We start from the raw sequence: 72,089 nt of genomic DNA, 5'->3' as shown, positions 1-72,089 counted from the left end.
GATCTAAAGACCACCCACGGACCCCTCAGGGAGGACCCAGGGACCACCCAGTGGGGACCCAGGGACCCCAGGACTGACCCAGGGACTACCCAAGGACCCAGGGACCACCCAAGCTGACAGATCTGGAATTACCTGGGAGCTGGGCCTTTGGGGAATCATCTTGATTTCTTTAATTGAGGTGGGAGGAGCTGCCCACTCTGGGTGGCAACATTCCCTACTTTAGATCCTGCACTGTGCACATGGAGAAGAGCTGAGCAGCAGCAAGCTTGTGTTGCTGATGCTTCTTGACTGTGGATGTGATGAGCAGCTGCCTCCATTTCTGCTGCCCTTGCTTTTCCCCTGCTGTCAGGGACGGTACCTGGGCTCTGTGAGCCCACATAGACCTTTCTCCGGTCTGGGGACATTCTCCTGAAACAGGAAGGCCTGAGCTGTGGGAGCTGGGAGCGACGACAGCGACGTGGGAATGACTGGTGTGAGGTGACATGAAAAGGCCAGCGGGAGCAGTCCCTTGTGCTGGTTACCTTTCCGGTCATCGCAGTCACGTCCCTGAAAGCCGCCACTTAAGAGAGGAACTATAGCGGTTCATGGGAAGAGTAGTGAGAGCCTGGCAGCAAGATGGGAACCTGCTTGCTCACACCCAGCGGACCAGAAAGGGTGGGGGAAGTGGAGCAGTGCTGTCAATTTCAGCACCCATCCCCAGTGACCTACTTCCCTGAGGAGGCCTCACCTCCTAAAGTTTTCACCCCTTTCCAAACAATCCCACTGCTGGCACCAAGTCTTCAACACACAAGTCCGTAGGAGACATCTTACATCCAAATCCTAAAAGGCCTTGTAGGATCTGGTGTGGATTTTAACAGATTAGAACCTTCAGCCTGGACCCAGACCTATACTGTGATGTGAAGGGAAGGCCCAGGCTCTGTTATTAACGTACTTTGCCAACCACAGGGACTGTTCTAGACTGTGCCCAGGGAGATTGGAGAAGGCTGACATACTGTCAGTGGAGAGCAGAGAGAAGGGTCAGATGGCTAGGAGAAAGAGGTGCCTAGGACAAGATCTGTTCATGGTATTTGTGCTTGTAACAAGAGATAGGAGTCTGATTTAACCTATCAGAGAAAAAAATAGTTGAAACATTTGAAATATATGAGTCAGCTACTTCTGTGTAACAAAGTGCCCCAAAACTAGTAGGGTAAAATGATGTTAAATACTTATAATCTCATATATTTGGGGAGGTCAGGAATCCAGAAGTTCTTGGCTGGGAGATTCTGTCATATCTTACAAGGTCTTTGTCAAGATGTCAGCAGAGCTTACTGTCATCTGAAGGCCTGACTAGACTAGACGGCCATGACTCCCACGTGATCTGTGTGTTGAGGATTACTGTGGTGGGGGTCTCCTGTCGTCTCTGGAGTCTTTCTAGGCTTCCATAGGTCCCCATAATAGGGTAGTTGGCTTCCTCAGAGTAGGCAACCAATGATGGAAGAAGATACAGTGCCTTCGTGCCTGAGCTCAGAAGTCACATTTGGGCACTACCGTGGCTTCCATTGGTCACATAGGCTTGCATGTAAAAGCTACTCAGTGTGTTATCACCAAGAGTGGAGGATCTGTGGGGATGGTCTGGGACACTGCCTTCCACAGGGAGTGAGAATGGATTGATGGGAAAGAGCACCCGCATTCAAGTCCCCAGCACCTAGTGCTGTGTGTGCTTACTTGCCATCATTGAGTGACAGAAACAGGCAGATCCAAAGAATGCGTTGTCCCACCAGCCTAGCCAAAACGGTGACTTCCTGGTACATTGAGACACCTTGTGTCAAGGCAATATGGCCGAGGGTCATAGAGGAAGACACCCAGAGTCCTGCTCTGACCTCTGTATACACACACACACACACACACACACACACACACACACACACAAATGAATCTTATTTTCGTATCTCCTTTTAGTCTCCCACCTGCATAGCAATCCATTACCAGTGTTTCTTGCAAACAAGGTGGAGGCTCTAGGAGCTTCTGGTTGTTGCTTGGGTGGCAGAGTGCTCGCCTAGTGTATGCAAAGCTCTGGGTTTGGTCCTCAGCACCACGTAAACCAGCGATGGTGGCACGTGCCCATGGTCCCAGCACTCAGAAGGTGAACGCAGTCCCAGGTCATTAGGCTCCATGAGACCAAAAGTAGGGAGATCAATTCATAAGCTGTAAAACAGCACAATTCTCTTTTCCTGGTGCTGTACACGACACACGTCTGTGCTCTATGCACCATCGTAGAGTTCACAAGCAAGAGGCTGGAGATTGAAGTGCACAGACACACACAGACAGACAGACAGACAGACAGACAGACAGACAGACAAAGACACAGGTCATCCTTGAAGCCAGAATGCCCCAAGAATGCCCTCTTTATGTGTCCAGGGGCAGCTTATATAGAGATAGCCATGCCCCAGCCAAATGCACCAGAAACCACTCTCCTGCCTTCAGAAACTCCTGAGGGTCTCATGCTCAGAGCAGCTGTAGGCACTCAGATGAGGGGAAAACAAGTTGTTTCAGGATCTGGGGTTCACAGCTCCCAACATCCTGGGGAAAAAGAAAAATCCTGGGCCCCAAGGTGGGAGATAGGTTGGGGAGAGGGGAAAGGGCAAATAAAATAAGCTCCCCAGGATTCTAGCCCTGTGAATCCTTGGGCAAACTACTGCACCTTTTTGCGCTTCAACTTACCTACCTGTAACACAAGACCAGTACTGGTACCTACCAGGCAGTCTTCTTAAGGATGAAACGGACTGATTGTCACAAAATTGTAGAATGATGGTTGACCCATCCGTTTGGCCTATGTGTACTACGTCAGTGTTTCCTAAGTAAAGCGGTGGCTTGGCCAGCGGTCGATAAAGTCAGCAGAATAAACAGCTCACCCCGTTTCCACACCCTCTGAGGAATCTTGATCTGAATTTGTTTTGAAACTGTCTTTGTTCACAGCAATTTTTACCTGGAAGTTAAGAGAACGAGGTTGTCTAGATGGCTCCCTGGGGACAGGGAGCAAATGTTGCAGCTCGCAGTTCAGGGTTTCGGGTGGTTTTCCAGCAGCCACTGTGAGCCTGCAGAGACTCTCTTTTCTTTTCCAGATCGTGTTTGCCTCGTGTAGCATCCAGCCCTTGAGGAAATGAAAGGCACACCCATGTGGTATTAATGCTGCTATTTTGGGTGATGATATAATGGCTTCCAGAATCACCAAGAAGACTTTTGGCACCTCTCCGGGGTGCAGGCGGGGCTGCTCCACATGTCTGAGTGGGCCTTTCTCTCACTACAGGATCCTCCTACCAAGAAGATGCTATTTTGACCTTGGGCGGGTAGATCCTCCATATTTCCTAAGGATGATTGAGAACATATTGGCTTGAGGGGGGTTGGGCCCTATGAGAAAAGACCCTCTTCAGGCTCCGACCTTCCCTGAAACCCAGCCTGCTTCCAGTCTGGGGCGAAGCTTTCTTTCTGAAAAATAAGGAAATGGAAAGGAAAGGAAAAGGGAGGAAAAGGCGGAAGCAAAGGGATTGAAGCTCGGAAAGGCATAAAAATATGGAGAGCCACCGGGACTGCTGGTCCGTAGATCTGCTGATTCGCACATTGACTTACTCATAGATGCACCCATGGGTCATGGATTAGGTTCCACTGCTATTCTGAAACTTTTGGAAATATTAATACATTTCAACCTTCTAGCAACTTCACTAAATAGATGGAGGAGGAAGGGAGGGAGGGGTTTGAGGAAAGCACCAGCTCAACGGAAAAACACATGATTTTCTACCCCAGAAAGCCTGCCGAGCGGCCAAGAGCCTTGAAACCGTGCAACATAACAAAAGCAGAAGAGACTTGAGTTCTCCGCAGTAAAACTGTGATTTCACTTAGTATTATCGAAAACAAAATGCCATTTGTGCAAAATGAAAGGATGGCTCTGTGAGACTTAAATAGTTTAACTGGTTTGTCTGCTTCTTAATTCACTAATAAAACAGGTTATAAGAGCATGGCGTGTTAGATCATCTGTCCTTTTCTCAAAGCAAAACTGAATGTCTTTCGTAATGAAATTGAGAGTGTACACTGATGACTTTATCCCTCTTAGCCCACAAAATCTATTTTTATGAAATGACCTTGATCTGCCTCCTTTTGTAAATGGGCTCCAGCGACTTCCAGAGCACGTCTAACAGGCCTGAGCCGGTACAGGCGTCTCGGCAGGAGAGTCCTGGCGACCCTGGTAACCGCAGAGCCTCGCCTGGAAATCTGCCAGTTCTCAACTCCAACCCCACCTGGAGCCTGAAATGGGCAGAGGCCCTCTGGGTACTACGCCAAGTCTTTCCCTGACATCTAGTGTCAGCTCCTGAAATGACAGGCTGGGAACAGGCAGGAGAGAAGTTAGCCTGGCTTGTCACCAGGGTTGAAGAGCAGTGTTCCTAAAGATTGCCTTTCATCTCGTGGCCTTGCGCCCTCCCTCCCCCTACCTGCAGTAAGCAGGTGCTTCACAGTTTGTCCGGGGCAGAAGCTGAACAGGCGAACTTGGAAGATGGCGGGCGAGACATCGTTTTTCTTATTGCACAACACATGTTACTCACCAAACCCTGACGAGCATCCTTCACGCTTACTTACCTCTGGTTGAAAAAAAAATCAGAAAGGAAAAAGAAAAATGGGAAGAGCTTGGAGCCGTGACTTCTCGGTATTACTCTGTCCAGGGCATGATGATGGCTCTGTGGTACCTCAGATCCCTCTCACTCTTTAACCGTTTGGCCACCTCAGTAGATGATGCTTTAAACACATAAGCTGTGAAAAAAAAAAAAAGTCTCTTGCCAATCCCATGCTTTCAGCAATGCCAGGACTGCCCTGCGGGGGCCAGAAGAAACTCTGACCACCCAGAAAAATAGAGGCGCTAGTCAGAGTGGCAGCAGCGGAAGTGGAAGGCTCTGTCCTCATCGGGAAAGATAGGAGCCTTCAGCAGCCAGTCAGTGCTGTGTCCTGGCAGCCCACCGAAATCATTCCAAAGTTGTCGACAGTTCAGTTCCAATCATGAGACTCCTTGGAACTTCGTCAATAAGCCGGAACAAGCCCTTAATGTAGCAAAGGCATCCCTGCCAAGAACTGCCCTACAGGTTTTCTAGACTCCTGATAACTCAGTGTCAGCCAATTTCTCCTTCGTCTGAAACCGATTCTTTTATCATTTCATTTCTTCAATTAATGCTGACTCAGTGCGTAGGATAGACCGTGGAATAAGGTGGGATGCTGCAAAAACCAAGAGAGAAAACAGCATAGACCCAAACCCTGAGCGCTTGCGGTTAAAAGAGGCAGACTCACTGCTTGCTGTTGATTAAATCTTATCTCAAGTACCTCACGCATGCTACACAACAACTCTCCTGGGACTGTAACTCCAGCCCTAGAAGGATCATTTTATCTGACTTACATCATAGCCCCCCTTCCCTAGTAAATCATTTCTTTACCTTAAAACCATTACGTCTGGAAGACTACATTGGTTGCCCCCCACTCCATTATATCATTACACCTAATTGATCGGAATGTCCTCTTTTGAGTTCCCTTCGTAGGTTGGACAATTGAACCTTCAGTCAAAGGGCAGTGGAACAGGAGACCAGAGAGGCACATTCCTCCTTCGGTAGCGTTAATGCCCTAAAAGACGAAGAGCTAGGACAGGTGCATTGTTTCCACACTCATGGCTATGGAAGTTTGTTCTAGAAGGTTCCATCCAGCTAGTTCACATACGTGTCATATGCATGGATATGTCCCAGCAGCATCTTTCAGGAAACAACTGTGTTCTTTTAAGAGAGGGATGGAGAATCAATAAGGAAAATGAGCTAGCACCAAAGGCCAGGAGCTACTATAAGAACAGCCACAGCATTTATGGTTTGCACAGGAAATATCCCCCAAATGACTTGTGTTGAAAGCTGGCTTTTCTAAGCAGGAGGTGCTCTTGATTGACATCTGGATCATGAGTGCATTTACTGATGAGTTCATAGCTGTGACTCATTTAGTGAGTGACCGGGAGCTGGGCCTAGTTGGAGGAAGCAGCTCACTGAGGGGAATTTCTTGTACCCAGGCCTGTGGTGTTTATAGGTAGCCACAAGGTGAGCAACCTCCCTGTAACCTGCTTCCCCTACCACGATGTTCTGCCCCACGTCATGCCAATGAAGCCAGCCGAACACGGATTGACAACTCTGAGGCTCTGACCCATACTAAACCTCTGTACTTTTAAAGCTGTCTCTCCCAGGTCTCCTTTGGCACAATGATGAAACACAGCATCATGTTTGAAGGTCTTTTTAGAATTATTATTTTCCAGGTATGAACCTTTAAGATATAAAACAAACCGCCTGACGAGAGATGTAGAATAGATGCTTCCTATGGATTGAGACGGGAGGGGGGAAGGGTCACATGACTCAGGAGGCTCACAGCTTAAAAGACACACATGGGCCCTTGCACAACAGTATGTAGAGGCAGCTCTTCAGAAGAACCGCCTACAAACTGTGCAGGGATCTCCAGGGATGTGTCTGGCATGAGTCATCACATGCTGGGGTGGACCTGGAGGTACAGCCGCCTCGTGCTCCTGTAAGTGACCCCGGTAAACTCGGGTTCAGCAAGTTAGACAGGGATGGAATAGTTTCTTTGCGGTATCATTGGTCCTGAGTCTGGTATGTTTGTTCACCCACCCTAGGAAAAGTCCTATCATAGGAAGACACGGTGAATTTGTTACCAGAATGGTGGCCATGCTTGCTTAACCTCACTAGTGAAAAAAAAATGGTTTTCAACTTTTATTTTAGTTTTATCTTACTTTTTATTTTGGTTTTCAAATTTGATGAATCTGAAGGGTACGCTTGTGAGCTAAACAGCAATGACAAAGTCTGCCCTTGAAACATAGCTGGTTGTTAAGGTCTGGGTGGGTGAGAGGTGTTTCTAAAACAGCTACTCTGTATCATTTACATCTCTCTAATGGCTCAGATTCTGCCCTTCATCACAACTAGTTGTATTTGGGATCATCAGAAAATTTATATCAACCAAATGGCAGAAAAGAAACATGCAGCTAGCAGCAGGCAAAATGAAGACCAGCTTTGTCATTGGTTACATATGTGTCCCCACGTGTATGGATAAAGAAGATGACACCCTAGACCCCTGGGAGAAAGGGGATTCAGAGACAGTAAATGTCTCTCTCATGGAAGGTTTGTCATAATTCATCTCAAAGTATCAGCTAGTATTTATTTCTGCCCTTCAGCTTCCAGAGTGGCCATATTTCATTGTTTACCTCCCAGAAGCCCAGTGCCAGAAAACCACTGCTCATCCGGGTTTCTCAAACCAACTAAGAGCAAGACGCAAAGCAGCCGATTAGTTTTCAGGATCCATCTAGAGCCCAGTTTTCCTGTCTGGGGTCAACGGTGAATTCACAAGTGTTCTGCAAGTTCTCCTCTGCTTTCCTTTTCCTCCCCTCGCTTCCAGTTTGGTTTGTTAGGTCAGCTCAGCATCGTGGAACTTTCTAACTAAACTTTATATGTGAAGATAGCAACCCAGTCTCCAATTCCTTCACTCAGTGCATGCCAAAGATGCCCTGCTTTGCTCCAGGGGTCGTTATCATCTATAACAAAATCTGCTTCTCTGGACGACTGTTAAGTGACTACTTAACCCAGGGACTTAGCAGAACCACAGTGCCCAAAGGAGCTTTGAGAGGTCACCTGCTACAACATGCATCTGTGAGTGAAAAGTCTAAAGCCAGAAATGAAAATGTGTTTCTTCCTCAGTACAAAGTTCACCATGTTGATAGAGATTTGCAGAGTTCCTTACAGAAGGCGGGAGGGAGGAGTGGCCCAAACTCTACAGGAGAAATTGCTATGGTCAACTCATGACGGCTATCAGAGCAGCAGGAAGGTTGGCTCCAACCTAAACCATGCTGAAGAGAGCTCTGTCTCTTGAACTCATCCTACGGCCTTCCTCCATCCTAGGCTGCCATCTTCTGTCGTCGTAGTAACTATTCCCTCAGCAAACCCCGCCAGAGTCACGTTCTGCCTTACTCCCCACTCCTGGAGACAGCCACAGCCCCTTTTATCTTTTATCCTGGGACCAATGTTTCCAGCCCTTTAATCATCCCTGCTTCTTGTTTCTCCAGTGACTCCAGTTTCTTCATCTCCCTTTGAACCGCGGTGACCAGCACTGAAGAGAGTCTCCTCCTTCAGACTATAATGAGACTGATTCAGAAGATAAAGGGGAGATGGCCTCTCGGCTTTGTGTTTCTTCATACCCACCGGGGTCATGTGAGCTTTCTCTCCGCAGCTTTTGAGTAATCTCTGTGTCCGATGCGTAGACTTCATCCTACGCCTCTCGCTGGAGAGGGCTGCTCGGAGAGGCTCGGTGTCAAAGTAAATCGCCCCAAGGAAGTCTCCACTAGGGTTGGGAAGAGTAAGCAATTGGACAAAAGCAAAGGATGTTTTTCAACTATTTTTAAAATAAAACCAGATGTTAAAACTGTCGAAAAGGAAAATGCAGTCAAGGGCGATGTTTCTTAGGAGCAAATTGAAGCAGATTAGATATTTTAAACAAGCTTCATGGGATGCAAAATTAAAAGTCCAAGTGTGTCCCAGATCCATGTCCTGTCCTCCTGTCACCCCAGCATGCCCCTGAGTGTAGAATCTGAGTGGCAAGTAAATAAACAGAAGATGTGACACTGATTTGAGGACGTTACAGTTGGCGACAGGACAGCTGAATTTCAACCGAGACCAGGAAAACGGCTCTCAAGAAGGGTGACCTGGGATGGGAGTGGGCTCCACACAAATATGAGGACCTGAGTTCGAATCCCCAAGGCCCAGACAGAGCCAGACAAATGAGCATGCATTCGTTATCCCAGTGCTCCTGTGGAGAGATGGGAGGTAGAGACAAGAGTGTCCCTGGAGGCTGGAAGGCCAGCTCACCCGGAGTTTGCCACCATCAGAAACTGTCTCAAACAAGGACCAACATCAGAGGTGCCCTCTCTAGGTAGCATGTATGTCCCCTGCTGTATACACATATCCTCACATACACAATCACACACACACTTACACACATGACAGAAGAAGAAAGGGTAGCCCCAAGATGACATATGGGTCCTGAAAAACCTTGCCTAGCTTGAGGTAAATACGGTGACTCAGCCTCCTGGAGCCGGACACCTTCAGTCACCTCCAGGACCACTTTGGAAAGGAATCGGTTAGTCACCTCAGAACGTTTTCAGACCGGATCCCAGTGCTGCTAGCATTTCTCACCATGGCAACCACCTTCAAAATGCTGTTTTGGAGGAGAAATGTATTGTTTGGACTCACTGCTTCAAAACAATAGTCCAGAATGAGTTGTTGGTGTGAGGCAGGCCTGACAGCCACGGGAATAGCACTCGGAAGAGTAAAGAAGTTCACCTCACAACAGACAGGAACCATGGAGGTGTGAACAGGGCCGGGACAGGTTACACATGGGACAGAAATCATAGAGGTGTGAGCAGGGCGAGGACAGGTTACACACGGGACAGGAACCACAGAGGTGTGAGCAGGGCCAGGACAGGTTACACATGGGACAGGAATCATAGAGGTATGAACAGGGCCAGGACAGGTTACACATGGGACAGGAACCACAGAGGTGTGAGCAGGGCCAGGACAGGTTACACACGGGACAGGGATCATAGAGGTGTGAGCAGGGCCAGGACAGGTTACACTCAGGACAGGAACCACAGAGGTGTGAGCAGGGCCAGGACAGGTTACACACGGGACAGGAACCACAGAGGTGTGAGCAGGGCCAGGACAGGTTACACACGGGACAGGAACCACAGAGGTGTGAGCAGGGCCAGGACAGGTTACACACGGGACAGGAATCATAGAGGTGTGAGCAGGGCCAGGACAGGTTACATACGGGACAGGAACCACAGAGGTGTGAGCAGGGCCAGGACAGGTTACACACAGGACAGGAATCATAGAGGTGTGAGCAGGGCCAGGACAGGTTACACACGGGACAGGAATTATAGAGGTGTGAGCAGGGCCAGGACAGGTTACACACGGGACAGGAATTATAGAGGTGTGAGCAGGGCCAGGACAGGTTACACACGGGACAGGAATTATAGAGGTGTGAGCAGGGCCAGGACAGGTTACACTCAGGACAGGAATCATAGAGGTGTGAACAGGGCCAAGACAGTTTATACATAGGACAGGAATCATAAAGGTGTGAACAGGGCCAGGACAGGTTACATGCAGAGCATACCCCCACGGATGCATCCTCAACTGGGTCTGACCTCTTGCACATCATCCTTTTCCAATAGTTCCATCCTACTGTAAATCTATCAAGGGCTGAATAAAATTGATAGGGCAGAGTCCTTAGGATCCAGTTACTACCCAATGCCCATCAGCTAGTAGCCAAGACCCCAGCTGCATGACCATGATGCTGTGGGGGACATTTATTTGTAAAACATGGTCATTCCTAAATGTCCAGCAGGTGTTCTGTGGTCAACATGCCCACATCTGAGCTGTCTTTTTGCTCTCGGGTTAATTTGTTCTCCTGCTTTCTCAATGATTCACCAATGGCTAGTTTTCTACCACCACAGACTTATTTATTTTTATCTTAAGTGTTTGGGTGTTTTCTCTGCATTTGTGACTGTGTACTGCATAGGTTCAGGGCCCATAGAGGCCTGAATAAGAAGTCAGATCCCCTGAAACTGTAGTTACAGAGGGTTGAGAGCCTCCATGTGGCTGCTGGGAACTGAACTAGACCCTCTGGAAGAGCAGCTGGTGCCCTCAACCACTGAGCATCTCTCCAGCCCTATTGTCCCTGAAACCTTGCTGAATCACGACAGGGTTTCAATCATACCTTTGGTGTTAACCCCTTGCGTCCCTGTCCCCCTGCTTTATCCAGTTGCTCCCTTTTTCTTAGCTCTCCCCTCCACTCTTGCAGCAGAGTCCCTGATGCCTCCAGTTTCTTCTCTTCCAAGGGAGTCCATTCTGTCCTTGGCCAAATTCATTCTCCTGGAATACATCAACTCTATGACTCTTTTTAGTTTAGACAGAGTCTCCTGTAGTCCAAGCCAGGTTCAGATTCAGTAGGTAGCTAGTGGTGACCTTGAATTTGTCATCTTCCTGCCTCCACATGCTGAGATTATAGGCAGGCATCCTTGTGCCACGTCATGTATAGTGCTGGAGAGCAAGCCTTGGCCCTCATTTTAAATGCATGCTCCCAAGGACGTAGCTCGAGGAAAGCCAGAGGAAACTGTTCTAAAACAGGGGCAGTATCTGCTGACTTCCACTGGGTAGACAGCCGCAGATGGGTCTAGTAGGATCTGTGAATGTCCTAAATTGTGGTGTGTGTGTGCGTGCGAGTGTGTGTGTCTGTGTGTGAGTGTGTGTATCTGTATATGTGTGCCTGTGTGTGTATGTGTGGTGTGTGTATGTGTATCTATGTGTCTATGTGTAAGTGTATGTGTAAGTATGTGTGTCGGTGTGAGTGTCTTGTGTATCTATGTGTGTCTATGTGAGTGTGTGTATGGTGTGTGTGAGTGTGTGTGTATCTGTGTGTGTCTGTGTGAGTGTATGTATCTGTGAGTATGTATTTATCTGTGTTTGTGTGTATCTGTGTGTGTCTATATGAGTATGTGTGTGTGTATAGTATGTGTATCTATGTGTGTCTGTGTGCATCTGTGTGAGCGTGTGTGTGTGTGTGAGAGTACATATTTATCTGTATGTGTTTGTATGTGTGTATCTGTGTCTATGTGAGTATATGTATGTGTGTAGTGTGTGTGAGTGTGTGTGTATGTGTGGGTGTGCTGACGTGCTGTGGCATGGCATACTTGTGAAAATCTGAGGACAACTTTTAGGGGTTGGTTCTTCCCTTCTCCGCAAGTTCTGAGGATTGAACTCAGTCCTTTGGCTTATACAGCGAGTGCCTTTCCTTGGGCCCAAATGGGCATGCTGCCAGCCCAAATGTCCTAAACTTCATCAAAGACAAAACAAAGCAAAATAAAAATGTACATATTTTCATAAAGAAACTCTTTAGTTGAATTTTTATGATCCCAATGGTATTTTTAAAACGCCAAGGCAGAGACATTTTCTCCCCTTCACTCTACATCAATCTCACTTCACTTCACTGGGAAATTTCGTCTCTTCCCCACACAGACAGCAAATGCTGTACAGGACAGGTGTGGACAGCCACCACAACACCCCGTTACATCATGCTGTACAGGACAGGTGTGGACAGCCGCCACAACACCCCGTTACATCATGCTGTACAGGACAGGTGTGGACAGCCGCCACAACACCCCGTTACATCATGCTGTACAGGACAGGTGTGGACAGCCGCCACAACACCCCGTTACATCATGCTGTACAGGACAGGTGTGGACAGCCGCCACAACACCCCGTTACATCATGCTGTACAGGACAGGTGTGGACAGCCGCCACAACACCCCGTTACATCATGCTGTACAGGACAGGTGTGGACAGCCGCCACAACACCCCGTTACATCATTCCCAGCACTTCACCAAGAACCTCTCCCACGATTGTCCTGAACACGGTTGTCAGGCCTTGCGCTGCCCTGGTGGAGTTCACAGTCTAGCTAGGAGGTGCTGTGGTCAAACCACAGCTCAAACATTCTGTGAAAGAGGCCTAAGGGGATGTAAATGTGGTGTTATGTAAATGTCCAGGCCCCAACACAGCCTGCAGTCAAACCACCCTGTCAGCCATAATGAATGTGTAGAGGCTAGAAGAACTGGAGGCAGATGTCAGATCGCAGAGGACCTTCAGGGGGAAAAGGAACTACCCATGAGGATGCACCACCACATAAAACATGGGTGTTTTACCTCAAGATCTGTGCCAGATAGGTTTTCTATGAACTTGATATAAGCTAAGGTCACCTGAGAAGAGGGGACCTCAGCTGAGAAATGCCCCCATGGCATTGGCCTGCAGGCGAGTTTGTAGGGCATTTTCTTGATTAATGAGTTGATGTGTAGAAGCCTAGACCACTGTGGGCAGTGCTGCCTCTGGGCAGATAGACCAGATAGTGAGAAAAAAAGTAAGCTGAGCAAGCAATGAGGAACAAGCTTGAAGCAGCAGCCCTCCAAGGTCTCTGCTTCAGATCCCATCTCCAGGTTCCTTGGTCCCTTACCTGACACCCCTCAGTGCTGGCCCTGAGATGTGTAAGTCAAACAGAGCCTTCTCTCCCCCTAGGTGCTATGATCATTGCCACAGTCGTAGAAAGAACACGGAGACTCATAGGTACAGTGGGCACGGGGGCAGATGGCACTGTAGATGTTTATCCTGAATAATATGAAGGGAACTATGAAGCATTAAAATCAGGTGACTGGCCCAGCCATATTTTCATGTTAAGGGATGTTTTGCAGACTAGTGGGAAACAACTTACGGCAGTGGGTTCAGAGATGTTCGGCCACTTTAAACAACTGTTGTTTTAAACCTGAGCCATTGTCATAATAGCAAAGAGAATGGAAAGAAGGGGATGCATATAAAAATTCTTGGAACTAGAATCAATGGCAACCAATTGTTAATCAGATGGGAAGAATGAGGGGACAAGGAGGAGTCCTGTGGGACACTTGGCTCTCTGGCTTGTCAGTCCGTTCCTGAGACAGAAGAAGGGAAAGAAGAATCTAATTGGTCCAGCTGAATTGGTGGTTCACAAAGGCCTGGATGCAGACAGTTGACCTGAATATGCAGCCGGTGGATCCATTACAAGATAAATAATGATTAGCTATATAAACTTTAAGCAATCCCTGTGCAGAACACAGAGATAAACTGGGTAGAAGACTTAGAAGGGGGCCAAAGCTAAAGCCTGGGAATATTCACTGAATGTGAAAGAAAGCTACTGTTGGTCAACTCTTAAGAGGCCAATCGAATCGTGCTAGGTAAGGTGATGTGTGCCCTTAATCTCAGCACTTAGGAAGCAGGTGGCTGTCAGTGAGTTCAAGACCAGCCTTTGGTCAACAGAGAAAATTCAACCAGGGCTACAAAGTGAGACCCTGTCTCAGAAAGGGAGAGAGAAATAAACATATATATTTATTTATGAGAGAGAGATCATTTATTTGCTGGGGCAGAAGCACACGGAAGATAGATACTGAAACCCAGGAGTCCAGCAGGCAATGAGTTCATAGAATGAACTTCCTGGACTCTTCCCAACCCTCTAGCCACAACCTCCCAAGAACAAGAAGTCCCAGGAGTCAAGTCAAAGGCCCGTGTGTATCTTCTACCTGCCGCCTCCTTCCTATGTTCTGAGTATCTAAGATCCCAAGCTCCCTGCCCAGTCACCACTCACCACACTCACTGCTAGGCCCTTTCCTTGATCTAGGAAGCAGCAGATATACCAAGGACACAGTGAGCACACTTCCAGCTAGAAGACAACCAACCGTGGAACAGTCCTTGGAGAGGAGGAGGGTGAAGACGGGACTAAAAGCATGCGCTCACAGGCTCCCAAAGTCCCCAAAGCTCAACAACGGAGCAGGGATATGAACAATGAAGATGAACTTGGAGCCAGAGACCCACAGCTGTGCTCTCGCTGGGGAACCCTTTCTTTCTTAAAGTCCAAGGACCCCGAGCACTGTTAATCGGATTCTGGTCTTAATATACTTAAACATATGAGATGTAGGCCTCCATCTGTGCCCCCACCCTGCTCCACCACACACAGGACAGGGCCCAGTGGAAGCAGCAGAGCTGACAAGAAGTCGAGCCTTAAGGTAGAAGGATGCAAGTTTTTCTCTCGTTTCTTTTTTTGCTTAAGACATGAAGAGCATCAGCATATTTGGTCCTCAGGAGAACACATCTGGGGGGAGAAAGGTTGGAGAGGTGGAAGAAAGGGGCCTGTCTAGGGAGGATCCCTGAGAGCTAAGAGACCACGGAATGGTAGTGGAGCTGGCTGCACCGAGCAGCCTCCTGAGTCAGGACAAGCAGGGCTGGGGAAGGAGAGGCTCAGGCCAAGGTCAGGGAACAGGTGGCTGGAACGAGCTTACACCAAACAATTAATAATTGTCTGCATGCAGCTTTTCTCTCCCTCTCCAGAGGCTCTGACAAGTCTTAAACACAATGAGATGGGCAGAATCTAAATTACCCCAGGGAAAGATATTAGTAGTCATTTCTGGTATGCTCTGCTGATATGCATTCTGGAGTGCGGATCATGCGAAGAAATCTGCCCAAATGGTTTGAGTGTTTTTTAAGACAGGATGACTAAATGTCAGATTTATTAATGTCATCCAGTTTACTCAACAAAGCAAGCCCTGTAACTCTCCAACTTAGTGTTGCCGTAACTAGTTATCTCAAAACGTATTGCAAAATATTCAAAACAGGTACAATTTTTGACTCACCTTAAAAATTGGAAATACAAGAGCTAAAAGTGGTTGACTCTAGACAGCAATCCCAGTACTCAGGCGGTAGAGGCAGGAGGACCAGTAGTCTATCCTTAGCTATGTAGTGAACTGGAAGCCATCCTAGGCTACATGAGACACTGTCTCAGGAAAAAACATAAATATATATGTGCTAAATGTCAGCATTTCGGAAGAGAAAAAAAAAGTAGTGAAGTTGAATTAAAAATAGCAAGATTTCATAATGTCCCAAAGCCTATAAATACTGAGGATTTGATGCAGTTCAAACAAGTCTAAAAAATACAAATATAAGCGATCCTTGTGCAAATACAAGGGAGGCAGCTAGGAAGTCGCAGTCTCAGAACATCCAAATTACAGCACCAAAGGGATGAGAGGGGAGATAGCTCAATCCGGACAGGGTGTCTCTGAAAGCTGTGCTCACCCATATTTAATGGAACACTAAACACTCTATTTCCTTGCTGTAATCAAGCTATGACTTCTAACGAGAGACCCACACCCACCCTCCCTCAGTCAGATCCAGTCAGCTTTTCATGAGAGCTTGGAAGAGTGACCAGAGAGTCTGGTACTTAAACTAAATTCCACCCCACTGAAAATACATTGAATTTCCAATCTAGATTACCAAAACCCTTTAGCCTAGACGGTAAGAGAGATAGTTCTGTTTTCTTATTGTTGCTGTTGGTTTTTTGGAGGGTTTTCTGGTTTGGGGGAGTTGGGGGAGGTTGTTTGCTTTTTGTTTTTGTTTTTGGCTGAGAGAGAGTTTTAAGGCATGGTCTTGTTTATGTAGCCCTTGTTGGCTTGAAACTCAACCACATAGACCAGGCTGGCTTCAAACTTGTGGCTTCTGCCTCTGCTTTCATGCTGTTGGGACTGCAGTCATGAGCACCACTCCTGGTCAGGACCAAGCCATTTTCAAGTCCTTTGAAACTCAACAGTCCGTATTTAGCTCTTATCACAGCAATGTCTTCCACCCGCCACTTGGCCAGTCATCCTTGAATTTCAGGTCACTTTGTAGGGTCTTGCGGATACAATTCACCTGAAGACTGAGGCTGGGCCTACCATACGATGTCTGTATTGAGTTAAGCAGAATGGCACACACCAGTAATCCCACCCTGCAGGAGACTACAGACTGCATGTCATAGTCTAGTCTGGGCTGCACAGTAAGGTCCTGTCTCAAAACAACACAATGCACAGCTCGTCCATTGCTCCTGAGGTGGGAGAGGGTCATGAAAAACGGAAAAATCAAAAGTCCTTCTACCCTCCCTGAGGTAATAGTGCCCCATGTCCTTTAGCGTCCTCCCCCAAGCCCGCCCCCAACCTCCTATTACTCTATGTAAGTATTTCATCTATACAAGTATGTAAGATATTGTATCTATCCCCAGTCTAGACTGGAAGCTGGGGGAGACAGGGATTCTTTTTCTATGTCCCCAGCAGGTGTATATGGCACCTATGTCTAGGAGTTTACCAACACGTGTCTGAACTGTCACACCTCTGCCCCAAATGTGGGCCCCTCTGTGACTCCTAGAGAAATAAGGTAGGAAATCATCTCCCCATGGGCTCCATGTCCTCACCCCTGTGTGCTGTGTGGGGAGGGTGTTCCCTTTCTAATTGCCAATTGATCTAACAAGCCATAGCACTACACCACAAGCCTCCTTCCTTCCACCCTTCTTCCCAGCACTGTTCACATCCCCTCTGTGCCCCAGAACGGGGCTGTCTCAAACTCACGGGAACATTTTGTCTGCATGTTGGTATGTTCTGTCTGTGTGTTGGTATGTTCTGTCTCTATGTTGGTATGTTCTTGTGGATGCAATTCACTTGAAGACTGAGGCTGTGCCTACCGTATGATGTCCATGTTGAGTCTGCATGTTGGTATGTTCTGTCTGCATGTTGGTATGTTCTGTCTGTATGTTGGTATGTTCTGTCTGTGTGTTGCTATGTTCTGTCTTTATGTTGGTATGCTCTGTCTACATATTGGTATGTTATGTCTCTATGTTGGTATGTTCTTGTGGATGCAATTCACTTGAAGACTGAGGCTGTGCCTACCATATGATGTCCATGTTGAGTCTGCATGTTGGTATGTTCTGTCTGCGTGTTGCTATGTTCTGTCTGCGTGTTGCTATGTTCTGTCTCTTTGTTGGTATGTTCTGGCTTTTCCTAGCAGACACAGAAGAGTCCTGCCTGTGTTGTGGAGTGTGAAGCCCTGCACAGCACACTTTCATCTCACATGCGTCTTCTTCAAGGCTCCTGTGAAATTGTCCTCTGTGACTGAAAGGCAGCAGGATCTCACAAAGGGACGATCAGGACCAAGCCCAAAGCTGAGTGACAGAGTTATCTATTAACCATGTGGCACCTGGCATTTATCACCCTGATGAATGGAGTGTCTGTGCCTGGGGACCTCATTCTTGAGTGACAAGGGAGATTGTAGTGAGTCACTCCATACTCAATTGGGCCTGCATATTTACTTAACCATTTTAATTCAATCTGACCCTATCTGAGACATTTAATTGTTCAAATGTTTATTAAGCCCCTTTGTATGTGGAAATTTGAAAACTCCCTGTCTTTTCTTGGGATGGAATCTCATTTTGCAAGATAACACTATTGCCTTGCTATCTCACTACCATAAAGACCCAAATATTAGCCTGAATCATAGAGGCATCTGCTGTTTACACTTTCTTTAAATCCTTTCTAAAACAGTATTAGAAAGCTAATACTCCTCGTGCTTGATAAAAAGGTACCCCAGTGATACCTAATTTTATGTGTCAACCTTCCCCGGTCAAAGTATCCAACTGTTTCACCAAACATTATTCAGGGTGTTTCTGGGAATACATTTTGGGATGAGAATGACTTTTAAGTGGATGAGGTTTAAGTGAAGCAGATTGCCCTGCCTGCTGTGAGTGGGCCTCACCTGATCAGCCGAATGCCTGAAGAAAGCCAGATCTTCAGAGGAAATACTGTAGAGTACTCTGAGACGTGAATCGCTGTGTCAGCTCTGGAGTGAGTTTCTTGCTGGATAACCCTCCTGCTGTTCTTCCTAACACACCCTATTTACCACCCAGATTCTTGAAGTGGAAGATGACATCTTGGCAGTAGAAGACACGCTGGGTGGGTCTGAGTGTCTGTTGGTGACTAAAGATCTTTGTGGGGAAAGAATGGACAATCGGGGAAGGGATGGACAGTTGGGGAAGAGATGGACAGTGGGGGAAGGGATGAACAGTCAGAAGAGAGATGACCAGTCGGGAGAGGGATTGACAGTCAGAAGAGGGATGGACAGTTGAAGGAGGGATAAACAGTTAGAAGAGGGATGGACAGTTGAAGGAGGGATAAACAGTCAGAAGAGGGATGGACAGTTGAGGGAGGGATATACGGTCAGAAGAGGGATGGATAGTTGAGGGAGGGATAAACAGTTAGAAGAGGGATGGACATTTGAGGGAGGGATAAACAGTCAGAAGAGGGATGGATAGTTGAGGGAGGGATAAACAGTCAGAAGAGGGATGGACAGTTGAGGGAGGGATAAACAGTCAGAAGAGGGATGGACAGTAGGAAGAGGGATTGACAGTCGGGGAGGGATGGACAGTCAGAAGAGGGATGGACAGTCAGAAGAGGGATTGACAGTCAGGGAGGGATGGCCAGTCGGGGAGGGATGGACAGTCAGAAGAGGGATGGACAGTTGGGGGAGGGATGGACAGTCAGGAGAGTCAGCATAGGAGCTGGAGTGTATCATAGGAGGAAACTCTCTAGGAGAGCTAAGTGAAGGAAGTAGATCACTTATGGAAATGTCTTAGAAGAAGCCTAAGGAACTTCACAGGCATCCAAGGGTGATGGGACACACCTATGATCACACCACTCCAAAGAGGCAAAGCTCAGAGGAGTACAAGTTTGAAGTGACCCATAGTAAGACTCTCTCTCAAACAAACAACGATCAAAAGAGACATATGGGCTTCTGAGGAGACATTACAGAGCCAATGCAATTTGGTCTGCTAATTTAAAATGTACTAACAGTGTGTGTGTGTGTGTGTGTGTGTGTGTGTGTGTGTGTGTACGTATGTGCATGTGTGAACACATATTCATCCATCTCTGCACATGCGGAAGCTAGAGGTTTATGTACGGTGGTCTTGTTCTACTGGTTTTCACCTTACTCTTTGAGACAGGGCCTCTCACTGAACCTGGAGCTCTAACGATTTGGGCCAGGCTAGCTGACCAGTGAGCTCCAAGGATCTTCAGTCTCAGCCACCTGCCCCTGGGACTACAGACACACATTATTGCCCCCAACTTTTTTATACGGGTACTGGCAATCCAAGCTCAGATCCCCAAGCTTGTACAGAACCATCTCTCCAGTCTTTTATGTTGAAGCTTCATAATATAGTTCTGAATATTTATCTATTTTTACTATGTGACTGTTTCGCCAGAAGAGGGCATTGGATCCCCTGGGAGTGGAGTGACAGATGACTGTGAACCTTCATGTGGGCCCGGGGAACTGAACCTGGGTCCTCTGCAAAAAAAGCAGCAAATGCCTTTAACCACTCAGCCATCCACCTCTTCCGCCCCTCATAGTATATTTTTGACGTTTCTCTGTGAAGTTTTTTAATTTGCATATTTCATGTGCATTTGTATTCTGCCTGTGTGCATGTCTGTGTGAGTGCATCAGATCCCCTGAAACCGGAGCTATAGTCACTTCGGAGCTGTGAAGTGAGTGCTGGGAATTGAACCTGGGTCCTCTGGAAGAGCAACCAGTGTTCGTAACCATGGAGCCATCTCTCCAGCCCCTGTGTGTAGTTCATTTTTAATCCAAGACCATAAAGGACCAGAAGACCACCAATAAGCCCTACTTATCTCACTAGTGTTGACATAACAATGAGATACTTAGTATCCACCTGCTCTCCACGATCCACGAGCGCTCTGACTGCTCTCAGAAAGGAGTTAATCTTGCCTGCAGTCATTGAGCCCATGCAGAGATGCTCCAGCTAACATGATGAGCTTCTGCGAATATGAATTATCACAGCCTTTGTGAATTACCATGTACTGTGAAGACACATCTGAGGAGCTGGCTACTTCAACCAAACTGTGGAAGTGCCTCATTTCTTAAAGTCATAAGCCATTCTTATTTAAGATAATAACAACCTCTTTCTAATCTATTAGCTTATGAAATTCCATTTTTGCCTAAGAGGTCTAATTAAAGCAAGGCAAAGCTATATTTAATAACATTCAGTTGCCTGAAATAATTATTAGAGAAACCCTTAAGGTTTTACCAGAAAGTAGTTTAATGTATCAAATAAATGTCAAGTTCCCCAAATCAAACCAGTAGGAAACTTAATAGTAGGAATAAATGTCACCATTCTCTATATCCTCTCATTTAAAAAAAGAAAAGAAATGAAAACAGTCACACAATGTAGGGAATCAGAATTTGTTTTTATATCCCTAGAGTTATAAACATATGTATCAAAATATTTACAGTTATAGTATATGAAATAATCTATTAAGAAGCCAAATACAGTACTAGAATAGCCCACCAATGCAATGCAAGTTACATGAGACGTAAATGTCACAGAAAAAGGTAAAAGACAAGGAAATGCATGGCTCACATCAATCAAAATTCAACTTTTTCACAAAATGTGGCTATGTTTTTCTGATCACAGCTGTCTGTTGATATCCTTCTGAACCTAAGACAGCCTTGAACAAGCGTATGGTGATCAAATTGTAATTTAAGAGTTTATTATCCCACAGTTTTTCCTGACCAATGTCTCTACCCTCAGCCCAGCAATTTAGTAACCCACCTTCAACATTCCCTTAAACATAATACACATAGAGAAATATACTTAGTAATAGTTCCTTTACATAAATACCAGCAATTATAGCATAACAACTCCCCCCAGTAAGGAAATGTGTATAAGAAATGGATAAGGATAACCCTAGGAAAAGGAATGGAGGTGACATGTCTCAGACTCCTCCTAGGGGTGATCTTCCAAGGGCAATAAAGGAAACAATTTCTAAAGAGAAAGCCCTGTAGGCAGAAATCTGAGATGGCTTAACATAGCTGCTGTAGATAGAGCTCTGGCCCCTGAACCAGGACTATGACACTACGTCTCAGTCTTATGTAAGAGTACTCTTGTGGCCCCAACAATTCTGCTGCCTTCTGACTAGACACCCCAAGAATTTCTCTTGCCTTTAAAAAGGAACTGTCTGCCCATCATCTGGACTTTACTCAGCTCATGATGTTTAAAATTTGTGTTTCCTGAGAGCAGTTACTCTGTTCTTATTATAACTGAAATGTAGTATGCTTAACACTCCATAACCAGACAGCACCTCCCCCACCCTGCCTCAGGGCTTGTTCTTTGGTTTAGGTTGGTGTATGCTTTGATTGACTTCTAGAATTGCCATCTTCATCTAGAAAACAGTTTGGGGAAACCTATGGAGAGGGGACCACTCCAGCCAGGGTCAAAGCTATAGTGACCACTGAACTTAGCCGTTCTGTTCTGGTCCCCAGTGTTGGTTATTGTGAGAGAGAACTTCCTCAAAGGTCCCTAATTCAGAAGCTTAGCAGAGTCATATGGTAAGGGGCTGTGTGTATCCCTCACCTGTTACATTTACAAGAAACACTGTGTGCATTAGGGGGACTCCTAAAAACCACCTTACTATAGCACTGTGGTGGGTGTGCCCTTTGACCCTACAGTTTGTGGGGCATTTTCATCTTTGGCTCTAGAGAATCTAGAGAAACTCCAGAAAAGCTGCCTTAGCTTTTAGTGAGAGTCCATCAGAGTCCAGAGCAGGAGGCCTCTATAAGGGACATCTCAGTGAGGTGTGACAGAGACTCTGCCAATCTCAGCCTATCTCCCAGTCCTCCAGGGTAAAAACTTCTAGTTCTTGATTAAGCCAATCCCACCAGCTTGCCTTATAAACCACCTCTTTCTAGTCTTTTCAGAAAGGCCACCAGATAGGGGAAGTGGCATCATGGCCAAAGCCCCCGCTACCCCTCCCCCCACTAAAGGCACTTGGAATCTGAATTTGGTGTTTGGCTTTAGGTTGCAGGACGGGTGGCCTCCAGTCTTAGCCTTCCCAGCAAAGAAGCAGTATCTGCTCTTGCCGGGACTTGGACCACTGTTGGAGCTTGGTGATATAGGTTTGGAAGACCTCGGTGAGTGGCCCAGAAGTTTCCCTCAAGAGTGGAACCAGTCGTCCAGTCCTATGGCAGCTGATAAGGTCCTAAGTGGTGCTGTGTAACTGAGGACAGAGGGGCTCATATTTGGTGGCTAGAGGAGGACCCTCTGATGGCTTCAAGGAAGCATCAGCATAGTAGCCAACAACTTTTCTTCCAAGGGCAGGTGCTTGGCAGTAGAGAATCCCACCCCCAGAAATGGTTTGGGTTTGGGCCTCTCCCCCACTTTTCCTTCCCTCTTCCCCTCCCCCCTCCCTTCCCTTGGTTATTCCTACACAATAACTTCTGCTTCCCTCCCAGATTAAGCCGCTTCCTCCTCCCCACGCCCACCCCACCAAGTCCCCATAAGCTTGTTCATCTTATTTCTTCCTCAGGACCATGTAGAGAATGCCAATAATAAAAGTGAAGCAGAAGCAAATCCAGGTCAGGATGAAACAGTAGCCATGGTGGTTTGTGGGGGTAAATTTCTCACCGTGGGCATAATGGTGAGTGTAGATGGACACTCCGACCAGGATGCAAAACCCTGCAAGGAAAAAGGCGCTGTCATGGCGGGCACCAAAGCAGTTTGTTTCTTTGTTTGCTTTTAACAATCCCATTTCCCTCAACAACAATGGGAAAGGAAACTCTCACTGTTTTTTCCTAAAAGGTCACTCTGTCGGTTTGCCCAGATTCAAGCTTGTTGGGTGTTGGTGAAAGAGAAATATCTGGGCTCTCAAATCTGCACTGGCTTGTGTGTAATTATTGTGAAGAATAAATCATGGAGTATCCTGCTGGCCACCAGCCTTTCCCACCCGGACCCTGGTATGTCTAGGGATGGTGTTATGGGAGCAGCATGGCCTTTTACCAAACTGGGTGTATCTGGGGTGATGGAAAAGATGGTGCATTGCAATAATCGTGCACATCCTGGCCATAGCTGCATCTTTCTGAGGATGCCACCTTCTCACCTTCTGTATAGAGGGGTACTGATGCTGCCCAACCACTTGGTGGCTCCTAGGGACATCTAGCTTTTTAAACAATAAAGCAGGTGGGGGTTGTTAACCCAAGCAGCAATAGCAAATCAACAGGCAACTAGAGGTGAGAACAGCCGAATGCAGCTTCACACAGCCATGTGCTAATCTGAGGCCCGACTGGAGCAATGGTGTGAAGTCTAGTCAAAGGTTTCCTGCATGTAGCTCAGTAGTCATGTATTTGTTCTGTCTTTCAAGGCCCTGGGTTCAGTCTCCAGCAATGGGGTAAAAAAAAAGATGCTCCCATGTAAAATAGCCCATGCCCTGGATACTCACAGCACACCAACATGGTGGACCCTGAGAGGAAGAAGCGGTTTCCCTTCTCCATGGTGAAGAGCTGGAACACGAAGACCACAAGGGAGATCACACAGAAGATGATGGAGAGGATCATGAAGGCTTGCACTGCCTTGAGAGCATCTGTGAACACAGGGCAGGAGCATTAGACGACCCGGAAGTCTGGGCATGGCACTACCCTCACCACGGTGGGCTAGGCGCTGGTGTCTGCACTCATACCTTCATTGCCGTATGTCAGGGTGTCCTTGCAATCACCACTAGTACAGTTCTTCCAAAGTCCCACGGAGGATGCTACGTCATTTGAAACCATCCAGACCTGAAACCAGAGGAGACGGAGTCGATTAAGAGTTGCTCTTCTGCTTTCTAGAAGAGAACATCATCATGTGTCAGGACCAAACCTTAACCAAGATGCCCTATGTGGCTGTCGACACCGCTAAGCCTCGTGTCTCTGCAGAAATAAGATCCTAAGTCACAAAGGTTGCAAGAAAGGAAACTGTGGACCAGAAAAGATGCCACCTTTCCTATTTGGACTTGATTATTCATGATGCACACACACAGACGCATGCACACTCATACAGCTCACACACACTCACACACACACAACTGAAGAAAGTTCAACATAGTGGTTTAAGATCCTAAAGTTCTAAGGAATAAAAACTCTGGATGAGGAAAAGAACACTGAGCATGTGCAAGGCACTTTAAAAGGCTCACATTTAAGTAGTTAGTTAATGAGGGGAAAAAATTAGTTAAGTCAGGCCTGGTAGAAACTGCCTGTAATTCCAGCACCCTGGAAATAAACAGGAGGCTCAGGGGTTTAAGACTTATCAGCTCAGATAGTAAGTTTGAGGCCAACGTGTAGGTTACATAAGACTCTGTCTCAAAAGACAAAAACAACAAAAGATGGCTCACCAATTGACAGCATCAAGTGCCTTTGCAAAAGAACTAAAGTTCCATTCCCCAGCACCCACACTAGGAGGCTCACAGCACCTGGAACTCCAGCTTCAGGGCTTCCAGCATCTTCACTTGCACTCATGTGTGCATACTATATATATATATATATATACATATATTTAATATATATATTAAAAATAAATCTTTAAAGAGCAAAAAACAAGAAATATGTCCAGCTGGAGACAACTAAGAAACAGGAAGGCTGCTGGGGAAACAAAAATGATTCTGGTGGCTCGTGGGCCACTTTAGTCCATTCAGAAGGTTCAGATGTGGACTGTCACGGCACAGAGTCCTTAAATATCAAACGCTTCAAGGCAGGGGCAGCTAAAAGTCCAAGAATGACCAAAATGTATATCCCCAGGTCCATCGTGGTGACAGCACCCCTTCTCGCCTGAATTGAGAATAACAACTCCTCAGTGAAATAGAAAATAACTAGAGTCCTGTCTACACATGCGCACGCGGAAACAGGAAGCCCAAGCGCGCGCAATCGCCCGCTAGCTCCGCCCGGCATCAAGGGGCTGACCCTGGGTGGATAAGAAGCACGTGTGCCTCTTGTAATGATATGTGAAGTTTCCTGTGAAGCACAGGAGTCAGCATACACAATCGACAAATTATAAAGCTGAAGGAGGCAAGATGGGCAGGGGTTGTGTCCTCTCTCTAGTATGCAAACTAGCCTACCTAGCTTGTATTCACACCCACTTCGCTCTGGACTTTAAAACCTATCAGAGCCTTCATCCCAGTACTTGGGAGGCAGGGGTAGGTGCATCTCCAAGTTTGAGACCTGTCTGATCTACATAGTGAGTTCCAGGACAGCCAGGATTATACAAAGAAACCCTGGGGGGAGGGGAGGACACAAAACTATTTACCCTTTGACCACCACAAGGGTCAAATGGACTCTCACCCATTCTAGAGCCGTCGTTTGTCTACCTAATGATCGGCTGCCTTAACTTCTTTGTTTGTTTGTCGACCAGGTTGGCCTCAGATCACAGAGATCCTGCCTCCCAAGTGCTGGTATTAAAAGCTCGTGCCACCACACCAAGCAAAGCGTGTGGCCCAGGCTGGCCTCAACTCATGGACCTCTTGCCTCCGCCTCTTTCAAGCGATCCTTCCATCACTTAGTCACTTTACTTCTTAGTCCTAGAAACTGGCTCTTTTTCCTTGAGACGAGGGCAATACAAGCAATTTGGGAGCTGGAAATGACCACTAGGGGTCAGAGTAGACCCAGGTTCGGAGAGCAAAGACCCCGGTTCACCGGGATTGGAGTTAGTGAATCTTGCCAAATTCCATTTCCCACACCGATTTCCACTCAAAAGTCGGATTTATCAACCTAATAACCAAAGCAGCGTTCTCGTTCTCACAGTCATCTAGCCCATAATCACAAATTTCTGCAGGAGGGAAAGGCTGGTGCTCATAGAGATCTATAACTCCCGACTGAGAAAGCCTGTCTGTCCCACAGGGCACCTTTGCTGGCCGGCCTGCCGGAATGGCCTGCAGGGAACGCACTTTCTACCACTTCCCTTCTTTCTGTAAGAGGAGCTCCACCCGCCTACCCACCCTCCAAAGGCACCTCGATCTCCACCTTTGGTGGAGCATTTCCCACCTCCCAACATCCCTAGAATCTCTCATGGATCCTGGCTCTTTCCACTTTGGGTATTTCATTGTTTGATGTATGAGTAAGCATTTGATCTCTTTCCCTCCGCATCTAAGCTAGACGCTTCTGCACTGACTTAACACCCCTCTTCCATTTTTTTAAACATTTTGCCAAACTGTTCCAAAGATCCCTCCCCGGCTGAATGAACCAGAGGCCGTGACTCACGTTGGAGATGGTAGAGACGAAGAGCATTATAGCAGCAGCGATGTGCACCACAAAGATCCCAGCCAGTAACACCAGCATCTTGGCTGTTTGGTGGTTCGGGAGCAGAGAGTTCTGAAAACAGAAGACAAGGGAGACCAATAGGTTACTGTCATGCTAAGCAAAGCAAACCCCACCTTCTCACTCCACGGGCTCTCTGTTAACACGAGACAAGCGTGACAATTTTTAAAATTCAAAATTGCATCAAAAACTCCTAAAAGCAGCTTTTCACCTGACCTGACTGATAGACTTAAGGGCCTAGTCATCTATGGAGAGAGACGAGAGCATCTGTTTTGTTCCCGTGTTTATAGGTTCATTTCTTTAATATACTATCTATCCCCCTTTTTTCTTTAAAAGGGGGTGCATTGTATTTCTGTAATAGCTGCTAACATTTTATTTGTGATTTAGAGACCAGAAGCTGGGCTTTGGATTTTGAAAAGGGTTTTGTCATCTCCAGAGCTCTGCAGAAGCATCACACACAATCTCAGCTTGAATGAGGAAAGCATCCATGCTCCCGGCAAAATGCTCACCCAGCAGTTTGAAGAGAGCTCATGTGCTGTGCAGAACAAGCCGCTATTACTCACTGGCCATAGAGCAAACGGGCTACTAATTTGATCCCGGATGAGACATAAAATGGGAGAGACACTACTTCTGTTATTACAATGCTTTTTGGCATCTAATATTGTGACAACCTAATTACAGTGTAATGGTCCGATCACTTACTGATTTAACATTCCAGACTAATATCTACAACACCTGAGCCTTTGGCCCTGCATGCCTCTCAGTGGGGATGCTGTCTGGGGGCATCTAAGGCAATGTTAGATTCCCTGTGGCTCAACAGGACAGCTCTGGGGCTTCGGAAGTATAAAGCCTGAGATAACACCAGAAGTGTCGTTCACAAGTGTGTGGTGTTTGTGTAGCTTCAGTCATTCAGGACCCAGCCCAGAAGACAAACAGATGCATAAATCACCATTTGGAAGAACAGGAACTAATATAAATTAGTATTGTGCATGGATAAACGAAAGCTCTCAGCCGCAATTTCAGCAGAGACCACTAATGGTAAAGACCAGGAACTAAGGGGACTGGGAGGGGCGCACATGGAGGAGCTGTGCTGACCCAAGTCACTGCGCCATGACAGTTAGATGCAGACCCAGCCCAGGGAGACATCAAAAGGAAAGGACTGGAGGCTGCCCACCCTCTAGGCAGGGAGTACGTGAGGATGACCCAACCAAGGAGGAGATGGCGGCTGGTAGCCTGCAATTGCTTGCTCCCCCCTCACTCCACCTGATTTAATTGAAGCTTTGGATGTGCTGAAGCCACTTTCATGCTACACTAGGTATTTATTAGGACACCGATGCTGTCATTATTCTGACATTTCAGGTGTCTTTTATCTCCTCTCACTTTCTCGTTAGGCACACAGAATCCAATGTGATCTACTGCACGCCTGGGTTCTTGGCTCTTTGTGGACACTGGTTTCCACTCTCCAGAAACCTCTTCCCCACTGGCCACTTCCCTCTAATTTGGGGGAGAGGGGGGTGGTGAGGGAGGCAGAGAACGTTTCCAATTTAACTATGAATGCCAAGGTTGATGACCCGTTCTCTGGGGAGCAATTAGAACTCTCAGGTCTGCCAGGCGATGGTGGCGCACGCCTTTAATCCCAGCACTCGGGAGGCAGAGGCAGGTGGATCTCTGTGAGTTCGAGACCAGCCTGGTCTACAGAGCTAGTTCCAGGACAGGCTCCAAAGCCACAGAGAAACCCTGTTTCAAAAAACAAAAACAAACAAACAAACAAAAAAAAAAGAACTCTCAGGTCTGTAAACCCACTGTTCTCCTTCCCTGTTGGCTTTATTGGGGCTCTTGCAAACCTCCACAACTCCCCGCTTGGCTTTAAGGATTGGGGTTTTGTTTTGTTTCTGTTTGTTTGATTGCTTGTTTTTAATTAGAAGTTGTTAGAATCATCCCAAGTTCCAGTCATCCCAAGTGCTTTGATCTCTGCCTCAGTTTCCTCATAGATGTGGGGATGGGGGCGGTGGGGATGCTAATTATTCCCTAAATGTGAGGATTGCACTGGATTATATAAGTGAAATACCTTGTGTTGCGTCTGGTATGTGGTGGGTACTAATAACAGGGTTACCACGGTTGCTGTTATTGTTATTGTTTCTCTTCTACGAAGCAGAATAGCTGTTGCCAACCCAATTCAGTTATCCAAGCACACACGGAATAGGATGTCTGTTTGAGGGTTAGTTTGCCAGGCAGTATATGGGCTAAAATTATTTTGGTCCTCAGAAATTGTCTCTTTTGTCTAGTCCTTACCACTAAGAACACACCCTTCAGAGTCACCAGAAAAAGATAGCTTTTTCTCCGTCCATTCCACCAAAGTACCCTCTTTCCCAAGCTTGCCCCTTCGGAATGAAGCTGGCTCAAGGCAGGAAATAACAAGACTTACATAATGGGCGCTTGTGTTCAACCCTCCTTGACCCTTTAATGACTCTCTTTCCTTTTGTTTATAATCTGAAACAGCCTCCTTCTAGTGAGAGGAAGATGAGGAGCCAAGAAGGGAATATAAATTCCCAAGTGAGGCCACAGGCAGGTGGAATTCAGGAGCCTTTCTGTCTCCCTGGATGCCCTGGGACCCTCTCCACCAGAGTCCATTTTATTCTTCCCACTTACCGTTTCATCCAGCGAACCCTCTCCCAGCCACTCCGGCTCACTCTTAACCTCAGCAGAGGCCCTAGTTCCTGTCCCCTGCCTACTGTCAGGTAGAAGTGCAAGTGAGGTTTTCCTCAAACTAAAAAGTGACTCTTGTCTGAGATTTGGGGGCAGGGAGAGCTGTGTTTCCTCCCTCAAGCAAGGGAGCAAAATATCTCAGATCAATGAGGGTTCATAATGAACCAATCACATAGGTCTCCCTGTTTCTGACTACTGTCTCCAGCCTGTGTGGAGGCTGTTTAGGTAGCTACTGCATAATATACACGGCTTCATCTTTACACTGTCCCAAATGGGTCAGCTTACATCAGTGAAATCCATTGTCAGCTTAGAGGGGCTTTCTTTCTTGTTCGTTCGTTCGTTTGTTTGTTTTTGACGGTGTTTCTTTGTGTAGCCTTGCCTACCTTAGAACTCACTTTGTGGATCAGACTGGCCTCGAACTCACAGAGAGCTCCCTGCATCTGCCTCCAGAGCTCTGGTTTTAAAGGCGTGTGCCACCATGCCTGGCACTTCCATGATTTTTAACACCCTCTTCCAAAATACTTAGAAACACAATGGAACATTTTATGAAGTTTCTGTCTTGGGTCATCCATGGTTATCCAGCCTCTGTATTACAGAGCCAACCCCTTGCCCACTCAGTCAAGAACAATAGTTCTCAACCTGTGGGTCACGACCCTTTGGGAAGGTCAAATGACCCCTTCATAGGGGTTGCATATCAGGTCTTTATATTACAGTTCATAGCAGTAGCAAAATTGCAGTTATGAAGTCACAGCACAAATAATGTGATAGTTGGGGGTCAACACGACATGAGAAACTGTATTAAAAGGTTGCAGCATTAGGTAGACTGAGAACTGACCTGGGGGGACGAAGCCCTCAAGATCTTTATGGATAACTACCAGTAGCGGCCAACAAGTGGGTGTCTGAGAACCTAGCAAACAGCATAGTCCATGTTCTCGAGACTTCCACCCACCATGATCTTTTGAAATTTGTCCATTGACTCATGCCTTGTTCAAAGAATGAGACTATTTCTGGACTCATACTGTATACACCTCGCTGGTATAAAACGCTTGCCTAGCATGTTCGGGGCCCTGGAACTGGTCCTCAGCACCACCCAAAAAAAAAAAAAAGCAAACAAACAAAACTATCCGCAGCATGTAGACAATTTTGAAAGCATGGAATGCTACAACTTGTGTCTCCCCGAAGCAATAATGGAATTCCTATTTCCCCCTCCTATTTCTCCAAAATGCTATGATTGGAATTCTCCAGTGGAGAACACATTGCTCCTCCTCGACAGGTGGACCAGACCCTGAAGCAGGGAACACAGCAGCATCACAGATCGGAATGTCCCATGGTAGCCCAGCCTCCCCTCTTGCTGCATGGACAGACCCAAGCTGTGTCATCTGTCGTTGGGGACTTCCCTGCCAAGACTGCAACTCCTCGTGGTGTTTTTGTGTTCCCCCGTGTGGGCCACCACACCTGGTCAGTCACAGTGCTTTAAAAAGCTTTAAAGTGTGGTGGCTTATGTGGACACCAAGAGCACTTCCCTGGCACCTTCTCCACCCATAAACATGGCAGTCACGCCATCCACACTGTGTGATTGGCACGGGTGTGGTCAGGGCTGAGGGCAGCTGAGAAACAGACACAAGTCATGAATGACCACACTAGAAAGAAGTGGCTATTAGGAAAAATAAGGATCAAAGACTTGGAGCCAAGTTCAGTTGGGAATCTCTGTGTAGTCCAAACTAGCCTCAGACTTGTGGCAATTCCGCTTCGACCGTCCTGAGTGTACAGAGTGCCACGATTTACTTGAGACTGAGTGAAACTCTGGCCAATGAGACAGTCTCTATGGATGGTAAGATGTTACAAGATGCTTTCTGGGACCATGCCTGTGGATCTGGCTGGCTGAAACCAGTTTAGGCATTTTTGGGGTGTGGGTAGCTAAGATTCTAAGATAGTCCATTACTGGAAAGAAAAGCACAATAATGGTTCAGCTGTCACTTCTGCCTCTTCCTGATTTCCTGCCCAAAGTATCACAGTCAGCTGGGGGTCTACCTGTATTATCTTACCAGGGTTCCTGGTTATTCCCACCCCCATTGTCAGGATCCTAGCCATGATGCTGTCTCTAAACTTCCACTCCCCATGCATTCTCTGTACTGGTATTGGGTTATCTGACCATGTCCTCCTCAACCTACAAACCTCCATCCTTCCATTGCTGAGAGTGCTTGTCTCCGTCAGAAGATGAGATGCCAGTCAGCTGTCCATGGAATTCTGGGAATCTGACTTTCAAAATGTAAGCTGCTCTTATGTCTTTCCTCCAGTGTTTACCTATTAGTTTTTTTCACCCAAACTCAAATTCTGCCTCTTCCTTCTTTCCATAGGTTTGAAGTAGTTCCCTCCCTCCCCCCACCCCGTTACGTTATAGCTCTTCTTCAGCCCTAATAAAGTCACTAATGGCAGCCTGCCTGATGACAGAGTTCTTTCTGGACATGTTTGACTCCCTCACCCTGAGGAGTCTGAGCCCCTAAGGGCAGAGGCCATGACAGGTACCAGATAAACCTCATTAAGGAGGAAATAAAAGAACCAAGAAGCACAATGTTTTCTTCAATATGGAAAATAACAGCCAGGTGACTGAAGGCCTTATAAGGGGTACAGATGTCTCCTTTCTCTCTTTGTTTCATTTCTAATTTTTATTTTGTGTATATGGATGTTTTGCCTAAATGTATGTCTGTGGACCATGAGTATGTATGGTTCCCATGGAGACCAGAAAATGGTACCAGATCCCCTGGAACTGGAGTTACAAACAACTGTGAGCTACCAGCTAAGTGTGTGCTAGGAATTGAACCCAGGTCTCTTGGAAAAGCATCCAGTCCTCTTAATCACTGAGCCATGTCCCCAGGGCTTCCTTCTTTCTTTTAATATAACATATACTTTAGTCCTCCATCATTTCTGTAAATTATTTGGTACATCACTACAAGCATGGATTGAGCATCTTGTTATGGACAGATTTCATATTATTTATTTCCACTTAACTTTTATAACTACTTTTCATAAGCATATTACTTCCAGACTAAGGGAGGGCTTGAAATTGCTTCCAAAACCAGCAAACCCATCCTGAAGAACTATGGAAATCGCACTTGAACTCCTCCTGTCCTGAGGAACTACCTATCAAAGCTCTACTAGAAAAGCCCTTCCAAGAGTACATACAGCCTGTGGAATTCAGGTATAACTCAATTGGTAAGAGTTAGTGCTTGCCTAATCCAGGCATAGTGGCACACATCTTTAATGCCAGCATTTGGGAGCCGGAGGCAGGCAGATAGATCTCTGTAAGTTCAAGGCCAGCTTGGTCTACATAATAAGTTTCAGGATAGTCAGAGCTACATTGTGAGATCCTGTCTCAAAAAAAAAAAAAAAACAACAACAACAAAAAAAAAAACAGAACAAAAGCAAAGAAAGAGTGCTTCCCTGGCACTCAGGAAGCCCCTGATTCTATCCCCAGCATCTACATATGCAACCCTAGCACTTGAGAAGTAGAGGTAGAAGATCAACCACCCAAAGCAGCTTCGTTGTAGATTTAAGGTGAGCCTGGGCTAAGTGACACACACACACACACACACACACACACACACACACAAGCACATGTGCAAGGCACAGCCCAGCCCTGAAATTACTGCTGCTGGAGCCTCCTCTGTCCTTCTGCTGGACAAGGCTCTTCTCAATCTTCTCATCTCTTTCCGGCTAACTGAAAGTTGACATGAAAACTTTCTCACACTATCTGAGCAAAGACCTGGCACTTCCTGCAAGGCAGGAGGGAAGAGGGAAGGTAGAGCAGCTCTGACAGGAGTTGGGTCATGTGACCTTCATGAGTCAGCCCCAACTGTGCACGTCTTTCTCCGTGTGACATCTGAAATGAAACCGAGGCTACTGGGGCCTCCTAAGGATGCTGCAGGGCAGCATGGAAGCCTTTCTGTCCTCCTCCGTGTCGAGACCGTTCTCACTGTGGTTTGGCTTCGGATGTGTGTGCATTCCCAATGAGGATCATTTTCGTTGGCAAAATCGACGTCTGTGTGACATAAAAGCAAACAAAGAAGGAAGCTCTGCCCTTGGGGAGCAGAGAGGAGGATGTATCTGGAGGGGGGAAAGGCTGGGATTAAAGGCAAAATGAGTAGATGGGACCTTGGGTGAACTTTCCTGGCCATTGTTATTGCTGTTTTATGTCATGTGTACTTTTCCATCCTCAGCATTGTTCTTACATACGGATGGAAAGGGAAGCGTGTATCTCTGTGTGGGAAACAGGGTAGGGGGATCCTAAAGTCTTCCTGCTTCTGTGTATAGGATTTCAGTGTGGGAAGAAATGCAGGTTGCCCTTGGCTTTGTGTATCTCACGCTAGGGATGATGCTTCAAGTGCTGGTAGATTCTGTGGCCATCCACAATTGAGCAGGGAAAGAAGCAGGAACCTGGATGATTCAGGGAAATAGTGCTTCTTCATGGTCCTGAAGCAAAGGGGCTACCATCTACAATGGCGGCCTGTGACAAATAGCACAGTCTCTTTGGGGCGAATATAGCCTGTATGGACTCTCACACATAGCTAGAATATACAGTCAAAGTGCAAGCTTAAAGAACCAAAAAAACATGTTAGAAGGAAGGAAGAGAGGGATGGAAAGATGCAGAAAGGGAGAGAGGAAGGAAGAGAAGGGGAAAGAAAGGAAAAAAGACATGGAAAAAGAACAGAAGGGGAAGTGGGAAGGAAACAGAGAGAAAAGGAGATAGAAAAATATCAGAAAGGAAGGCAGAAGGGAGGGAGAGAATGGGAGAGATAGAGATAGAGATAGAGATAGAGATAGAGAGAGAGAGAGAGAGCGCTCTAATTAGGAAGGAGAGGCCAATTGCACAAATATTCTATCTGGCTAATGGTCAGACTTGAAAGATTTTGTCTAAAAACTTGTCTTCTTGGTGGAATCTAGGGAGGCAGAGTCCCAAGTGATAAAGAACACAGACTCTAAGCTCAAATTTCTTAAGGGTCACACATGGACTTCATGTGGTTAGCATGAGCGTTGAAGGGTCTGTGTCTAACACAAAGCAAGCAGTATGTTACAGGTCATATTTATTCATTAGCATAGCATGATAGGCTCAGGCCAGTGAGGTGGGCTTGCATCTTCTCTGCAGCCTGGGAGCCCGAACTATGCAAAGGCAAGCAAAAAGTATGCATATTGTTTTTGCAGATGCATCCACAGAGACTCTCATCCCCACCCCCATCTCTCTCTTATTTCCGCTTGTCCTCCACTATGTCCATGGAGTGGGCGGATCTGGACAACATCTGCAAAGCCTGAAGACAGACCTGGGCTGTGAGGCCCAAGCGCAGCCCACACCCTCTGGCTGCAGCTGGCCAGGGGAGGATGTCCCCTGGGTGAGGACGGACGCTTCCGTTGACTTCTGCTCTCAACAAAGGAGAAGTATTCGGGCAGCCAGATTGTCTTCCAGTTGCCAAGATAATAACTAGGGTTTGGTAAGAAAAATCAAGGTGTGGCTGGGCCCTGGAGGCTTCTGGGTGCGCCTGACAGCAGATGGTGGTAACATGCTTCAACCAGCAAAGCCTGAGAGAGCTGGAGGGCTGTGGAGAGCAGGGGCACCCAAGTATGCTGGGTAGGCCGCTTGCTTGGTTCAGTTTCAAAGAAGCTGGCTACTTCGAGTTGAGAGGTATTGGGCAGTTCTGTCTTGCCCTTTGACCAAGACCCCACCTCCTAGATAACATAGTTAGAATGAAGCCAGTATCTTGAATCTCCAATCCAGCTTTATTTCCTATCTTTTATCTGATAGGTGTGTGTGTGTGTGTGTGTGTGTGTGTGTATGCGCGCGCGTGCGTGCGCACACGCGCGCGTTTTGTTGTTGTCATCTGTTTATGAGATGGGGGTCTCAGTGTCTTGGAACTCAAGATTCAGCTAGACTAACTGGTTGTGAGTGCCAGGGATCCTCCTGTTTCTTTTTCCCCAAAATTGAGATTACAAATCTAAGCCACCATACCCAGCAATTCATATAGGCTCTGGGAATCAAACTCTGTTCCTCTTGTTTGCATGGCGAGCACTTTACCACTGAGTTCTCTTCTTAGTTCCTCCTTTGATTTTTTTTTTTAAGATAGAATCATTATGTAGTCCCACCTAGCCTTTAACTCACAGCAATCCTCCTGCCTCTACCTTCCTGTGTTGGGATTAAAAGGCATGCAACATCCAGCTCTTGTCTGAGGGTTTGACAGTTACTAGAGGCTGTTCCTCCCACAACTTTGAGTTAATCAGAGTTAGACAGCCCCTCATAAAAGTCCCTGTGGTGTAAACAAAGGGTCTTTCAAAGGCCATTGCTTCTTCCTGTCACACTGCTTTCTGAGGTCCACTCTGTATAGACGGCTGGCCCTGTCAAGCCCCTCATGCCAGCCCCAAGACTGGCTTCATCTTCAAACCCAGACCACACCCTCAGAGCTGGCAGAGTCCCCTCCCTGTGGAAGCTTAGCAGCAGCTGTGGGCAAAGGGAAGTTCCTGGGCTCAGCTGCATAGCTTTGGGAACGTTCCACGAGCAAAACTCACTGTTGTAATTTAGCAAAGCTTCCTCCCCTCCCTTCTCTCAGACCCCAAGGCAAAGAGCTTAGGTTTCTGAAAGCAGAGGTCTCTAAGATGAAGATCCTCATTGGACTCTCACCTCTCATCTGATCCTCGAGATGGAGAAACACTGGAACACTACCATGAAACCCAATGGCCCCAAACGTTCATCAACCATGCCAAAAACTAGGGGGGAAGATCTTCAGGGAGGACAAAAACCAAAATTTTGCTCCAAGGGCTATCCTGAGACAGTGAGCGTGAGCTGCTGTCAAGAGGAGGATCTGGAAGTAAGACCAGCCTTACCTTGCCTCCCTTGCCCATTTGCTTTCTCTGTCTATACCTACTTGGCTCTTTCTAGACTTTTCTGCTTGCCTCAAACACAGCCATCTGCTCACTCCCTCTCACTCCCCTTGGGTTCTCAAACCCTCCCAAAGTGTCCCTTTTTGCTCCCACCCCACGCCTGTAAGCCACACCTGCACCGGTTCTCTCTCCTCAGGACCAGGTCAGGTTCTGAGCCTGATTCTGCTCCCAGTGAACTGATGTTTTCACAGGCCCCTCCAGAGATGGCACCTTTTGTTTCATAAACCAAACCTCATCCTTCTTTCCAAGAGCTGGGTGGTGATGTCCAGGGCTATTTCAGGTGAGTTCTTTGAAAACTGTGCCTAAGGAATCTTGGATCAGGTAGGACAGCAGAATCCATGTGCTCCCTCCCCCATTCTCTCTCTCTCTCTCTCTCTCTCTCTCTCTCTCTCTCTCTCTCTCTCCCCAGCACTTACAAATGAATGCAGAGCCACGCACATGCTAGGCAAGTCTACTACCAGTGGGCAGAATCCCAAGGCCCTAGTTTCGCTACACTAACTTTTATGGATTAAGTTAGCCATTAGTGTGAACTCAGGGATTCCTTAAAATAGAAGTGGTAGGTGCTTAGATTTTTCAGAGCCTTGGGTGTCTTGGCGCCCGAGTTGTTTCATCTTCATGTCTTAGGGAAGTCTTCTGTTCACAGAGGAGAGTCAAGGCTAGACCACAGTCCCGTCTTCCTACATCTCACATCCTCCCAACAGTGCCAACAGTGATGGACACAATTCCAGCATGTACCAACAGCTCTATGGTGTAATTGCCTGTTTGACAGAAGACTCCGGCAAAGAGACTCAGCAAAGTCCTAAACAGCCCCGGCTACATGAGGCCAAGAGCACTGGCAGCAAAAAGTCTTCAGCTCCGAAGAAAGGCTCTCTCCACAGCAGGAAAGAAAACACTGACCCCTGATGTTGTGCTCAAAAGGAAGCAGCAGAGCCAGAGTTTGTATTTTTCTCTCTCTCCTTCAATGTCAGGGACCCCCGCCACCGTCAAATTGAGGGAAACATTTCATGAGTCAGGGTGCCAGGGACTGAAGTGTCACAGGGTCTTCTTGGACACTTATATTCAGAAAATAAGTGTTAGAAATGCAAGGAGACCCTCAATAGACTTATGTGCATTCTTTGATTCTGGAAGAACTGGATAATCCAGAAATTCAGGGTCACCAGAGAAGAGTATTCCAAAAGCAAGACTTAGGTCCAGAAAATTCTAGCTCCATGGTAATCAAGAATTACAGCCCTCCAAGGAGTGCATATTCCGATTGGTGGCAGTGAACAGAGGCTTCTTTGATTGGCTGTTACCACGCCAGGTTCTGAGACTGTGCAGGCATACGGTACAACTATAGACCAAAGCAGGAACAATCCCCCACAGGCTGTTAGAAGCTGTGCTTCAGGGCTTGGGCTGACTTAACTATGTCCCAGTAGAGAGCAGTGTTGGGTGTGTCACTCCAAATTACAGAGAAGACCATAAACATGTTCTTAGAAAACAGAAGAGCTCATAATCAATAGTGTAGGAATGATTTGATGAGGAAGGTAATTTTAATACTTTCAAAATGTTCTTTCTGCCAGCAGCAGCGGCATCCACTATAAACTCAGCATTCAGGGCAACTGAGAAAGAAAGATGGAGAAGTTCTAAGGCCCTCGCCTGACGTCCATAGAGAGATCCTGGCTCACAAAACAAGAGCTGAGCAGGGCACATGACTTCAATCTCAGCACTCAGGAAGCAGAAGTGGATAAATTTCTGTGAGTTCAAAGCCAGTCTGGTCTACAAAGCAAGTTCCAGGACAGCCAGGGTTATATAGTGAGACCTTGGGGTTAAAAAATAAAGGAAAGGATAAAGCAAGAGAGTGTGGTAATGCCACTCCACCAAGTTAGACTAATTAAACCTTTAAATATTCAATAAGGACGAAGTATCTAGAGAAACAGGCGTGTGGAGCATTGGGCGGGGCAGCGGCAGAACCAGAATCAAAACTCTTTTTTTTTTTTTCTGGGTCATTTCAGGCCTGAAAAACAAGAACTTTCAGAGAAGTCATTTTTTGCTGAATTTCAGAAACTCCGCCTGATATGATTTGCTGTCCAGCAAGGAAGGATGAGTGTGGCTGTACATTCTGAGGCACGTACATGCTGGATGTCCCCTCCCTTGTGTCCCAAGAGGCTCTGAGCCACGGGACAGCCATCTGTCTGTGATGACGTAAAAGTTAGATTTCTGCATACAGGAAGAGAATAAGAGTTCCTTCGTATTTTTGCTGTTGGTTTGTCTTCGAGATAAAGTTTCACTGTGTACCCAGTTTGGCTCCAGGTTGGATCTGAACCCTTAGCAATCTCCTGCCTCAGCTCCCTGAGTCCTTGTATTACAGCTATGAACTACCATGCCCAACTTCCAAATTTAAGATTCTATGTAAGCAACGAAGAATAGGAAGGAATGGATCTAAGCCATCTTGTGCCTTTTTCCGTGGCCACATCCCAGGTGGCGGGGTGCGAGGGGTCTTCCAGTTTTGTGGAGTATACAAAACGTCAATTTTGCCTCCACAGAAATGTGACATGCGTGCCTTCCCCACAGTCCCAAAGCCACCTGGAAACAGCCAAGGGGCCCTGCATTCCCGCCAGCCTCCATGGAGTCCCTCCTCAGGGCTGGAGACTGGCCTAATCCTGTCTCCAAAGGAAAGCCAAGATGTTTGAAAAAGCCAACCAGCTTTCCTCAAGGTCTGGGGACAGACGTCTGTCATCTGGCAGGAAGGCTGCCCCTTACTACTGGCCATAACAATGGTCTTAGGACATGATCTGATCCAGCTGGACCTCGATGGCCTTCTGCCAGCTCCCAGGACAGTTTAGCAGTCTGGGACAATGTAAAATCTGGGGGCTCTCTGACAGTGGGACCAGACCGGATGTCCAGCAGCCCTGGACAGTGCTCTGCCTCCATGCTATTCTACACTCAGGGCGAAACTGGAGCCGCCTGAGGGTGGGAAGCCATGGGGGGTGCGGGGTGTAAATAGCCTCCTTTTCCAGAAAAGCTCAGAGCCCATTACTTGAAGGGAAAACAGCGGGAATTCAAGCAGCAATTAAAAAAAATTGTACTCCAACTGGACGGGGACGGTGGGAGGGGAGGACACACAAAGCATTATAGTCTCATCAAGGGACAATGGAATTTAAGACAGCTCCACAGGGCGTGCAATTGGTGGCAGTTTACCCCACCCCTGCTCTCTCTTCACTGAATTGTTTTAGGCTCCCTAGTTTCAACCAGATCAGAACTACACGCCATCGTGGGCAGTCTTCACAGGAAACTGTGGCTGTGGACTTCACGACGGCTCCCCTGGCTCACACCCATGCAGTCTGGAAGTAACAAACACTGGAAGCAAAAGCAGTGCCCCCAAGTCTTGAGAAGCGACCCAAGCACTCACCCACCACCCCCACCTCGGGTAGCTTTACAAAAACTTTTGACCACTCAATGCACAGACTGATTTCTTTTAAAATTTCCCTTCCAACCAGCTAGCTGCATTTCTGAAGAAAAAGGCGCTTCTCTTTATAGGCAAGCTGAATCCTGTCACTCTTATCGGGCTTGTTTACCAGAAGAAAAAAAAAACAAACGACACACATCTGTGTTGAAATGGACCACACCTCCACAGACATTCAACCAAAACGCTAATCTAATAAAAACAAAAGCAAACAACTGGGTGCCTTGGTTCGTTTTGCATTTTGCACGTGGGTTTGTAACTATACAATATATTGGGCAAAAGTAATAAGCTAAATAGCCCCGTACGACCACTGCCACGTTGGAAAATTACACGCCCACTCAGAAAATTCTTTAATCGTTCTGATAGATCTTTTGGGTTGGCTCTGAAATGTAGCTGGCTGGGGTAGAAGCACAAAGCTTTTCAGCCACTTTACAGGAATGCCAGAAGTCCCCCAGCCTCACCCTCTCCCGGCTGCCCCCCCCCCCCCCCCCCCCCCCCCCCCCCCCCCGCCCCACACCTCCACATCTGGCCAAGGATTCCGGAATCCACGCCAGTCTTCCCATCCCACCAAATCAACCCCTCCCAAGTTTGATTTGAAACACCCTCTGCCTCTATTTCCCTAACGGTTTTCCTTTAAACAAACCAATCCCCTCTTCCCATCCTGTTAGGGGGTGGGGAATGGGGAAAAGGAAGAAAGGAAATACTCAAACAGACACGAATAGACCAGAAGGGCTGGTGAAAGCAAGAGCAGAAACGGAAACCCAGATGTTTGTCTACCATCACCCCAAAAGCCAACAAACAATCCACAAAGCAAAGCAACCTTTCCTTTCGGAGATTATCTATTGCGTTTAACCTTCTTAAAGAAGGAAAAAGAGTCGAAAGTGTCCTCATAAGACACCGTCCTTGCTCAAAAGTGTCCTCATAAGACACCGTCCTTGCAAATTTCAGTTCAAAGCAATTTAGATCAAAATGGAAGATTTGAGAACATCTTTCGAGCTTGCTTTTCGTGCATTTCGACGGCACGTAGAGATTCCTCCATAAAGAACATTCCACTCAGGCTTGTTCCAAAGTCCCTGTCCCTTCCACATCCTCATCGCAAGAATACCGTGATTACAGCCGGAGCCAGCTGATGTCCCAGATTCCCCCACTACTTTGAGCTGAAAGTTTCAAGGTCTCTGTTCTCTGAGAGCCGGAGAAGGCTAACAGAGAAAATAAGAGACCAACGACTTCAAAGACCTTTAAAGGCAGAACGGAGGGAGCCTGGCCTGCACAGTTTCCCCGGCGTGGGACGGGTCCTACCTGGAGGATCCGGAGACTGAGGCAGATGCCCTGAGCGATGGAGCTGGCTGCTGGTCGGTCCGCTCTTCGGGAGGTATGCGGCCACAGTGAGGGGAGGGCCCTGCCTCCCGAGGTTATAAGTTTCCTGGGCTGGTGTGCTGGGGTGTGTGATGGGCGGTTTCTCTTCCCTGGGCTTTAAAGGAGTTTCTATGAATCAGTCTGGATTTTAAAAAAAAAAGAAAGAAAGAAAGAAAAAAAGTTGGTGAGTTACGCCCTGCTAAGTTGGCAGTCAGTCAGAAGTGGCTGGGAGTGAGCCATCAATTCAAAGAAGCCTGTTGTAGCTCCCTGTGAGTCAGACTCACAGACCACAGTGGAAAAAGGAGCGACATTGCTTCAGTGAGTAATAGGAGTCACACAAATAGATCTGTTTACCGAAGCCTGTTTCTGCTCCCCAGAAAGGAGATTCGGTTGCCACAGACAAATGGCAAAACACAGGTTAGGCTCAGGAGGAGAAGGGGGGCGGAGGATAGGGACAGTCTTGTGTTAAACCCCAGCTAATCATCAAACAGGATTCCCGTTCTTCCTCCCCGGCACCCGTGTCAGCGACTGCTCATCACCAGGAATTAGCACATGCATTTCTCATGGGCTTCCCTACCTGACCCTCCTGCCCTGACCTGGGGGAGGCAGTGGGATGAGGCCGGTGAAGCAGAAGAGCACCCCAGCAAGCTCTGAATGTGGGGGTACTGGGTCTTTAATTACGCTCTCTTGCCCTTGGAGATTGTACTCGCTGCTGGAGGAAGTCCTGGAATTAAGGACTTTGCACTCCAATCTCCGTGTGATAATCATTTGGACCTTGCTCCACAGGTGGCTTTTGTGAAGCCAGGGACCTGATCAACACAGGGTCCCTGCACTACTTTCCCCTTAATCTCAGAGTTGGGGGTGGGGTTACAGAGTCCTCTAATCCCACAGGTTCAGGTCCTGGGTGCTTACATTTAATCAGCTCCCCTAACTAGCTGTCTGACTTTGGGCAATGTACCTACCTTTTCCCTTGCTGTTTCCTTGTGAATGTAATGGGAACAGTAGGTGCCTGGTACACATGTGACAAGACATACATGTATCAGCAAAAGTGAGGTGGATCATGCCTGTAATCTCAACATTTGAGAGGCAGAAGCAGGAGGATTGCTGTGAGTTCAAGGCCATCTAGGACTCCATTATAAGTTCAAGGCCAACTTGGGCTACTGAGACTATCTCAGAAGAGAGAGAGAGAAGCTAAAATAAAAATAAATACACGTAGACAAGGTGAAACCTAAAATGCCAGCCGTTGGTTGATAGCAAAAGGGGAACCACAAGTTCAAAGTGACTTTGAGGCTGGCCTGGGATAGAGGAGACCCTGAATAAATGAATGACTGATATAGAACCTATGAAGTTGTACACAGTGGTCATTCAATATTAGCTACAATGATCATTTCCCAAAGACGAACCTAAATAAGAGAGGTGAATTCTCAGAGAAGGTATAGGAAGTCGCTGTAGCTGCCAGCCCCCAGGAACTCTGTTGATGCTGTTCTTTCCCAATTCTGACATCTTCCAATCCAATGCATACCTCTTGTTACTCATTCATTTATCCAACCAGTATTTACTATGCAACAGCCTTTCCGGGGCCCTGCTAAGAACCAGGTTACAGGAGTGGACTGCATTCCCACCCTCTTGGAACTTAAGTTCCAAAGAAAGTCGAGAGGGATGGGCAGCAGGCAGCCAAGAGAATGCTGATAAAGTCAGGTGGTACCATGCACAAAACTCAAGTCCAAGTGGATTAAAGACCTCAACATCAGTCTGAACACATTGAACCTGATAGAAGAGAAAGTGGGAAGTACTCTACAACACGTGGGCACAGGAGACCACTTCCTACGTATAACCCCAGCAGCACAAACATTAAGGGCCTCATTGAATAGATGGGACCTCCTGAGACTGAGAAGCTTCTGTAAAGCAAAGGATTGTCGCTAAGTCCTTTGTCACTAAGTCTGTCACTAAGACAGAAAGGCAACCCACTGACTGGGAGAAGATCTTCACCAACCCCGCAACTGACCTCCAAAATATATAAAGAACTCAAGAAACTAGACTGTAAAAGGCTAATCAACCCAATTATAAAATGGGGCACTGAGCTGAACAGAGAACTCTCAACAGAAGAAGTTCAAATGGCCAAAAGACACTTAAGGTCATGCTCAACTTCCTTAGCGATCAGGGAAATGCAAATCAAGACAACTTTAAGATACCATCTTACACCTGTCAGAATGGCTAAAATAAAAAACACCAATGATAGCCTTTGCTGGAGAGGTTGTGGAGAAAGGGGTACACTTGTCCATTGCTGGTGGGAATGCAAACTTGTGCAACCACTTTGGAAAGCAGTGTGGCGGTTTCTCAGGAAATTCGGGATCAACCTACCCCTGGACCCAGCAATACCACTCTTGGGAATATACCCAAGAGAGGCCCTATCATACAACAAAAGTATATGCTCAACTATGTTCATAGCAGTGTTGTTTGTAATAGCCAGAACCTGGAAACAACCTAGATGTCCTTCAATGGAAGAATGGATGAAGAAGGTATGGAATACATACATATTAGAGTACTACTCAACAGTAAAAAACAAGGACTTCTTGAATTTTGCATGCAAATGGATGGAAATAGAAAACACTATCCTGAGTGAGGTAAGCCAGACCCAAAAAAAGGAACATGGGATGTACTCACTCATATTTGGTTTCTAGCCATAAATAAAGGACATTGAGCCTATAATTCGTGATCCTAGAGAAGCTAAATAAGAAGGAGAACCCAAAGAAAAATATATAGGCATCCTCCTGAATATTAACCTTCATCAGGCGATGAATGGAAACAGAGACAGAGACCCACATTGGAGCACTGGACTGAAAACTCAAAGTCCAAATCAGGAGCAGAAGGAGAGGGAGCACGAGCAAGGAACTCAGGACCGCGAGGGGTGCACCCACACACTGAGACAATGGGGATGTTCTATTGGGAACTCACCAAGGCCAGCTGGCCTGGGTCTGAAAAAGCCTGGGATAAAACCTGACTCACTGAACATAGTGGACAATGAGGACTACTGAGAACTCAAGAACAATGGCGGGGCTGGAGAGATGGCTCAGTGGTTAAGAGCATTGCCTGCTCTTCCAAAGGTCCTGAGTTCAATTCCCGGCAACCACATGGTGGCTCATAACCATCTGGAATGAGGTCTGGTGCCCTCTTCTGGCCTGCAGACATACACACAGACAGAATATTGTATACATAACAAATAAATAAATATTAAAAAAAAAGAACAATGGCAATGGGTTTTTGATCCTACTGCACGTACTGGCTTTGTGGGAGCCTAGGCAGTTTGGATGCTCACCTTACTAGACCTGGATGGAGGTGGGTGGTCCTTGGACCTTCCACAGGGCAGGGAACCCTGATTGCTCTTTGGGCTGACGAGGGAGGGGGACTTGATTGGGAGAGGGGGAGGGAAATGAGAGGCGGCAGCGGGGAAGAGACAGAAATCTTTAATAAATAAATAAATTTTAAAAAAAGTCAGGCGGTAAAAGCTATGTAAGGAAAGTTCAGTGGTGCTTGGTTATATGTCTGTATTTCTCTAAATCTTATAGAAAAGAGAATTTTTTAAATTATTTAAGATGATTGAGGAAAACACACACACATACATACACACACAAACTCACACACTGATTGGATACTTCGCTCTTCACAAGTTCTTGAGAATGGAATCCTACCCCTATGAAGGTAAAACTGTCTAGATTTTTTCATTAAAAACTGATGATGTGACGAAGATGACATCAGTTTCTCACGTTTCCCCCTCCCACCTCTATCATCACTCGTTTAATAACAATAATAATAATAATAATACATGTCTGGGAGGAGTCACTCCCAGCAGTGGGCTGGGGCCTCTGGGAGCTGCACAGTGCAACCCTCTGGGGAGGGAGAAGAGACTGATGAGGATGGAAACCTGTGAGCTGTCAGTATATGCACTCCTAACATCATGCCTCTGCCAGCTTGAGGCTCTCTCTTCCCTTAGCAGAGTGTAAAGCTGGCTTCCAGGAGTCAAGTCCTGGGACTCTGAGGAGAATGTGAGCTGGTTGCATTTGTAAAAAGAGAAACCTGGGGCCTGTGCGTGGAAGGAGGGTCTCTGAATGCAGACACAGTGGAGGTTCTAGTTTTTCTTCTTCTACCTGGCAGTGGAGGGGACCCAGAAATCTGCCTCCTACAAGGCAGCCAATGGAAGCAGCCACTGTGACTTTCCAAACAGACCTAATAAATCTCACTGTCCTGTGCACTTGGAGATGTTTAGGTTTAGAGGAAAATGTTAAGTGTGTTACATACACTCAACAACGACAGAGAGAGACCCATATGAAGGCAAAGGTTTGTGTTGCTATATTTTAAATATAAATGTTACCTAGGAATCCTAACATCTCATAGTTAGCCCTTGGGCATCACTGAGCTGGTTTATAAAATAATTTCAAATCTAGGGAAGAATCCAATCTGTTTTGACTGTGGGCGCCAGTAATCGAGCCTCTGGGTGTATGAAAACATCATGACTGAGGCCCAGTGTCGTGACGCACGTCTTTAATTCCAACATTCTAGAGGCAAAGACAAGCAGATCGCTGTAGGCCAACCTGGTCCATACAGACAATTTCAAAACAACCGGGGCTATATAGGGAGACTTTATCCCCCCCCCCAAAAAAAAAGTGTCACTGGGCTGAGAATGTGTGGCTCAGTTTGGTCAAGTGATTGTCTAGTGTACGTGAAGCCCTGGGTTCGATTCCCAACACCAAATAAAACTGGGCAAGGAGATGCTTATCTATAATCCTAGCACTTGGGAGGTGGAGGCGGGAATATCAGAAAGTCATAGTAAATTGGAAGCCACTTGGGCAACAAAAGACCCCGTCACAAAAAAATAAAATAAAAAATAAAAAACCATAGCATCTGGCTCTTGCAGCGACCACATGTGCACAGTTGTGGCTTTGGACAATGAAGCTGCACACAGGGCTGGGGAACAGGACTCTCTAGCATTTAACGGTTATTTCAAGCAAACCAGAATAATCTACTTTGCTCTGCTCTGCTGCCGTTTCCCTCACTAGGAAAGTGGATTAAGGATGTTCATTACCACACAGGCAAAGAGCCAGGCACAATTTCACCGGACCTCAGTAAAGGCCTACTATATTCTCTGGAAGGAATGTGCCCTCCTGCCCAGTGAGGCAGTTAGGCTGGCACTGGGACATGTCCCCTCTTTCTGCATCAGTAAGAATCTCCTGGCACCACGCCCTTGAGGGCAGATTTTCAAGCCTGTGCTGGTGTAAACACTTTTAATGAATGCTTAAATTGGGAGCTTCTGGTGTCTGAAAGAGGGAGCAGTCAGTTGCTCGGGATCTGACTCCCCACAGCCCACAGGAAAGGGAACTAATAAAGGCTTGAATTCTGTGTGAATCCATCTGCTTGGAATCCTATTCTCAACTACACAATCCCCCAAAGGTGGTCAGGGAAAGCTGTTCAGGGAACACCATTGTTAATATTAGCAAACACTGTTTCAAACAAAACAGGCTGCAAAAAGCCCATATAGTGATGCAGTTTTCCCCAAAGTTGAACCGTGGCTCCTTGCTATCCCTCTTTGAAAAGTGAGGATTTAGCAACAATTCCCCCTTCCTCCCTCCGGCTTCCTTTCACTTCTTCCTGCTGGGCCTTCTTTGTTCTTCCCTCGGGGCGTTTTTTTTCTCTATGCTCTTCCTGTTTGCTTTCCTACGCTCCTCTCTGGAAATGTAATTTTAATACAGTCTCATAAAATGAGATGTCTCTAAGAATCCCCTCATTTCACGGCTCTCTGATAATTTGTGCTGAAACTATTCCTGAAAGATGATACGGATGAAATTCCAAGAGGGCTCCAAGTATGTGGGCTTGAAGCCTCCAGCTCTGCACAGAGGACAGGCTTGAACCGCTTGCTAAGAAAGAGGTACTTGCTGTTTCAGGAGGCTGGCAAGACAAAGACATCTGACCTCACAAGACAAAAGTCCAACCTGGTGACACAGGCCGGTTATCATATTGATACCAATCACAATGACAAGTTTCTTCAGGTAATGGGGACACATAATGTATCTGGCCCAAATGGCTCAAAGAGCATGTCCTCTTTTGGAGTGTATCCCCTAGGGATATGGTTTGATAACCAGAAAAGAGCAGCAAACACACAAATAAGAAGCAAAATAAAATATAAAAGCAAAATTAAAGGGCAAAAATATTTGGTCTTTTTACAGCGGTATTAGAAGGTGTATACTAAAGGGACCTTGACTAAGTAGGGTTAATTTTGTACTTTACTTCTCCTATCATGAAAGCATCCTTCCTATGGCTTCATGGACTGGATAGTTGTAAGTATTAAGGAAGAGACCATCCCTGCTTTGCTTACAACGGTCAGCCCACACAATGAGCAGATGCCGTTTGCTTAGAGGGTGTTTGACTAAAATCTAGCACATGCAACTGCGCGCCTCTCATAGCCAAGCAAGTGAATCTCCCACTCTCCTTCAAGATTTGTTTCGAAAACTTAGAAAACGGTCGCAGCACCTCTCTAGCTAAGATCCCACCACTGCATGGGAAGCAGTTGATACCTCCTGTGTGCTTTCAAAGTTGTCTGAAGGAAATCGCCATGGAAGAGGACCCAAAGACAAGCCGTCCAGTCTAGAGATCTAAACATGTACTACCCACCGGGATCACACAGTCTGCAAAGCACAAAGGTCCATGCGCTCCATGTCAGGTCTTTAAGACTAGCTAACACCCCAGAGACAGGATGTTCTGCATAGGGAAAACAAACAAAACCAAGGAGAGTCAAAGCATTATGCAGCCTCATTGAGCAATGGGATATTCATTCTGGTTAAGCGACAGCATAATTGGTCCAGTTCTAAAAATATGACAGGAAAATGCCCGTGATGTTTGTGCATACACGTACACACAAATGTAAAACAACTTAAAATTTTTACATGTATGAGTGTTTTGATGGTGTGTAGAATGTGCATCATATGCTCACCTGGTGTCTGGGAAGGTCAGAAGAGGGTGTTGAATCGCCTGAAACTGGAGCTATTGATGGTTGTGAGTACTGGGTACCAAACCTGGGTCCTCTGCAAGAGTAACGAGAGTTCCTAGCCATGTCTTCAGACCCTATAAACAAATTTTAAAAATTGGTTCACCTGCTGACTTGGATTTCAAAAGCAAATTATTAAGTAAAATTTCAATAGAATTTCCAACAATTTCTGAAACATACTTCTGCCATTTTGAAGTTTTTTATGTGACTTGACATTTTTTGGTATTGGTGATTACATAATCAAAATATCTACCATCCATAAAAAATGTTGAAAGTGTTCTTTGTTCTGCAATATCAAATACCCAGTCAAGATTAAATCCTTTAAGAATATATACCTCACTAACATGGCAAATTTGCTTTCTTCTTGAGCAAATAATGAAGTTAAATGTATAACAACAGACTTGTTCTAAAATATATTTATCTATGATTTATTAACAGTAACTGTTTGATTTGTGTAACTATTTTACATAACTCTGTACCTGGAGTGAGAGAAAAAAATTCTCAGGCAACAACAAAAAGAAAGTTCATGGTTCTAGAAAGATGGCTCAGCAGTTAAGAGCATTGGATAGGCCGGGAAGTGGTGGCGCACACCTTTAATCCCAACACTCAGGGAGGCAGAGGGAGGCAGATCTCTGTGAGTTTGAAGTCAGCCTGGTCTACAAAGCAAGTTCCAGGACAGTCAGAGATACACAGAGAAAGAAACCCTGTCTCAAAACAAAAAGAACTCTGCATAGAATGGAAGTGTCTCTGTAGCTTATGACCGCCAGCTGCAGAGCCATCCTTCCCTAGGGAGGGCAGGAACAACACTGATGAACACACACATCTCCTCTTATAGATGACACTGATCCCGCCACCACCTATATATGTTTAGGGGATTTGCTGCCCATCAACATTGTATCTTCAGACAAATCACAGTGCTATCTGATGCCAAGATTAGCAGCCGTCTTTCCAATGACAATTTCTGTCTAGCAGTGTTAGCCTATGGCTATGCCGGTTAGCTGGGGGTTTCTCAGTTCTCAACGCCTCCTCTCTGGGACAGCTTGAAGAGTGATCCTGTCCACAGAGACTCAGATCAACTATTCTCTTATTCCAAATTTTTACTCTTTTTTATAGTGTGTGTGTGTGTGTGTGTGTGTGTGTGTGTGTGTGCACTGTATGGGCATGTGCACAAGAGTGCAGGTTGGATCGATCCCCTGTGGCTAGTTACAGGGGGCTATGAGCCACCCAATCTGGGTAATAGGACCCAAACGCAATTCTCTGAAAGAATAGGTACTCTTAGCTGCTGAGCCATCTCTACAGTCCTGGCTTCCTTTACTCTCAGAGGGAGGTTTTATCAGGAAAGTCTGGAGTTGTCTTAACCTAAACCCTGTACTAAACACCTGGCTTGTTGTTTTTTGCTCTTTGCTATTTGGGGGACCTGCCATCCAGCTCCCAGATAAATGCCTAGGCTTAGTTTGGTTTGTATGTAGCCAGATTTTCTTAACCTAAATTATCTTGTCTATCTTTACACCTCTGGGCCTTTACCTTTCTCTATTTCTGCATATCTCTCTTTCCTTCTTACTCCGTGGCCTGCTGTGTAGCTGGGAGGCTGGATGGCTGGCCCTGAAATCCTCCTCCGTGTTCTTTTCTTCCCAGATTTCTTCATTTATTTATTCTCTATTCTCTCTGCCTACTGTATTAATAATAGAGGATTGTTTGCTAAAAAACAAGTATATAAATATTCTTACTATAAAATAACTTGTTTAAAAACTTGAGTATTTTTATTTATTTTTAATAATTTTATACATGTAAACAATGTATGTATTGCAATCACAATGCCCTTGTGCGGGCTTGTCCTCTATGCCAAGCCATGGAGGTCTGGCCTCATTACCATCGGCACGTGAGACTGTGCCAGCCTTCAAACACCTCAGCCTTGCAGAGGACTGACGCTGCCCAAACATGGTATATCCCGTAACCCTCTCCTAGCCTAGGGTCATGCTACAAGTGGCAGGTAAGTCCATTACTTTTATTTTCACTGGGGCCTTAAGTTTCCTTCACCAATTTCAGTTTTAGTGGTAGATGGGATCTGTTCCTTCCCACTTAAAACTGCCATTGTTCTACATTCTTGTAGGAAAATTTTTCTCTCATTCTTTCTTAGGGATACCAGCTTGCCCAGCACATTTACTGGGTGAAGATATCCTTAGCCGCTTCCCCAAAGCTTTGTTCCACTTCTTGGAGCCCCTTTTAACCCTGCCCATCTCCAAAATTCTATTTTACAGGTTCACTCATCCTGCCAGACGTGTGCCCAGGCCAACCCACAAGGAGCTCTCCACATACACCAGCTTTGTGGACACCAACCGGACAAAGATTGGCAGGTTAATTTCACCCATATGCCTACTCAAACTTCGTTGTCTCTTAACACTTGTGGATGTTTTTACAGGATGGATAGAAGTGTTTCCAGTCTCCAGGGAAACAGCAGATGCGGTGGCTCAGGGTCATGGAACTCATGTCAGAAGCTCTCAACATCACCTGGACAATGGGACTCATCAAACTAAACAAGCTCTCCACTAAATTCAGGTTGTCTTGGCCCCCGCCTCAGGGCCACCCCATGTTCCCCTATGGGCCTGAGCCCTTTTGAGTTGCTTTATGGCAGGCCCTTTCTCCTTGACCATCACCTCCCAGTTCAAATTCCTCCACTGGAGGGGTAACTACGCTACCTCTCCCTCTTAAGGACAGGACCTCACACGGTAATTCTCATCACCCCCTCTGCTGCCAAACTCTTGGGACACCCATGCTGGTACCATCTCTCCAGGCTCAAGCGGGCACCAACTCAAGACACTTGGTCTGTCAGGAGACAGGACCTTCCACCCTCTGGTTTTCCAGGATGCCGCAATGAAGGGCCTACTTGCTCCTCATTCTGGCACACTCACCTTTATCAATAACCACTTTTTTTCCCAGACACCTGCCTTCTCATCTCCCCCAAGGAACAGATGCCTGCCTTCTCCAGGATGACAGTTCATGGGATGCCTTTCCAGCCACACCTCTCGCTCAACGTGGACACCTGGCTCTCCCCTTTCCCATGCCACCCCGTGCCCACAGGAAGTAGCCAGATTTGAGTCTACGCCCTTTGTTCCCAAGAGAGCCTAAGTGTTTGTCACAATTACCATTCCAATTTTCTGTCACCCCTATAGCCAAAGAGTCTGGAATGTTAGGTTGGGAGCATAGGTCCCAGCCCCCAGGCCTGGTCTGGACTTCAAATCCCAGCAGGCCAGGTCCTGACCCCTCCCTGGGGGTGGGGTCAGGACCACTCCTCAGGGTACCTTAAGTGAACCCCCAAAAAAAGAACACATGGTCTCCCTTTCTTCCTCCCGGGGGTCGCTTTTCTGCGGCTTCCCGTTTCCCCCTCGGGGCCACCCAAGAGTGCAGATCTCCCATTAAACCTGGATATTTCTTAATTTGGCTAGTTTTGATTTGGCTTGACTGGGAATTTTTGCGTCGTCAGAGAGCTCGCTTAGGAAATATTCCTAACACATATGTACTACCAAACTTCCCCATCTACTCCCCCCAGGAATCCCCAACATGTCTCCCTGCCCAATTTCATGTCCTCTCTTTTATTCTGATGATTAATAGCCCCCAAATCCAATCAGTGCTGCCTGTTGGAATGTGGACTAGTTCTGTTTTTTATCTTGCGCAGGTAGCTATGGCTATAGAGAGCTTGTGAGAGCAACAGCCCTGTCAAGACCAGAAGACAGCATTTCAGGGCACTCTCCCCATTCTCTGGTTCTTAGATTCTTTCTACCCTCTCTTCCATGAGGTTTCCCTGAGCCTTGGGAGCAGGCAGGAGTTGACACAGATGTCCCATAGAGGACAACAGACACCTCTTCTCAGAAATTTGACCAGCTCTGAGTCTCTGCCTTAACTGCTGACCACTGCAGAGAAACATAGAGGGGAGACAGAGGGTAGTGCTGATCTATGTGCACAAACATACATATGTAGGAAATCGTCTGGTAACATGTCCATTTAGCAAGACAACTGTAGTAGGTTCCCCCACACACCAAGAGCCTATGACCTCTCTAGCCAGGGTTATTGATAGGCATGAAGTCCCCCTGTGCAGCAGGCCTGCTAGTGGCCCCTCTAACTCTCACATAGTGTTTCACCAGTAGGCACATCTTGACTGGCAGGTTGGTATTGCAGCATGATGGGCAATGTCATGGAAGCCCCGCCCCCAAAGGCCTGCAGAGCCCCTGCCAGTACTATGGGAAATGGTCACCAGGAGGAAGCTTCCAGGTCATTTCCACCTTGGTTTCTCCATGTCCTTCTACACAGAGTTTAGCGGCAGGGTTTTGCCAACTGGGTCTAATGGACAACCAAAAACAATGACAGGTCTATGCTGAGCTTGGGATCTCTGGGGCCTTTCTGACTCATAACACACAGGGAGAAACCCCACACCTGGCCTTCATTTAATGACCTGAGTCTTCTGGGGGGAGCCTTGGCCATCCATGCAGAGTTTGGACGTTTTTGTTGAAGCTCCTTCTAAAGATGTTTAAATTATATATATTTTAATTAGCTTACAAAGTAATGGTTTTCTATAAAGGTTTTTCATACATCCTTAGTTTGGGATAACACACTCCCAACCTCTCCTCTCCCCTGTAACCTTGGCCTCTACTTCAATCTTTAAACCCCGTTATTCTCCCCTCTCTAGTTTCATATCCTGTGTGTTCTAGCATGCCCTCACCCCTAAAAACCACTTCCGCTCCCACCTTTCCGCACCCTTTCTAGCTTCCTGGGATCTGCGTATCAAATTAAACACACAAATATATACACCCAAAGTTAATTCCGAAGATGAGAGGAAACACACGGCCCTGGCCTCTGCACGCGGATGACTTCACTTAGTGTCATACTTTCCGTTCCATCCAGCATCCTGCAAATTACATTTGTCTTTGGTGCTGAATAAAATTCCATGTGCGTTTGTGCCACGTCTTCTCTATCCATCCTCCAGCTGGTGGGAGTCGCGCTTGATTCCACTCCCTAGCCACTGGGAACAGGGCACACGGACGACAAGTGTCACTGTGGGAGGACCACCTGGTAGTTCCAGCCAAAACAACGTTTCTGAATATATTAATAAAGGCAATTAAAATGACATACAATCTTTGAACAAACTCCCAATAATGAATAGATTTAAATGTATATAAACGAGTTCAGACAGAGGCCAGAGAGATAGCTCAGCAGTTAAGAGTACTTGCTGCTTTTGCAGAGGATCATGGTTCAGTTCCCAACACCTATGAGATGCTGTAACTCCAAGTCCAGGGAACTCAGTACCTGCTCCTGATCTCTACAGGCACTGCATGTACACGGTACACATACTACATACAAGCAGGCAAAATGCTCATATGTTTAAGAACATTATTAGTGTGTGTGTGTGTGTGCCGGAGAAGAGATTTAACTCAGAGCACTCACCCAGAATGACAAACCCAGATTCAATTACCAACACTAAACACACACACTAAAGTAAACAATTTACCTCAGTTCTGTTATCTATTACAAGAATTCTTTCTTATACATGTGCACATATATATGGTTTACTCAAGATGATCTGCATGTTGTGCTGACATCAATTGTTTTGCACAACAAAAGGCCTCCACTATCCCTCTAGCAAAGCCCCTGAGCATTCCAATGAGTGTAGGCTCAGTCATTGTTTGTAACAGCTATCTAGTATTCTACAAAATAAAGAGATTAGATAATTCCCATTGACGGACTGGGGTGTAATTTCATTGGTAGAGTGGTCACCAAGCATAAATAGGGCCCTGGATGCGATCCTCACATAAAAACTGAACTCGGCAGTACATGCTTGTGCTCTCGGTGATGGCCAGATAGAGGCAAGGAGATCGGAATTCAAACAACCAATCCTGTATCTGTGGGCAATGGACACCAGGAGCAATACCTTAGCGAAGCTCCCCGGACACAGCACAGCCATACACACAATGACATCTGACATCTTGTGCAAAGTCTGTGTTTCTCATTCACTGAGCTGCCGGAGGGTGCTAACGTCATCACAGAGTAGTGTATAAGCTGAGAGAACTGATTTAGGCAATGCTCAGTGCATTTAAGATCTCAGCTTCTTCAAGGGGGTACCCCTCATGATCCGCAGCGCCCCTACCTTTTCCGATCCTGCAAAGTCATGGCAGGCATGGATGAATGGGTGAAAACTAACTTTCTCTGGCTTCCCGGTCTTTTTTTAGTCTCATGAATGTTTGACAGTTCATACCCTGATCTTTCTCCCAGGAATACAATGCTAAGCTGGATGGCCAGCTCCCCTCTTCGCACACCTGCTCTCAAGTTGAGCACACCGATTTCTCTACATTTTACACTGACAGCGTCATTTTATCTTAATTCCCGTGGTTCAGGATATGGCCCTCATCGACTCCACATCAGACTCACAAGGGCAGCAGTCCATGTGCTGGCAATTTGTCCCCACTGAGTGTACAGGTCCTGGAATCCTGCTAGAGCAGGCAGCCTGGGTGGGTGAAGTCAAACAACCAAGCCTGTGCTAATCCAATCCTTGCCAAGGAATTTCTGGCCTTAGCTCAGAAGCAATAAAATGGAAGGTCCATACGTATTTGGTGGCGAGATGACAGCTGCACAGATTCCTCGGCTTGGAGTGCCTGGGGGCTGGGCTGCGGTGGGTGGGGCTGGGTGTGCTTCATTGGGCTTCAGCTCTTGACTTTGCCCTTTGCAGGGACAGCCCTAAAGACTCAAGTGCAGGTTAGTGTGGGTTCTAGGTGAGGTCAGCCCTGAAATCATATACGCATAAGCAACAATGAATGGACTCCATAGGTTGTATTTGTATATTTATGCATATATATGTGTGTGTGTGTGTGTGTGTGTGTGTGTGTGTGTGTGTGTGTGTGGAGAGAGAGAGAGAGAGAGACCATGAATTTGAGAGAAAGTAGGGCTAGGATATCAGAGAATTTGGAGGTAAAGAAACAAAAATAATAATAGAATTATATTCTAACTAAAATAAATAAAGTTGTAACAAAAATAACAACATAAGACAACATGTCTGCATAATGGACAATGACACACTTCCATATAAGCCAGCCTTTCAGTTACATTTATTTGTTTGCTAGGTTTTTATTACTACTGTGATTGTTATTTGGAGGCCCAGGCTGGTCTCAAACTCATAGCAATCCTTTCGCGTGGACCTCTCCAGTGCCGAGATTACAGGGGGAGCCAGCACTCCCAGCTTTTCCTCTTCCCTTGTGTGTCTGGGCGGGTGGCCATTGAGGTGTATGATCACGTGGTTGCGTGGATGTGTGGGTCTGCGGCTTGCCCAAGCGCATGCTCATGGAGGCCAGAGACAGACACCAAGTGTCCTCTAGTCTATCCACTCTGCCTTACTCCCTGGAGACAGGGTACCTCACTGAACTCAAAACTAGGGTGGCAGCCAGCAAGTCGCTGAAATCCTCCATCTCTGCCATGCATGGTGCTGTCATTACAGGAAATCACAACCACAGCCAGCTCAGTATGTGCATGTTGCATCTGAATGCAGTTCCTTGTATGCGATCGCTCTTACCCTCATAGCCCTCCCTTGGGCCCTTCTGTTTTTTATTGTTTTTTGAACATTATTGGGAGGTTAAAGTTGAGACAAGACTATTTATCAAGGCCACAAAATTAGCAGAATGCATGCCTGCCTCTCTTTAATGCTTTTAACTCTTTTTTTTTCTTCTATAACTGTTCTCTTTCCTTCACAATGCTATCATTTGTAGCTCATTAGTAGCTATGAAGGATCTGCTATAGACCCAGGGCGACCCACATATGTGGAAGACTTCCAGGAATGTGGGGTGGCTTTGAACTTCGCCAGCTGGGTGATACCCAAGCCAGAACTTCCAAGATCCTTACACGGTGGTCTACGACCCCTAGAGATCTCTGCACCCTTTTTCTCTGAATGAGAAACTCACCCCACCCAAATGATCCCCCTTAGCAGCCTCTTGGTTCCTCTTTCTCCCCTTAGCCATCTGGCGAATGACAATGCTTCCTGAGTAGAGTTAATGCGGCTTCTCGAAAGAGAGCACCCTGCTTTCCGATTACTCTTTTGAACCTGGACACACCGCTTGCAGTTCTCCGCGGGACAGTGGGGTGCCCACTGCTGAGAGCCTGCCATGCTATGGGCAATCGTGCCAAAAAATGGAATGGAGCATTTCCAAGATGAAGAGAGCCACAGCCCAGCTTCGGAGAGGACAGAAGAACACATTTTCCTGGGAACAGAATGTGTGTACATTCCCAAACAGACAGCTCAAAAAGGCTAGGTCCTTGAGGCTGCAGGGGAAATAAGGCTGCCTGAGGGCAGAAGTGTCCTTATGCCTAGATGTAGCCCAGGTGCCCAGAGCAGTGTCCTAGGTTGGTAGGCGCTAAGCAAAGCCACTGTATTTGAAAAGAGAATGTGTGGCATTACTCGCGAAGTAGAGTGATTGATGGCACAGGGTGCTTCTTTCGTAATTAATCCACCATAGAATAACAAACAATACCTGAATGAAGGCAGATCACTCGTTAAGGCAGTAGCATCATCAACAGCTGTGCAGCGTCTTCTAGATGCTCACCCACCTGTAGGTTCGCCAATGGATAGTTTTGATGAGGACAAAAGGAAAACGTGACCAGCTAGGAGTGAGCAAGCCTATTGGACTTTCAAATGGCACGGAACTGAAGCGTCTCAGGGGGTGCCAGGTAGCAGCTCTGCCTGGTCTGGAATGAAGAACCGGTTCCCAGCATTCAAAACCCCTAAGCACCTTTCTCTCACGCAAACCCCTCGGGACCTTTTTCTCACATCCACACTTGGCTGTGTTATCAGCATGTCTTCCCTAACCTCATGCTCCCCAAGATAAGGCCAATGCTCTCCCTACCTGTCCCCACATCTCTCTGCTGGCTCCCAGAAGGCCTCCTCCCTAGCACTCGGTTCCTTTCCAGCAAGGTTCTGAGTCTTATTCTGTGTTCTTTCTCAGCAGCTAATGACTTGGATATATTGATATTCAATAAGTAATTGCCCAAAAATTAAATGAGTTGACAGTTCCATCACCTATGCTGTCAACCTGACACCTTCCATGTCCAAATTCACCAAATTATTAATTTATTTAAGATGTATCTCAGGCAGGACCATTCCTCTGCGGTCCTGGTTCAGCTTTCATTATCTACACTATTAACGGTGAGCCCCAAACACTGGTTTCTTTGTCCCCAAGCTCCATTTATCTAAACCCATGCTCCCTACCATAGCTTGCTGACTAGTACCCTCTGTTACATCCTGAGTATTTTCTAAAAAATAAACATTTACAATTTGTCTCTTATTTTTAAGAATTATAACTGAGCCAGGCAGTGGTGTCGCACGCCTTTAATCCCAGCACTTGGGAGGCAGAGATAGGAGGATCTCTGGGAGTTTGAGGCCAAACTGATCTACAGAGTGAGTTCCAGGACAGCCAGAGTTACTCATAGAAACCCTATCTCAAAAAAAAAAAAAAAAAGAATTAGAATTAGTCCTGATGGATATATAAAGAAGTCCTGAACCCAGGACTTAACACATATTAAACAAACACTATCCTAGAGCTATACACTGAGCTAGAGCCCCAACTCTGTCTTATATGCTCAGATCAGGAAACTTTAAATTTGGGGTTTCTAAAACATTTTCAAAATTTAGAGAAACCAAATCCCATGCCCCCACCCAGTGTGATAAGAGTAGCTTATTGCATTGTCACTGTTCTTCAAGGAATGTTCTTGTGTAACAGAAGGAGAATTACAGAAGGCCGAGAAGTTAAAATGCTGAGAACTGATCATGGGGAACCCATCCCTCAAGGGATACATCCACAGCACAACTTCTGTACCTAAGGCCAAGGACTATCACAGAAGAGAGAAGGAAGGGGACCAGACAGCGAGACTGTGCCTTCTAGCTCTGTCACGGAAGCTTCATCCAAGAAGCCGCAATAGCATGGCTGCCTAAACAAGACATGAACCAGTTCCGATTCCAGTTTGGGATTCCAGTGCAGATGAGGGAACTCTCACAGGGCACAGGGCTTGGCCTCTAGCAGAAGAGCAAGCAATTAACAATTTGAGAGAGGGAGAATTAGTCTTCCCAGGGATAAACTGCAACTGGTTAGCTAATACCAAGTGAGCAGCACTAGAAACGTCTGACACAGGCAGAACTGAACAGACTCGGCACCTTGTATTTATCTGTTTATTCATTTGTGTATGTGTGTGCGTGTGTAAAAGCAATAATTAAAGAAGAGGAGACTGTGAAGCTGGGTTGAAGGAGGGCAAACATGGGGTGTGGAGGCCCAAAAAAGTGAGCCTATTTCCGTCCTGACAGATGGTCAGGATAAACAAACGAACTTCTGCTCCTTCTTTTGTAAAATGAGGTTACTGGGCAGTGGCTGGCTTCACCGCCTAAACAACAGAATGATAATGACTTGATGCCTCAGAGTGTTAAAGCAATTCACCGTTGGAGTTGTCCTTTGTATCATGTTCATGAAGCCTTTTGTTACCATCTCCCCCCTCCCTTTGAATTGAGTATAAAATCATATGGAAAAATAGATGTGAGCTATTTCAGTATTCACTGGGATGCCCTCAGAGTATTGTTCTGTGGTTTCTGTATTATTATTTTCACATGCATCTTCGTATTCTTTACTAATATTTCTAAATCCCCACACCCCTACCCTGGTAAGAGGTTTTTGCCAAGACCAGTAACCGACATTTGCCCCCCACCCACCCCTGCCAATGTGGCATGGTCATCAACAATGGGGTGCTAGAGAAAAGAGGGAAATACATAATTGTATCTTAATTAAATTGTTTCAATTAGAGAGACCAGCAGATAAGGGGTTTCATTGTCACAGAGCAGTGATGACCCAGATGGTTAGGGAGCTCAGTTGCTTGTCACCTTTGGCAAGGAGAGATCCTTCTTCCCAGCTGACCTACATCCTTCATGAGCTCTCTGAGCCTGGCACCCTGTGGACACTGATGTCTGTGCCTTCTACGGTTTCGTCACGCAGGAGCTGTATGCAACACATCTAATCAAACCACATGGCTACTATCTGGTTACGCTGAGCAAATCAGACCAAGGAAATCACATCGCACCCTGGTCCATGGACCTTCGACACCTTCGCCTTCCTGCTTCCCTTCGTCCACCTTTCACCATGAATGAACCAGGCATCTCCCCGACTCCGAGACTTTGCTCAAGTTCTGTGTGGTTGTCTGGAAAATGAGCTGGAATCGTATCACTTGGGCAGAAATCCTCTCCAAGCCTTCATTTCCTCATCTATAAACTGAGGATAATACTAGCTGACACCTCACACATTATTACTGGGAGGAGCAGATAAATAATATTTGTAAAGTTCTTAAGACAGGGCTGCGGAGCCAGGACTAACCGTGATACAATGAGTGCTTTTGTCCCTGGCATCTCTCCAGAAGCAATGCCTCCAGAGCCAGCTCAAAAGTCACCTCCTCCGTGCAGCCTTCGCCCTCTCCCCACCCTACCATAGCTGGGTGAGTCATCCTCCCAATGAACCAGGATGCTATACCTGTGCCCACCACACCTTCTCACCTTCCTTCTTCTACCACAAGCTCCCCAGGGGCAGAGTCAGGCATCTTTGAACACACAGTTGGTTCTCAACAGTTCCTGAATGGGTTGGGCTGGGCATCAAAGCACAAATAACAAGGAGGTCGAGTGACTTGTCCCTAGAGTCTCCTCACTAAATACTGTCATGTGGTGCCATTTGCCACCTGAATGTAGGGTCAATAAGAGACAATTAAAATGACAAAGGATGCCAGAGTGTTGTACACTTCTAATTCAGAACTCAGGAGGCAGAGGCAGAAGGATCTCTGCAAATTCAAGGCCAGCCTAAACTACACATAGTGAGTTCCAGGACAGCCAGAGCTACATAGTGAAACCCTGCCATGAAGAAACAAAACAAACCAAAAGGCAAAAGATGAAGGTCAAGTGTGGTGGTGTATGCCTTTAACCCAACATAGGAGAGACACAAGCAAATAAATCTTGGCCTTCGAGGTCAGTCCGGTCTACACAGCAAATTTTAGGCCAGCCAAGGGTACATAGTGAAACCCTGGCTTCAAACAAACTGAGCCAAAGAAAATGACAAAGAATGAGTTCAAGAGGGTGGGGCCAAGTGGAGGCTGGTGCTCTCAACCCCAATATGTGAATAACAACTCTTGCCCACCTCACTGGAACCTAGCTGAGGGTAATGTGGAAGGAAGTGTGTGTGTGTGTGTGTGTGTGTGTGTGTGTGTGTGTGTGTTTATATGTATACAATAGGTGTTCGGGTACCTGTAGAAGCCAGAAGTCAATATTGGGTATCTTAATCTATCGTTTTCCACCATATTTTCTAAGACACATCCTCTGAATGAGTGTGGAGCTCATAGATTCTGTAGGGTGGCTGGCCAGAGAGCTCCAGGGGTCCTGCTGTATTTGCCTCCTCAGTGCTAGGACTACTAGTGTCTACCAGCATGACTGGTTTTTTACATGGGAGCTAAGGATCCAAAGTCCACAGAAAGTTCTTTACCTACAGAACCCTCTCCCCAGTCAGAAGAAACTATTGTGTGAACTCCAAAGCCTTTGTTCCAGTGACTGACACAACCTTTGACCCATTCATCACGAGAATTGGAGGGCATAAAACTGCATTTCCTAAATGACTCGGATTATCATCACAGTTATAAAGCATGGGCGTGGGTGAAATAAAGAAAAATTTGGGACTTTCTTAAACAATTACAATTGCTGGGCTAGATTTGAAGCCCAGACTTGCCACTGTGACAGACTCTGGATTCGTTCTTGACATTGCTGTGTCTCAAACTCTTTGTTTATAAAGACGGAACCAGCAGTATCAACTCCAGACAACGGGAACGCCACACCACAGGTAGGAAGCTGGAACCTGGTACTGTACCCGCCACAGAGGCTCTCTGTAATTGTTTGTCGCTCTATTAATTATAACCGACAGGTATCAGCCACAACATGAAAATCTCAACCTGAACTCAAATGCGAGGTAATTACACACACATCTCTGAGTCTGGAATGGAGAAGAACTAGGTGTTGAAATCCTGCTACCCACGTCAATAGCCCGCAGCCCTGATTCTTCCTCCTCTAGAATCTCCACAGTCACTTGCTCTTCGCCTCTCCATTGCAGGCCCCATTCTGATTCTTCGTTTGGTTTTTTTAGTCTAGGATCTCACCTCAATAGGTATCACAGGCTGGCCTGTAATGTGTTATGTAGGGCATGCTGGACTCAAACTCAGTCCTCCAGCCTCCTCTTCCCAAGGGGTAGGAGGGCAGGCATGTGCCCAACCCTATTCTGATCTTTCAACTTGGTGGTATTCCATTGTTTTCAGGCTATGGGCCGCTATCTAGCATTTATGGAAGACTTTCTCATAACCTGGCCTTAATGACTAGCCCCAACTTCCACCAATCCAACATCTCATCATGTCTTATCACCCAGCCATACAGAACACTCTCTGTGCCCAGCCTGAGACTCTAAACAATCAGCCTTACTCTGAGGCTATACCATTGGCCGTGGCTTGGCGTGCAATTCTCAGCCTAGAAATCAGCTTCCACAGGAAAATGCCCTCTGTTTGGGGGGTTGATGGCTGCCCTCGAAGCCTCTGAGTGAACTTGCCTTTATATTTATCCCAGAGAAAGGCCAGTGTGCCCTTGCTCTTCTACAGGAGGTAGAGCTAAAAGGGGGAGTGCTTCCATAGGTGGCAAGCTCCTGGAACACAGCTATGGTTTGTTTGTCTCCAAATCATCATCAGTCACCAACAATGTCCAAGCGTGGCTGGTGCTTCCTGCAGTTCGAAGTATGTTTATAGAAATAATAGGGGATGGCGAAAAAAGTCTTGATGTAGCATTAATGGCCTGTTGATAGATTGCTCTCCCTATTCCGCTCTTCCCAACTGGCCCAGCCCCATACTTCGGGATCCCACTGTAATAGACATAAAGAAGTCAATGTTTAAGTAACCACGGATATTGATGCCACTGTTTAAGACACAGAAATTGGTGTGAAGCAATGTCTGAGCTTGTATTGTGGTCCTACTGCTTGCTACATAACCTATGCAAGCTACATAACCTCACCAAGGCCTTTTCCTTCTTTGCAAAACAAATATGAGACCATGTGTCATAAAGTGCTTGTAAGGGGGAAAAATGAGACAATGCATGTCAGACACATGACCTGGAGTGCAGTAAGTGTTTAATAAACATTATAAATAGATTAAAAGCTAAGAATTTAATCAAATGTCTCCATGATCAATGAACCAGCAAGCCTGTTTGTTACACTGATAGGAAGAGAAGAGAAGCCTGGGTCAACATCTTGATGTAGGATCTAGATTATACACGGGAGCCAATCAGACGGCAACAGGAAGACATGGCCCCCATGCTGAAAGGAAGACCAAAGTGCAGTCATCAGCAGCCCGCCTGGAAAGGGACACTCGTGTCCCGGAACTAAATATGTCATCGGCAGGAGGACCTGGTCTCCCATCACACAAAATGTTCTCCTTCGCTCTCTCCTCCGCACTCCGTGAACCCTTACCTGCCTCCGACCACTCCTTGCTCTGGACTCCAGGCTTTGTTTACCACACGCTGGCCTTCCTGACTCACTGTAGATCTTACTCAGGCCAGTCTTAAATGACTGAAACTCCTCTTGGTGTAACAGTGGGGGTCAAACATACCTGAGTACTGACTGTCAAGGTAGACAAGAGCTGGGGAGAAAGAGACCTTGTGGGAAGAGGGCGGAAGTCTCAGTGTCTTCCCCCAGGCTCATCCTAAATGACAGCAGCTCCAGGGTATGTTCCGAAAGGGCGATTCCCCCTCAGGACCCTTGACTGACATCTGCTCAGACCTGCTTTTTGGTCAGTCCTGCCTTCCTTCTTCCTGCTTCTCCTAGATACCTCTTGCCTCAGAAGTCACCCCAAGTTCCTTAAAGTGTTATTCCTTTGCCACCTCAAATTCCAGCTAAGCTTTCGGTGTCTCCCACTGAGTCAGTTGCCCCAGGCTGAGAGTTCTATGATAGGGATGGTAGCTTCCCTGCGACCTAGGCCAGGCTTTCGCAACAGCGAGGTAGCCACCGTTTTATTTCACATAGTTATATGGTGATGGCAATAATGGGTGTGCCTGGCTTAGTGGGTAATGCGCACCCACAACCACCTCTAGGTTTTGAAAAATCAGCTAATGTTCTAAATTTAGAGAGGAGAAAACTGAGGATTAGAGACACTAGTAGGTACCAGGTTATAAAGCAGGACATGACCAAGTAGGATTTGAACCCAAACCTCTCTGGCTGTGGGCTCCACACTGTCTTCTGCCCAGAAGCCTTTCCCGGGAGTATTGCTAGAGCAAGAGCCATCACACCTGTGTGCTGTAGGTACAGTGACAAGGACTGCCACACATAATAGAAATTCTGGATGCTTCTGTGTCTTCCTAAATGGTACAGTTAGACAAATCCCTTCTAGGGTGTACAAGGCATGGGCACACCCAAGCCCTGGGCCAAAGTTCACGGTTGACACTTCATGGGAATGGCAGCAATGTTGCTTCCCTTGGCCCTTCCTTTAACTAGACAAAGGTTTTCCAGCTTTTTGGGGTTTAGATTATATGAATTTTCTCTTCCTAACCATGGATCTGCCTCTTATTTAGAATATTCATCCCCCATCCTTCAGATCATGACTCCTGGGGCGCTCTTTACAAACTCAGTTGGGGAGCCCAGCCTATGCTTCAAGCAAAGCTTCTCCATCTGCTATTCCCCTGCAGAAGTCCCCCGGTCCCTCCAAGACTACAGAAACTTGCATCTGAGGAACAGCTTACAGGCTTGCTCTGAGGTCAGGTTACTGGCGCTCGATCCTGTGGACTGACGTAGTGTAAGGGAAGAAATGAGTCTCCCAAGTTACCTATGTCTTCCACATACGTGTCCCGGCATGCCCCACCCACAAAACAGATTAATTTAGTAAAAAAAAAATTTAAAGGGAACACTTGTCCTAGCTGAACTATTGTCTGGGTCTGATGCCCCAACATAAACTACTTTTCCCTCTCAGGACCGGCATGGAGGCACAAAATTAAAGACACAATTCACATGGATTTATCAGGAGGGAGATTTTCAGTGATCCCTCATGAAGTCCTGAGTTTACATCATGAAGAATTCCTCTCGTTTATTCTCCAAACAGCCTTATGTACCAAAACATAAGCTGAGTGGGAAATACACCAGCATTCTGTCTCCTGGGAAACCAGGTGAGTGGCTTTTAGTCAAGTCCACAACTACCTTTGGGCCCTGTATGCTACCTGTCACATAGGCTGAATTAGCGTTTCTATCAGGCATCCTCCAAATCACAAAGAAAGGAGCAAAACAACATCCTGATTCTTTGTTAGGGCAGAGACAGCCTCTCTGGAAGGCTACTTGACCACCTCAGGACGGGCCTATGACTTTAGAGTCTGGCTGCCACACCATATAGAAATATGGGCCTACAACAACTATATAATTTTAGTATAGTCAACCCTCTGTATCCACAGGTTCTGGGCCTACAGATTAAACCAATTGCAGATGGAAAGTATTGAGGGCAGAGTGTACCTAACATATAGAGGCCTGGTTTTGCTTTTGTTTTTCTTTTCATTATTCCCAAACAGTGTGGGTCGCATAAGATTTATATTCTATTTTATATAAATTATCTAAGAGATTATTTAAAGTATATAAGACTGGGCAGATGGCTCAAGGGTTAAGAGTGCTCACTACACTTCCAGAGGACCCAAGTTTGGTTCTCAGCACATAAGAGTGTTTCACAACTGCCTGGAACTCCAGATTCATAGGATCATAGGATCTGATGTACTCTTTTGGTCTCTGTAGGCACCCATACCTATGGCCTACACACACACACACACACACACACACACACACACACAAATAAAAAATTAAAATTTTTAAAATATAATTTTAAAAAGTATATGCAAAAACAAAACATGTTGATAGATATCTGTAATCCCAGAACTTGAGGCGGGGGGCAAGCTTGAATAGGAGAAATTCAAGATTATCCTAAGACTAGCCTGGACTGGGTAGAAAGGTGGTATAGTAATAATGATGATGATGGTGATGATGATGGTGGTGATGATGGTGGTGACGATGGTGATGATGGTGATGATGGTGTTGATGGTGATGATGGTGATGATGGTGGTGGTGGTGATGATGATGATGATGGTGGTGATGGTGGTGGTGATGGAACTGTGGCGCATGTCTTAATCCCAGCACTCCATTCAGGAGTGGAGGCAGGACAAGATGGTTCCTGAGAGTTTGAGGCCAGTCTGGTATAAATGAAAAGTTCCAGGACAACCAGATTTACAAGGTAAGAGCTTGCCTCAAAAAACAAAACAAAACAAACAAGCAGGAAATCGAGCAATAAATAAGTGAATAAATACAACATATAAAAGGTTTGCATTGGTTATACATAAATACTGTATTGCTTCATGTAAGGAACTTGATAATTCCCAGACTTTGGTATTTGAGATGCCCTGAAAGCCAGTCATCCTGGAGCACTGGGGGACAACTGTATTTGTATTTTTCACATCTTCATTCATATGACCCTCTCAGTAAGAACTTTACGATTCTGGCCACCCACTGTAGTATGTCTTGTGTTGTGTGTGTGTGTGTGTGTGTGTGTGTGTGTGTTGAACCCAAGGCCCTGTGCATGACTGGAAATGCTCTAGCACTGCACAGCATTCCGTGTACCCCTCACCTACCTAACCTTGCTTCTTGCCAGAAGAGCTCTCTCTTGCTTCCTTTCTTCCTTAGCACTCTCTCTACCCCAGCAGACTGTACACTCTCCCTCCGTCTTCATGCTCCTTCCCTTCTCAGCAGTCTCCTACATTACAGGAGGGTAGGCATTTGTTTTCAATTCTCTGCTTAGGCTGTGCCCTCGACGGTCCAAAGCAACACATGTGTGATGGGCGCTCAGTGATTTGTAATTGGATGCTCGGTATATTTGTGGCTAGTCTGCTTCTGCTGAATTCTTTCTCCTTAACTAAACCATAAAGCCTTTGCCTATCTCAGATTTGGAATACCTGCCCAAGGCCACGTGTTAATGCCATCAGTGCTACAGAGAGGAGTTGGAGTGATCGGTTCTGTGCTTTAGAGGGGAATAGCAGAAACCAGCTCCTTCCTCTTCCATTCCTTTTTGTTTCCAAGCTTGAGATGAGCAGTTTTCTCTCTGCCATGTACCTCTGCTATGATATCTAGCCTCATCACAGACCCAAAGCAACAGGATTAACTGATCATCACGAATGGAAACCTCCAGAAATGCGGACCGAAAGAAACCTTTGGGAATTGTCTCAGCAATTTTGCTCCAATAACACAAAGCTGACTGATACTGTGTTCAGAGATGGTGCAGAGATCTTGCAGATTGTGTGTGTGTGTGTGTGTGTGTGTGTGTGTGAACACTCTTGTGTGAGTGCTGACACTCGGCTGCCCATGGTGTATAAGTGGAGGTCAAGGATAACCTTAGGTTCCTGCCTCACCCTCCACCCTGTCTTAGAGGGTTTTGACTGCAGCCGCTGCATATGGCAGGCTGCTAGCCCGCGAGCTCACGGTGCTTCTGCGTTCTCTATCTGTCATCTTCCATAGGAGCCCGGGGATTTCAGATAAGTATGCCGCCATGCCTGACTGTAAGTAGATTCTGGGCATTCAAACTCAGGTCCTCCTGCATGTGGAGCAAGCCCTTTACCCACTAAGCTTCCTCCCCAACACTCCTTTTTTGTCTTCTGAACTCGACAACGTTTTTGGAAGATTCCTAATATGTACAAGTTATCTTAAAATCCACTTACCTGATAGCGTCATAAATTTGGCAAAATCTAGGACCAGAGCCATAAATTGAGGCTGCTAATTCTTTCATCATTGTGAATTGACCTCTACTGTTGGGGGGGTGGGCGGTAATACTCTCAGTAGGCAATAGAGAAGAACACTTCATGATAAAAATTGATTTCTCTTTTATTCCCCATCTGTGGCCTTCACATGCCTTCTGAAACAGGCATTTTTCTCTTCTCCCAGCTTTATAAGCCAAATGGGTCCCATGCGCCACCTCCACTGCACACAGCCTACACCAATATGGGGGCCTGTGATTTCTTCTCACCTACAGGGTATATGCACGCCTGTCCATATGTGCACATGCATGGCTAGGCAACCCTGCTTGATTCACCTCCGTCCTGGCATAAGCTGGTTTCCGAGAGATACTCGGGGTTGAACCAGCCTTCACCCTACAAGAATCCTCACCATGCCCAGTCAGAGGACTAGCTCCCTCTGCAACCACCCTAATCTGTGGTTAGACAATGAAATCATCTCATCTTTTCTTCTGGTCTTGGCGGTTACTATTTTTAACAGTATTGAATGGTCAGGAAGAACCTGTGGGGAAGGTAGCCAGGGCAGCAGAGACCCATTTCCTGGCTCAGGAGCCCACAGCGCTGGGATAATTTCCTGTTTGCCAAAGCAGAGCTGTGTTAGTGAGCTGGGGGAGGCTGGTATTCCTTTACAGTTTTGCAACACTATTAAGAAAGGAAAAAAGGAAATCAACTCTGCCAGACCCGGCCCTCTAAGCAATTATTTTTCTGCTGGGTTGGGAGGAGACCAGTGAGCAAGAGGAAGCAAAGGAGAAGGGAGAAGGAAATGGGAGAGAAGTCACCCGCAGTGGAACAGGATATACTTAAAATTCTCTGTCTGTTCTCCATCCCAGAGTTGGCCTCTCCAAGGGTGTAGGAGGCCACTGCGACTTCATACATATTTATAGTGGCAGGCAGATTTGTAGAGCACAGCTCTGAAGATGTGTTTTAAGTGAAGCTAAATGAAATGCATTCTCTGTCCATGGGAGAGTCTCAATTTGTTTTTAATTTATTGTGGCACACTGTGGTGTAGAGACATAGCACTGGCTGAAGCATTCTGGATAATCACAGTGTTCAAAACGGATGTGAATCTGGGCAAGGGCCAGCTAACCAAGACCAGAGTGGGCCATGCTGGAAAAGGGCCAGTGGTTCCAGCAAGCAGGACTCTTCCCCGATCTTGGTGATCCAGGGAACAGGGTGTTATTACAGGTTCCCGTTTGTCCTCAGCTTACAGAGAGTTCCAACTTTGTGGAATGTGGTGGTTTTCTTAGGACTCTTTTAGCTTTTGGATGGCCCTATTGCTGAACAGCTCACTGCCCACCAAGGTCTGTGGGGACTGAGGTTAGCAAGGTCAAGATTTTTGAAATCAGAATGCAGAGGTCATAAGTCAAACCTCAGGGTTCTGTTTCCACTCATCTTACGAACTTACTGCAGGAACTTGTGTGTCTAAGGCACCAACTATAGTTGCTATTTTCTAAGTATAGTATAGGCCTACCAGAACGTCCACATAGATGTCTGTGGGACACAGTCTTTCTAGGCCTTGGTTTTCTGAATGATAAAATTAGGGGTTGAACTAGGAGCCCTTCTGACTCAAACACATCCACTCCCCCCCCCCGAAAAAAGGCAACCAAAGATCATTAAATGTCACGCCTCTAATCCTATATTCTCATTCTCTCTCTCTCTCTCTCTCTCTCTCTCTCTCTCTCTCTCTCTCTCCATTTATTTATTCATTCATTGGGACAGGCTCTCACTATGTAGCCTGTCAGGTTCAGAACTTACTATACAGACCAGGCTGGCTTCAAACTCACAGTGACCCACTTGACTCTATGCCTCCCAAGTGCTGGGATCAAAGCCATGCACTACTTCACCTCGTTCCACTGTTTTTTCTTGATGGAGCTCAGCTAATTAATATTTTTCCTTGTCCCCTATTTGGGGGTCTTTTCTCCCATCGCTACAAAACTATCCTCAGCTGTTCAGCTTTTAAAGGGCTCAACGCTGAGCTATCAGTGATGTCTTGCTATTTTTTTCATATTTTTATTTTTTGGTTTGGTTTGGTTTTGATTATCTTCTGTGATAACTTCATGTCACATGCAGTTACCGAGAACAACCAGCTTCAAGGGCCATTTTATATCTGGTTCTGAATCTGTACATGGCTTCTTACTTTCCCAGCCCCATAAACACATCCTTCTTCAACCTCATCATACCTGTTACACACAGCACCGCAAGACCTGAAGGTTAGGATTACACTCTGTCTGTGTACATACATGCAGGAGCCAGAAAACAATTTCACTGTTGTTTCAGTAATACCACCCACCTTGGTTTTTTTTTCCTTCCTTCCTCCCTCCCTTCCTTCCTTCCTTCCTTCCCTCCCTCCCTCCCTCCCTCCCTCCCTTTCCTTCCTTCCTTCCTTCCCTCCCTCCCTCCCTCCCTCCCTCCCTCCCTCCCTTTCCTTCCTTTCCTTCCTTCCTTCCCTCCCTCCCTCCCTCCCTCCCTCCCTTTCCTTCCTTCCTTCCTTTCCTTCCTTCCTTCCTTCCTTCCTTCTTTTCTTCCTTCCTTCTTTCTTCCCTCCCTCTCTCCCTCCCCCCTTCCTTCCTTCCTTGCTTCATTTTAGACAAGGTCTCTTAGCGGCCTGGAACGAAGTAGGCTACGCTAGCTACCCAGCAAGGCTTGGAGCTCCTATCTTTCCCATCCCAGAAGTGGGACCATGAATGCACCGATTTGCATGGGTTCTGGAGATCAAGCAGAGATCCCTGTGCTTGAAAAGCAAGCACTTCATCAACTGAACTGTCTCCCCAGTCTTCAGCTTCCTTCCTTACCTAGTCCTTCACTGCCCAGAAGGCTGTTGCCCCACTGCCTTAGGATAGTATTTCTCTGTGGCTTCCCTCAGCTCTGAACCAGACCTTTCCACCTAACTGATATCATGTCACAATGTCCCCTGTGGGCTCATGTGTTCAAACCCAAACTCAGGGAGATTGTAGAAACTTTTGGACATGAGGCCTAGGCGTAAAGAAGTGGGAGGCAGGAGGGTAATAGAGTTGCCTGGTTCTGGCTGAGCTCTCTGCTTCCTGACCACCACTAGGATGTAAGCAGCCATCTCGCATTCCCTCGGTTGGGAGCCATGGTATCACCTGCTGCCATGTCTACCACTTGCTTCGTGCCAAATATTTGTTTCATAAATGAGAAAGGCATTCATACATTGTCCTTCAACTCATGGCATTGGCTCTCCTTCCCTGCAGAATTCTTATCATCCTCTCTCCTTTGTCATTTTGGTGGTGACATTCGCTACATTGATCTTCAATGACGATGCTTATGCAGAGTTCACAACTGTTTCTATCCTACTTTTCTTCTCTTTCTCTTCTTTTTTTCTCAATGTGTCCAAATCCCATACCCCATGTATTGTCTCTTGATGTCAAGTGCGGTACCCAACAGGAAAAAGACAATTGTTAGTGATGAGGGAAGGTGACTTGTTGGAGGCTGCCTGTTTATTCCCGGACTCCCGGACCTGAAATAAGTGAACAGAAATTGCATTAATAAAGTCACTGCTTGACCCATTAGCTCTGGATTCTTATTGGCTATGTCTTGCATCCTAAACAAGCCCATCTCTATTAATCTCTGTATCACCACGTGGCTGTGGCTTATCAGGTAATGTTCCGTCCCCAGCGTCTGTCTCTGGCAGGGCTATATGTTATCTCCCTGACTCCACCTTCTTTCTCCCGGCATTCAGTTTAGTTTTCCCTGCCTATGTCTATTCTGCACTGCCAGGCCCAAGACAGATTCTTTATTCATTAACCAATAAAAGCAACACATATACAGAAAGACTTCCCACATCAGTGATTGACTTTGAGTTGCTACTAATCCAATTGTAGCGAGGTTTGACTTTCTCATTCTATGTCTGTTTTCAACCTGGCTCTCTGTGCCCATCACTCTTCCAGCCATGTCCTGGGGGTCGGGACAAAGACCAGACTCAAGCATGGAACCCATTGCTTGGTCACAGGCCAAAGCTGAAAGAAGTGGAACATTCAGTTTGTTCTGCCAATGACTTCTTCAATCAGTCACCTGTCCTGGTTTTTATTTCCAGCTCTGCAAACCAGGCGGAGGATGACTTGGCCATAAACTCTCTTGATGAGAGACTCTACACAGGTAGCATCTTATCTTCATAAACATGACAGTCTCTGTAGAGCCAACTGGTAAAGACAATTAATGCATCATGATAAAGATAACAAGATGCTTGCTCATGTTTCCTGAGCAAGCATTGCATACAGCTGAGAGATAGGACCAGCTTGCCTCCCTCTTGATACCACCTCTGCCCTGAATAAGGGGTGGGAAAGCAAAGAAGAGCTGGGAAGCAAGTGTGTCTTCATCTCTTTTGCTTGTCATCAGTGAAGGACCAGGAGGCGCTTCTCTAAAAACTTGTTTTGAGGGCTCAGAATATAAGGACTTCCCTGCTGTCTCACTGGATCCTATAATGTTTTGAAGCTCTGGGAAAAGTTCCCGTGCTTCCTCCTGAATTCCTTGTTTTGAGATAGGCCTCAGGGTTGGACTAGTGACTTGAGGTGGTGAGGATTCTGGAAATAGGAGACTCTCTGTCTACAGAGTTCCCATCTGTCTAGAGTGCCTGTCTGTCTACAGAATGCCTGACTGTAGTATGCCTGTAAACAGTGTGTCAGGGGCAAGGCCAAGCTATTGGTTGTCTTGTTTTCTGGGAAGAAGCAGAATGAGGATGCAAATACATAACTAAGCACATTTCTAACCATGAGCAAAATGCAAGTCGGTCTTCTGGTGACTCAGATTGGAAGCTCTGCAAGGTATCAGGGATAGAGGATGCGCACACGAAAGACTGACGGGGACATGGTCTGTATTCTTTCTACCAAAAGAACTGTCACAGTGAAATCCAGACTTTCAGTCATCTGATCAAAGGACGATCATGTTCCCATCACCGCTGGGTCTCACCCTGACTCTCCAAGCTGACCAGGTCCCCAACATCACTATGTCTTACCCTGCCTCCCCCAGATGACCACGTCCCTATCGCCGCTGGGTCTCACCCTGACTCCCCAAGCTGATCAGGTCCCTGTCACTGCTGTCTCACCCTGACTCCCCAGATGACCAGATCCTTATTGCTGCTGTATCACACCCTGATTCACCCCGCTCTTCCTTTTCTTACTCAGAGGCTACCA

The 72,089-nt window shown here is 46.5% G+C and overlaps 1 protein-coding gene across 1 annotated transcript; it reads right to left on the bottom strand.

Moving 5' to 3' along the window:
* Positions 1-20,710: 20,710 nt before the first annotated feature.
* Emp1 (epithelial membrane protein 1) lies at positions 20,711-41,127 on the bottom strand. The gene is made up of 5 exons (XM_041642435.1): positions 40,970-41,127; positions 26,542-26,652; positions 23,994-24,090; positions 23,757-23,897; positions 20,711-22,996 (listed from the first exon to the last, which is right to left on the bottom strand). The coding sequence occupies exons 2-5, from the start codon at positions 26,617-26,619 to the stop codon at positions 22,833-22,835; spliced, it is 480 nt and encodes a 159-aa protein (XP_041498369.1). The 5' UTR covers positions 26,620-26,652; positions 40,970-41,127; the 3' UTR covers positions 20,711-22,832.
* Between the last annotated feature and the right edge of the window lie 30,962 nt (positions 41,128-72,089).

The sequence above is a fragment of the Microtus oregoni genome, unplaced genomic scaffold, assembly GCF_018167655.1.
Source record: "Microtus oregoni isolate MIOR12 unplaced genomic scaffold, Mior012 000002F_ref0000024, whole genome shotgun sequence".
In the NCBI taxonomy this organism is placed as follows: Eukaryota; Metazoa; Chordata; class Mammalia; order Rodentia; family Cricetidae; genus Microtus; species Microtus oregoni.
This window is presented reverse-complemented; position numbering and strand designations above follow the sequence as displayed.

Coding starts and splice junctions, on each gene's coding strand:
- Emp1 (XM_041642435.1), bottom strand. CDS start 26,619: ATGCTGGTGTTACTGGCTGGGATCTTTGTGGTGCACATCGCTGCTGCT. Junction 24,091..26,541: donor TCGTCTCTACCATCTCCAAC/GTGAGTCACGGC, acceptor CTCTGGTTTCAG/GTCTGGATGGTTTCAAATGA. Junction 23,898..23,993: donor CCTGACATACGGCAATGAAG/GTATGAGTGCAG, acceptor CTGTGTTCACAG/ATGCTCTCAAGGCAGTGCAA.